The sequence below is a fragment of the Chlorocebus sabaeus genome, chromosome 6 (assembly GCF_047675955.1).
Source record: "Chlorocebus sabaeus isolate Y175 chromosome 6, mChlSab1.0.hap1, whole genome shotgun sequence".
Taxonomy (NCBI): domain Eukaryota; kingdom Metazoa; phylum Chordata; class Mammalia; order Primates; family Cercopithecidae; genus Chlorocebus; species Chlorocebus sabaeus.
Window position 1 is genome coordinate 30333723 of NC_132909.1, and position 72089 is coordinate 30405811.

General features: G+C 45.0%; 1 long non-coding RNA gene and 1 pseudogene across 1 annotated transcript; one reads left to right on the top strand and one right to left on the bottom strand.

Annotated features, from left to right (window-relative positions):
• Nucleotides 1-6598: 6598 nt before the first annotated feature.
• On the bottom strand, nt 6599-8055 carry LOC103234410 (HAUS augmin-like complex subunit 4 pseudogene; annotated as a pseudogene).
• A 24612-nt stretch (nt 8056-32667) lies between these two features.
• Nucleotides 32668-39356, top strand: LOC140711971 (uncharacterized). Its single transcript, XR_012093307.1, has 3 exons — nt 32668-32786; nt 33456-34054; nt 39065-39356. It is a non-coding gene; the product is annotated as an uncharacterized lncRNA (long non-coding RNA).
• Nucleotides 39357-72089: the final 32733 nt, after the last annotated feature.

Below are 72089 nucleotides of genomic sequence, written 5' to 3' on the forward strand. Positions count from 1 at the left end.
ATTACAGGGAGTACTGAGGCAAGTCATTGTCATGTCCTGCTTATTACAGTGCTTTGAAATAAATCCCAAACTCCAACGATACAGAGGTTTTAAAACCAGCCACAGGGTATGCACGATAGCATTGGTTTCGATAATCAATAGTAAATGATCCATGAATCAGAGATGCTTTCTTAGAGTGATCATAATGGCTTATATTCCTTTCCTTTCCAGCTCATTAGCAATCAGCTTTTAAAAACATGTCCAGCCTGGGTGGCACTTTCCTAGGAAGGAGCTGCTGCCTGTGCGTCAGAGCCCGGAGTGCTGGGTGACCATAGGCCAAATGCACGGCCAGGAACACCGTCCAAACCAATGGCCTCCTGTACATTTTAAGTAACACCTCCTAACCTGTGTTTCGGTCTTTTGTTTTGTCAAGATAGCCACTGAGCAAGCCTGTAAGGCTATTGGTCTGCCCATTCTGGTTTCTTCACCAATGAGAAAACTAGGACCCGGGGAGTTTGCAGAAGCCATCCAAGGACACCTGCTTCTCACAGCGCAGCAGCTTCCTGCAGCCCTGCCCCCTGTCTTGTTTCTCCCTTGGTTGAGAGGAGAGGCCAGAACCAGATGCAGGCACTTCCAACAGTAATGAATTGCTGTAAGGTATAGAGCCAAGAACCAGTGACAAGGTCAGGAAATTCCACCCTGGAACACTGACCCAACTAAGAGACTGTGCATGATGGCTAAGTTCAGAGCTCTGAGGAGATGGTAAAACTCATTTTCAGTGAAACAAGATATTTCCCAACTCTGCAGCCAGATGAGTAGGGTGTTTGCATTCTTGGAAATTGGTTTCTGAAATATTTGGTGGAGGAGGCTGTGAATGGTGTTTGCAGATGTCAAACAGCACCCCCTGGTGGAATGCAGTGGCCCTGAGTCCTGGTCCAGCCAGCCTTTTTTTTTTTTCCATTGTGTAAATTTAAGATGCACAACAAGATGTTTTGATATACATATTTATAATGGAGTGATTATTTACAGATGATAAATTTAATATATCCATCTCCTTCTATAGTTTCCTTGAGTGTGTCCACACTAACAGCACCTAAAATTGACTATTTTAGTAAATTTTCAGTATACTCTACAGTATTCATAAGTGTAGTCCTCTTGTTGTACATTAGATCTCCAGACTTATTCATCCTACATAACTGCAAGTTTGCACCCTTTAACCTACATCTCCCCACCATTTTCTTGCCTTTCCCACCCCGGGAGCCACCTTTCTTCTATTCTGTTTCTTCCTTCTTCCTTCTTCCTTCTTTCTACTTTCTTCCTTCTTTCTTCTTCCTTCTTCTCTCCTTCTCCTCCTCCTTCTTGTTCTTCTTCTACTGCTTGTTCTTCCTCTTCTTTTTTTTCTTCCTCTTCCTCCTCCTCCTCCTCTTGTTCTTCTTCTTTATCAGACTCCACATCTCAGTCGACTACGCATCTCAGTGAGATCACGCGGTACTTCATGTGCCTGATTCATCTCACTTAGCATAATGTCCTCACCCAGTCTGGTATCAGGCTGTAGCCAGCTCTGCCAGCAGGGCCAGGGGCCTAGACGGGCAGCAAGTCAGGGCAGCCTGCTGGGTGCCCCCTTCCCCTCAGCTGCACCTGGGCCCCAGGGGCTCTGGCCTCTCCTGGGGATCCCATGTCATTCAACCCCTGAGCAGTGGAGGAGGTGGTGCAGTGAGCCAGGAGAGTGCTTCAGTCGTTTTGACTCATAAGTTACACATTCTGTGCTTGTCCAGCACCTCCTGTGCCTGCCCTTCATCCTCTCCGCCCCACCTCTGACTCCAGCCACGGCTCGGGCAACCACTCCATGGTCTTTCGCCTGCTTCCCATGGACAGTGGCTCACCCCAAAGTGCCCTTTCTCTGAGGGCTTTGGAGAGACAGGGGGATCCCATCATGAGGAATGCTGGAAAAGGTCTTTGTGCAGCCCCCAGCGCTCCTGCTTGGTGGCCCCTCAACCCTCCCACTGTTCTTCCACTTTGAATGTGAGGGCCCCTTCTCTTTGGGCCCCCATTCAAATCTTCACATATATATTTTTAAATTCAGCAGGGCTCTTGGCTGTTCCTTCCCTCTGGCCTGGCCAGAGACTCACTTATGTGATCTCATGAAGACTGGCCCATCGTGCTCAGCCCACCTTCCGGCAGCCATGAATGGGGAGACACTTTGACATTTCCATTTGCTCATTTTGTTGCTCCTCTCCTGACTTGGGAGGGAAAGAAAGCAGTTTAGACATTTGCTTTGGTGTGTGATGTGAATTATGCCACTTTCTCCCTTCACTCTGTAACTTTAGAAATGTTTCAACAGTCATTTATATTTGTGTTAAAGCTCACTGAGTTTCACTTTCCTCAACTAAAATTTACCAAGTGCCTGGGCTTTCCCAGACCTCGTGCTCCAACAAGTCATAATAAAGTAAATTGGCAGCTACCAGATAGTGCTGCGGTGCTGATGAGTGCGTGAAATGCTTCAGAAGCACAGGGGAGGGAGGGAGGGTCGGGCTGGGGCACCAGCTTCGCCCTGGGAAGTGGCCCCCCGGCCCTGGCCCTCCCCGTCCCAGGCAGGCTTCACGGGAATTAATGTCACCTCATTCCCCCTCCCTGCTGTCACTGTCTTTTCTGGAAGAAGAGGCTGTGAGGTCCTCGCCAAGCTCAGCATGTTGGCAAGGGACCCCGTCATTCCTTCTTTGTCATTTCCCTGATGATGGGGTTCTATTTCCCGGGGCAGGTGCTGGGGAGGCAGGTGGAGCAGAGAGAGAGACTCCTTTTCACTGAGGAGAGAACGCCTTCCAAAGCTCCCTGCGTTTGGATTCAGTTTGCTGCTCTTCTGCTTGGGAACCAGCTCTCCTATGGGCAAGGCAGGGATTCTGGATGAGGAAGAAGGTACTTACCCCTCCCCCCCCCCCACCCCATAGACTCTGCTGAGGACTGCCACAGGGAGGCAAGCCAAGGCCCTTCCAACTCTGCCTTTGAGGCCTGTGTCATGCTGGGACCCTCTCCAGGCACAGTGGCCAAAGCACAGGGCTAGGACTAGGGTATACTAGGCACATCTAGAGACGGGGTGTGGTTCTCCACTCTCTGAGCCTGTTTTCCCACCTTAAAAATAGGGCAGAGAGAAGCCTTTACTATCAGATTTGCGGGCTCCCACCCAGTTCCTAATGCTCCGGGGCTCTGTGGCACATTAGAAGTGAAGGATTGTGGAATAAATGCAGAGGAAAAACACAGAAGTGAACTGAGATGAGAGGAAGTTGGCGAGGGGAAGAGAGAGGGGGAAAAGAGGCAGAGAAAAAAATCAAAGAGAAGAGAAAGCAGGAATGAGAGAGGAGAGAGAGAGTAAATGAACAAGAAAAGGAGGGAGAATATGAGTAAGTAAATAACAGTACAGAGTACTGTCTTCCCTCTGGCTGGACTCCGCCCTCGTCTCCATGGTGATGGGGCGCAGAGGGTTGGGGAAGACTGCTCTCACTCCTCCTGGGGTGAAGCGGACCAGGACACAGCCGCTGGGCAGGGCCTGGCTTGGTGGCCTTCCCTGTGCTGCACCTGCCTTTGGCTGGTGGCAGGGGTGGGATGTGCTCTGAGAAGATGCCTCTAACCACCCTTTTGGACATGACTAATGTCCATCCCAGGTGGTGCAAGGATTGCCTCCTCTGTCTTCCCAGAGCCCCTGGCACTGCCACATTCATAGTTCAGCTCATTCTGGCCCCAAATTGCCTTCCCCTCCAGACTGCAAGCTCCTCCAGGGGGCTTTAGCCAGGGATCCTTAATTCTGTTGTACCGTAGATGCCTTTGGGCAAAGCCAGTGGACCCTGTTTCTGAACAATTTTTTAAATGCATGTAGTAAAATACACAGAATTAAGAAAATAAATTATATTGAAATATACTTATTGACATTAAAATGTAATATAATAGATTTGCTTTTCTAGTAATACATTATAGCAGCAGGTCTGATAAGCATCATAATTTCAATGTAGGGATCACTATAAATGATACAGCATGATATCTGCAAAAACTGTGCTGTGAAATGGAGGCCTCTATGGCTTATATCGATGACAAGATCCCAGGTACTACTAATACTATTAGGGACATGCTCAATTTCAGCTCGAGGCTGGTGAACACAAAGTAACTTTTGGCTGGGCGAGGTGGCTTACACCTGTAATCCCAGCACTTTGGGAGGCCAAGGTGGATGGATCACAAGGTCAGGAGATCGAGACCATCCTGGCTAACACGATGAAACCCCATCTCTACTAAAAATACAAAAAATTAGCCAGGCGTGGCGGCATGCGCCTGTAGTCCCAGCTACTCGGGAGGCTGAGTCAGAAGGATGGCGTGAACCTGGGAGGTGAAGCTTGCAGTGAGCCGAGATCGCACCACTGCACTCAGCCTGGGCGACAGAGTGAGACTCTTTCTCAAAATAATAATAATAATAACTTTTTATCCATGTTCACAGACTCACCAGATTCTATTTATGGACCCCTTGGTGGGGTCTTCGGACTCCAAGGAAAGCCCCTGTTCATTCTCTATGCCTTCCTACCCCATCTTTCACCTCTCTCTCCCTTGTCACTCTACCCAGTTCCCTGGCCTTCTGGCAGTGCCACTTTGTGTGCTTTGTTTTGTTTCTGGAGATAGAGTTTCACTCTTTTTGCCCAGGCTGGAGTGCAGTGGCATGATCTCAGCTGACTGCAACCTCCACCTCCCAGGTTCAAGCGTTTCTTGTGTCTCAGCCTCCTGAGTAGCTGGGATTACAGGCACACACCACTATGCCCAGCACATTTTTGTGTTTTCAGTAGGGACGGGGTTTCACCATGTTGGCCAGGCTGGTCTCAAACTCCTGACTTCAGGTGATCCACCCGCCTTGGCCTCCCGAAGTGCTGGAATGGCAGTGCCACTTTGAATGCATTGAGTGCTTCCTAAGTCAGGGTCTTCTCCCCTGGTTGCCCCTGCTGCCTGGAATGTTCTTTCAGCCCCTTGACCTTGTCCCTCACTCCTCACCTCAGTTCACCTCAGAGCAGCCTCCCCAAAGGCCCCAGGCTAGATTTGGTATTTCCTGTTTTTCTTGCTACAAAACTCAGTGTCTTGCTTCTCTAGGACTTATTCAATTTATAATCGATTGTCAAACAAATAAACACAAAATAAGCCTATGTCCACCTGTGAACACTGTGCTTTGTGAAAGGATAGTGACCATATCTGTTTGGCCTTTTGCCTTAAATTCAGCTAGCAATATCTGCTACCTAAGTAGAGACGGTACAAGCCTGAAGAAGAGATGAATGAATGGATTTAAAAGGTTTAGACACTGTCCAGCTTGTCTTTGCACTTTTAGTGCTTAGCCCCATGTCTGGTACATTGTAGGTGCTCATTTAGTGATAGCCAAATGAATTAAAGGCTGGCTGGCTGAATAGAAGGTTGGGGGGCTGGGGTCGAGGCCTCACAGATGTGACCCTAGATCCTAAACCTTATTGAGATACCACCCATCCCATGGACTGCCTCCCAGGGTCCAGCTGTGTGATTAACTTGACATTCCTTTATTTTTTATTCCATCTCCCTCTTTCTAGTTTCTGATTCAAAAGTGGCTGATTTGGGGAACGAGTTCTGAGCACTCTGTGGGTTACTGTAGAAACCATCCTCCTGGCTGTCTCACCATCAGCGCCACCTCTCCGTGGGTCTGGAGTCTTGAGGAGCCAGGACTGGACTGGGACGTGAGGCTGGGTCTTCTGAGCTGTAGATGGGAGCAGGAAGATGTATCTCCACTCACGATCTCAGTGCAAGGCTCAGCTCTCTCCTGGCAACTCGTCCATCATCTGTTTCTGAGTTCTTCTGACATACAGGTACTTGTGCCTTTGATACTTATTTGCTTCCATTCAGTGATGAGCCATTTAACCACGCAGCCATCTCTGGACAATAAGACAGGAAGGCTGGGTCGGGGTCAGGGAGCAGGGGAGTGCTGGGAACTCAGGAGAGAACAGAAGAAAAGCAGGGAGGAGGCCCTTTCATCCCTGAACCACAGCATCCTCCTGCCCAGAGCAGGAGTTTGTTCTGCTTTTTTTTTCTTAGCAATATTCACCTGATTGAGTCCTGACCTTTCCCTGCGAAGAAGAAAGCCACGCTAGCGAAATTAAGGGAGAAATCTAATATTCATGAGGTGCTGATTACCCACAAATAGGATAGTGTCTTAAAGTAGATGGTGTCAGAATTGCAAAGGCTCTTGATAAATATGTATGTTTACGGGCCCAAACAGAAGTGGAATACAGTGTAGGTGCTGAATAATTCCTCATGAGGATGGAGACAGAGCCTGCCACAGCCCGTTCATCATCAGGTGCGGGGCTTAGGTGAGGTGTGATTATCTAGCATAATTACACGTGCCATGCGACATTCATGAAACCCAGCAGACATCTTTGTCTACGCAGGACAAGAAGGGGCTTCACTCTGAAGCACAGCAAACTTCCAAATTACTATTTAGCCTTTTGTACTTCAAGCTTGAGCCACCTTTCATAGGTGCTAAGTTAGGTATTCAGAGAGCCTGCTCAGGACTGGTTAGGTACCAGTTGGAATTAAAAGTTTCTCTCCCAAACAGCAGATGAACCAGATATTTTTTTTTTTTTAAGATACAATATCATAACTTTATTCAGGAGATAATCGAATACAAAACAGGACTGACACTGATACACAGCTATGCATAAAAATTATATAAATCTGCTTGCTAGATTTTCCAGAAGAGGCCCAGTCATTATAAAAAATAAAGGGAAACCAGGAAGGTGCCTAAATGACCGCAGTGTTTCAAGTAAGCATAAGCGTTTCCACACTCCCTTGTAGTGAAGGCAGCCCCAGGTGAAGGTGGTCCTACTAGCAGGAAGATTAGGAGGCAGCAGCTGTGCAGAAGCCATGTTTCCTGGCCCTGCCAGAGCTCAACTATAGGCCTTGTTGAACTCCCGGAGAGCCCACCGCTTGTTTTCCGTTGCCTGCCTGAGTACGGTGTACTGTTTCACCAGCCTGTCAGACTCCTCCCCAAGCACCTCATAGGAGTTCAGGACCTGTCTTGACTTCTCCATGTCCCGCTCCTGTAGGTGAATGGCTCCCTCCAAATGGTCCCTAATCAGACGATGAACTTCCACTTTCTCAACAGTGTAAGTGTCAGACAAAATCTTTAGCTCCTCCATCCTCAGCTTAAGGATCATAGCACTGCACTTGACTTCCAGGTACTGGGCATTGATGTGGTCTAGCTCGGATTGAGTCTTTAGCCGGTGTTCCTGAAGAAGCCTCTGCAGCAAAGTGGGGCAGCGGAGAAGCACCTGGGAGTAAGTAGCACTTTTCTTCTCCAGCAGCAACATCTGCTCCTTCTGCTGGCTCTTGGCATCCTGGCATTGCTGCTGCTCACCCACCAGGACCTCTGCGAGTTTCCACACCTTTGCTGCCTTCACGGTTTCACTGTCAGCATCTGAACTGGGATCATAGTAGTAGAGCAGAGTGAAACATTTCTTTTTGAGCTGCTCCTCTACTTCTTGCTATAACCGAACCCTCATCCACACCAAATCCTCTGAGCGTGGCATGAGTTCCAGAAGGTCCGCTTTCTCCATCCCCAGCAGTGGAGGTATCTCCCTCTCCTGGCTAGGACCTAAGAGTCGCATCAGTTTGGTTACAAGTAGCGGCTGTTCAAGGGTCTCATGAAACTTTTTGTACTCAGAAGTTACATTTGTGTCTTGTATCTTCACATAGTAGTCCGCAAGCAACTCTTGAATGACTCTATGTAAAATCTCAGACCTCAACCATGTTGTCTTATGCAGTCGAACTTTCTTCCATGCCTGAGCCTGCTCCTTTGCCAGGGTGAGGCTTAAGCCACTCTCATCCACATGCTGAGAGAGATTCAGGAGAAGCTTGCTGAAGTATGCGTTCTGTAACAAGTCTTCTTTACTCAGGTTACAAGGAGAAAGTTGTTTGCTGCACACCTGTTGAAGTATTTCCATCCCTTCTCCAGGTGAGCAGAAATCCCCGGATGCCATTTGATTTTCTTGGGATTCTAATCTGCACACCCTGGGACAGCTGAAGCTCTCAAGGTGGTGCGGGGAACCTCGGCTGGGGTGGGCTGGTCAGCAGCGTCTACACCCCAGAATCCACCTGCACTGGGGCTCCGGAACCTCTTGCTCCGGCCCGGCGCAGGGGCTGGGAGAAGCGAGGCCCGGAAAGACTAAGCTCCAGATATTGTTAATAAAACATCACCAGCTAGAAATCAGTTAGCACTCACACTTAACTTGCATTTTGTTTTTCTTCCTTTTCAGGGTTCTTTGGAGGAGGGATCAAGAAAATACATTTGGACAAATCCTTCGTCTCAAATATTTTCCCCTCATGAAACCAAAGGCATTGCTCCAAAGTCATTTCCATTAATTAGACATGCATCTTGTAGGACTGAAGGAGAATCCAGTCCACAAACTCTAGGTTAATTTTCTCTTCTGACATCTGTGTGTAGTGTTTCTCTGAGGAGCTGAATTATCTGCTCTCCAGTGCTTTCCTCTCAGTGTTTTTTTGGCCAGGAGCAAGGAGACAGGCACCTTGCATTCTGGGACCAGCAAGCAATTCTGAGAACTGGAGCTGCTGAGGTTCTTTTACTTCTGCTTCAAAGGAATATGTTGAGTTTGCAGAGAATGAAGGAGAGAAAGACTCCAAGTTCCAAGCGGGGACTTGGGGTAGTCTCTGAGCATCCCAGTGTACTTCCTCCCCACAGCCTCCTCACTGGGCTCCCAGCCACCAGTATTTGTCTCTTTAATCCCCCAACACAGAGCTACTAGATGGATTTCTCTTTCTTTCTCTTCTCTTCTCTTCTCTTCTCTTCTTTTCTTTCTTTCTTTCTTTCTTTCTTTCTTTCTTTCTTTCTTTCTTTCTTTCTTTCTTTCTTTCTTTCTTTCTTTCTCCTTTCTTTTTTTCTGATGGACTTCTTTCTTTTTTCTTTCTTTTGATGGATTTCTTTCTCTTTCCTTCTTTTTCTTTCTTCCTTTCTGATGGATTTCTTTTTTCTTTTCTTTTTTATTTCTTTTGATGTATTTCTCTTTCTTTCTTTCTGATGGATTTCTCTCCTTTTTCTTTTCTTTTTTGTTTCCTTCTTTCAATGGATTTCTCTTTTTTTCTTTCTTTCTTTCTTTTCCAACTTCCTTCCTTGCTTCCTTTCTCTCTCTCTTTCTGTCTCTCTCTCTCTCCCCCCCCCCGCCCTTTCTTTATTCTATGGGTTTTTTTTTTTTTTTTTTTTTTTTTTTTTTTGAGACAGTCTTGCTTTGTCACCCAGGCTTGAGTGTAGTGGTGCAATCTTGGCTCACTGAAGTCTCAATCTCCTAGGCTCAAACAGTCCTCCAACTTCAGCCTCCCAAGTAGCTGAGACTATGTGCCAGCAATCTGGCTAATTCAAAAAAAAAAATTTAGAGGTGGAGTCTTACTATGTTGCCCAGGCTGGTCTTGAGCACTTAGACTCAAGCAATCCTCCTCCCTTAGCCTCCTGAAGTGCTGTGATTATAGGCATGAGCCACCATGCTCAGCTGGATTTTTTCTTCTAATTGTAGTTTTATTATGTTCTTTTTGCTTAAAATAAACTTTTCTGGAGTAAATTCTGGACTCTGAAAGGTCCTTGTCCTATTTGTTATGGTGTTTGGGCAAGCCCTCAGTTTTCCTGTCCAGAGAAGGCCTAGGACCTTCACCTTCAGTGGCTTTCCTGGGATCCCCCACTACCCAAAAGTGCAGGGCTATTGCCTCTGCTCATCCCCAGATCCCGACCCTCCATGGGCCTGCCAGGAGGGGAGGCACAACTTTACCTCTACCCTCATAGGGATTTTTTGGCTGCACCTGCGAGTTACATTGACATAAGGCAGATGAATGAGAGAAAAACATACACATTTATTTAACACAAGTTTTACGTGACACAGGGGCCTTATTAAGGAAATGAAGACTCAAAAAGGCAGTTAGACTAAACACATAGTGAATTGGACAAAGGGTAGTGCATTATGAAAATGTGACAAGGCCACATTTGGGTTGTCACTGATGGACATTTGGGTTGATTCCAAGTCTTTGCTATTGTGAATAGTGCTGCAATAAACATATGTGTGCATGTGTCTTTATAGCAGCATGATTTATAATCCTTTGGGTATATACCCAGTAATGGGATGGCTGGGTCAAATGATATTTCTAGTTCTAGATTCTTGAGGTGTGGCACATATACACCATGGAATACTATGCAGCCATAAAAAAGGATGAGTTCATGTCCTTTGTAGGGACATGGATGCAGCCGGAAACCATCATTCTCAGCAAACTATCACAAGAACAGAAAACCAAACACCGCATGTTCTCACTCATAGGTGGGAATTGAACAATGAGATCACTTGGACACAGGAAGGGGGACATCACACACCGGGGCCTATTGTCAGAGGGGGGAGGGGGGAGGGAGAGCATTAGGAGATATACCTAATGTAAATGACGAGTTAATGGGTACAGCACATCAACCTGGCACATGTATACATATGTAACAAACCTGCATGTTGTGCACATGTACCCTAGAACTTAAAGTATAATAATAAAATAATAATAATAATAATAATAATAATAATAAAGTAAAAAGAAAAAAGAAAATGTGACAAGGTAAAGGGGCTTGGGCTAACATGGTTAGTTGGGTGGAGAAGTGGCCAGGAAGATAAGGGTGAGTCTAACAAGGTTTGTGTGTGCAGATTTTTCTTGGTCTCAATTCCCCATCCTTGATGGTAGTGGGACTTTGCTTCTGGTACAGAGAGTGCCTTCTTCACATGGGAATTATCTTTTGTTTTAAGAAACAGATCAGAATTGTCTTCTTGCATCTGCTGTTTTCTTATCTGCTTTTACTCAAAATAGTCAATATTCTACAGCAGCAGATCTGGGGGCAATATGTTCTGAACTTCCTCATTTCTGAGTGTCAGTATCTTCCAGTCCCAGACCACCAGGAACACACCTGCAGTTGACCAGCTGGGTTTGTTACTTGATGTGGTGAGGAAGGATGCTCTCCACAAAACAATCATGGGGCATCTCAGGAAGAAGATATTGACGAAAACTCTAGAGTCTGGACTTTGGTTGGGTAATGTTGAGGAGGATGTAAGAAGGTGATGTTTACCTTGGACTGGGTACTGACAGAAAGCAAGAACGACGTTATGGTTTGGTATCTTGATAAATGTTATTGACAGGGAGGGCAGACTAGAGTGAGGACAAGGTAATTGGTAAAGAAGTAGTAGTCACTCATTTTTACCAAAAGTGGTGGTTTTTAGGAGGGCTGCACAGTGATTTGTTTTTGTCTAGTGACCTCACCTGATGTTGGTGTTCTGTGAGATCAGGTATGTCTAGCATAAAGAACATAGTCTCGCTGTGAGTGTCAGACCAGTTTCCAGATGTCAGGGGCCCAAGCCTTCCCTTAGGACTCTCCACTCACAGCCTGATCCATGTCTACACCTTGTAGTGCCAACCCTGAGGCTCTTCCTGTTTATGTATTTATTGAGACAAGGTTCCTCTGTCACCCAGACTGGAGTGCAGTGGCATCATCATGGCCAGGTGTGGTGGTGCACATCTGTAAACCCAGGTATTTGGGAGACTAAGGCATGAGAATAGCTTGAGCCCAGAACCCGGAAGGCAGAGGTTGCAATCAGCCAACATTGCACCACTGCATTCCGGCCTCAGCAACAAAGTCAGACGTGTCAAAAAAAAAAAAAGAGAGAGAAAGGAGAGAGAGAGAGAGGGAAGGAAGAAAGGAAGAAAGAAAGAAAGAGAGAGAGAGAGAGAAAGAAAGAGAAAGAGAGGGAAGGAAGGAAGGAAGGAAGGAAGGAAGGAAGGAAGGAAGGAAGGAAGGAAGGAAGGAAGGAAGGGAGGGAGGAAGGGAGGGAGGGAGGGAAAATTTTTAAAAAGAAAATGGATGGGAAACACTTCAAAACTTTAAGGGCTATAGGAGTGAGGGCATCACTTTTCTGAATGGCACGTGACTGTTGGGAGGTGGCACAGTAAACACTGTCCCTCACTATGCTGTCACCACTGGGGTGAGGACTCTTCTCCATTCAGCCCTCCTGATTCACTTTCCACTCTTCACTCTGCTGGGGTGCCAGGAAGCTGACCTGTAAGGATTTCAACAATGGACCATTCCATCCTCTGGCTTCTGGTTGGTGTTGGTTAATGGAAATATTAATAGGAGATTGCCGGGGGGAAGAAGAAGGGGTCAGGGTATTTACCACCAAGCTTCTTCCCTGCCTGTGTCCTATGGGGCAACTTCTCTCACAGCTCTCTCTCCAGGTTCTAATAAATACTCCCTCTCCTTTTCCTTGCTTTAATCCTGCACACATGCTTCAGACAGTCCCTTTGTTAAATTTTCCTTGAGAATGCCACTTGAGTGACATCTATTTCCAGTGTATTTCTAGCATGCATTCATGCTAAATTATACCATTAGATTTTCACATTCACTCAAGAAATAGAAGCCACTGACCAAGATCACACAACCCGAAAGCAGTGACGCTGGGATTTTAGGCTCCAGGTTCATAGTTTCATGTAAGTTTTTTGACCCTCTCATTCAGCGTGGGGCTAGTTTATCTAGCAGTCAGCTCAAGTGACTTCTTGTATTCTAGATGGGTGTTTTCCAAACTGTGGAGCCATGAAATTGATGTAGAGAGTCATGACCCAGTATTACAAGAAAACCAAATAGAAACTGTTAGAATGCATCCCACATAGTAAAGGCAAGTATTGTTTGACTGAACTTTGGCTTCATCTGTATGTATGTGTGTGTGGTATCTGTATAGAGTTGCAGTGTAAAATCTATACCTTACTCCAGGCCACAGTCCAAAAGATTCTGAAAGCCTTTGTTCTTTTGGTTTTCTTGTTAGAGAAAGGGTCTTGCTCCAGGCTGGGGCAAGGGTCATCCAGGCAGGAGTGCAGAATCACAGATCACTGCATCCTCGACCTTCTGGGCTCAAGTGATACCCCCACCTCAGCCCTCATGGGTAGCTGGGACTAAAGGCGTGTGCAACCATGCCCTGCTAATTTTCACAAAAAAATTTGTAGACATGGGGTCTTACTATGTTGCCCCAACTGGTCTTAAACTCCTGGCCTCAAGCAATCCTCCCACCTGGGCCTCCCAAAGCACTAGGATCACAGGCATGAGCCACCTGCTGGGCTGAAAGCCTTTGTTCTGTAAAGAGCAGCAAAGCCTTCTGAGACCTGAATGGGTGAGGCAGCTTCAATGTGGGTGGGCGCAGACCCTCTCGTGCTTTAGCATGCACTGTGATCCTCTAATAATGAGTGCATCCTGCAGGCCTCCCGAGCATCTGGGACCAGAAAACCTTCTTAGTCTAAAACACACAGCCCCACTCTTCTGAGAACTGCCCTTTGGGAGGTACTGCTTCTGGGAGAGGTGAGTGGCACAGGACAGCCAGCACCTGCTCTTTGGATGCCCCTGTGCTGATGCAAGCCACCCAGGATTGGGGCAGATGGGCAGGAGCAGAAAGAGGGGTGCCAGCCCATGGATTCCAATCCATGCAATTAGTTCACTAGGCGTCAAGGCTGTCTTCCAAAATTTTGGAATTCCATGAGGTAATCCAGGGGTTTAATCATTTTTGTATCTTCACAGCAGCACCGTAGCTTGACTCTTAGCAAACATCTGCTGAATGCACAAATGACTCCTGTGCACTGTTCCTGTGCCTCCAGGGAGCCAGTGACCATAATGAAAAGAGAATGGGCTTTGGAGTCAGAACCACATCCAGTTTGTGACTTTGAATATGTTACTTATTCTCTCTGAGCTATAGCTGCTTCTCAGGTGAATGCAGATGGTAATACATTCCTCAGCATTGTTGTGGGTATTAAATGAAGTAATATACAAAGGCCAAGCTGAGTTCCTGACAGTTGATGCCTTGGCAATGTTTTTTTTTTTTTTTTTTTTTTTTTCTCTCCCTTAAAGTCCTTCTCTTGCTTAAATTTGTTCTGTAGCTTTATCACCTGTTTATTGTCTGTTACCTGCTTGCTTTTGAGATTGCTACCTTGTCTATCAGCTGTTTCTAGTTTGGGACTAAAGACTGTCTCCTTGTACTACATTCACTATTACTGGTTTTATTCATCAAGGCCTCCTACTGCTCCTTAGGGAGACTAAATATTGAGAAGGGAAGAAGAAAAGTAGGGGGTGAAGAATTGTTTTTTTTCAGATCCCCAACATTCCCCTCTAATCAGCCTGGCCTGTTGACTTCTGTCTCAGTCTGCTCCTGCATATTTTCCAGCTCCTTCTTCATTTCTTAGTGCCAACATGCAGAGAGAGCTGGCACCATTGTAGACCAGAGACTTCTCATGGCACTTTGCAGCATTATATGGCCCGTTTGTGGTAATAATGTATAATTTATCTGTCTGAGAAATGTGGGACATTCTTGAGGACAATAGTTAACAGTGACGATCGTTATGTCCATATTTAATTTTTGAGAGAGTAAAAAAAAATCATTAAATGTTTGGTGAGCATTAAGGGGGCTTCAGGCCCATAAGAGATTTGAAGAAATGTAGTGTATGGTTTTTATGGGAATAAGTGAATGACCGAATGGACCCATAGCTGGGAAGAAGCATGAGGCGGGACAAACAGGCTGCATGTGGCCATCCCTGGGCTCCACCTCCTGTTACTCTTCCTCTAGTGGTTCCCAGGACTCAGGGTTGAGTCCAAGCCTGCAGCCTCCCACAGAGGGGCCATCGTCAGGCATGAAGCCAAGATGGGCAACTTTGCTTACTCACTTCAAGGAAGGTCTGCAGATGTGGCCTCAGCCCACGGTCCCTGGGAAATGCAAAGGTGTTCAAGCTGTCATGTCTATAAAGCATCCACAAGGCCCTTTTCAATACCTGGGCTCCCATATCCCTGGTAGAAACTTGCACTGTAGACAGGCAGGTCTCTAAGGCCCATACTCTGGTCCGGTGTGTGGCTTTTATTCTGTGCCTGGTGAGCAGTGATGGCTGAGTAAATGTTTGTTAAAGGACTGATTGACCCAGTGAACAGATAAGTGAGTGGAAAAAAAATAGATGTGCAAGCTCCAGGTTGTGCAAGGGCCTGAGTCACTGTAGATTCTGGGGTCCCTGGGGAGGTCCAGCTGGGTGGTGCTGCTCTCCGGAATCCTGAGCCTTAGGCTTCAGCTCAGCCTCTCTCAGAATAGGACAGAGCTCCTGGACAACCAGTTGTGCAAAAGGCTGAGGGACCTCCCAGTGATGTCTCCCTTTCAGTCAGTGGGAATGTTACTCCTGTAATGACCTAAGGACTTAGAAAGATCTATGTGAAAATGCTTGGTCTGCATGGGACAGGAATTTCTGGGCTTGACTGAGAGCAGCAGTAACTTCTTCCAGTTCATCCTGATTGCTGGAGTTTAAATATTTGACCCTGCAAACTTCATGTTGAAATTCAATCCTCAGTGTTAGAGGTGGGACCTAATGGAAGGTGTTTGAGTCATGGGGTGGATCCCTCATGAGTGACTTGGTGATGTCCTCCAATAATGAATGATTTCTCACAGTATTAGTTCCCCCTAGAACTGTTGCTAAAAAGTCTGCCTCAATGATCTGTCATCCATACCCAAACCTCAGCATCATGCAAATATCCATATTTAAAAACCTGTACTTGTACCCCCAAGTCTAAAATAGAAGTTGAAATTATTTTTAATTAGTAAATGTACAAGATTAAAAAAAAAAGAAAAAAGCCTGATGCCTCCCTCTTCTCTTTTGCTTCCTCTCTCACCATGTGATTTCTGCGCACACCAGCTCCTCTTCCCCTTACGTCATGAGTGGATGCAGCCTGAGGCCTCCCGAGAAGCGGATTCTGGCGCCATGCTTTCTGTACAGCCTGCAAAACTGTGAGCCAAATAAACCTCTTTTCTTTATAAATTACCCAGTCTCAGGTATTCCTTTATAGCAGCAACCACGGAGATACTGGTGAAGCCTTGTCTCATCTTTGTGTGTAGGATTGGCCATGCATTGTCTTGTGAGTTCCCTTCTTGTTCCTCCTGCCAGCTGTGATCTGACTCGCTGTGCTCTGTAATCTGGTCTTGCTCATGAACCTATCTGCTCCTTGCTAGCAGAGACTGTTTCTACATTTTCACATCAGAGCCAACGTGTCTCTTACATGGTTGGCGTCCACTCTGTGCTTGCCAAATGAATAGGATATTTAAAGGCAAATGATGTTTCAATTATTTTGACTTTCTGGAAGAGCTGTCACTGGGAGAGGGTGGTGACTGCAAGTTGTCCAGGTTCTTGGTGTTTTGAACAAAGAATTAAACAAAAAGTCCAGCAAAGCAAAGAAAGAATGAAGCAACAAAAGAACGAAAGCAGGGATTTATTGAAAATGAAAGTACACTCCACAGTGTACTCAAGAGCCCAGATACAGAATCTTCTTGGGTCCAGATACCCGCTAGAAGTTTCCCATTGGCCACTGCATGCTCACCTTGGGTAAGTGAAGTGGTAGCCCACAATCAATCTGATTGGTTGCAGAAAGCGGCCAACCAGAGGCTGAAGTTACAAAAGTCACACTCCTGTGCAAACATCTGATTGATTGCACAAACGAGCCAGTCACAGGCTAGGATTAAGTTACAAAGTTATACTTCTAGGCAAATGAAGACTCCGCCTACAATCATTCTGACTGGTTGTGGACAGTAATCTTTCAGAGGCTGGAGAGAAGTTACAAAGTTGCAAACGAAGACTTGACCTGTAATCAGTCTGATTTGTTGCAGAACAGTCAATTTCCCATTTGCCCTGGAGAAAAGGTCAAAGGGAGTAGCCTCTGGTCCTTTTGTTACTTAGGCATGGACAGGGTTTTCCTTTCAACTTAGTTCTAAGAAGTCAGCCTGAAACAGCCTTAGGTTCCCTGCCTCCAGACCTTATTTTCTGCCACAGAGCCAGGGCTGGAAATCTTGCAGTCTTTTTCTGTGTTTATCTTCCAAGTATGAGAAGAGAACATACAATGGAATCTACCGATAGCAAATCAAATGTCATTATGTCTGTGCTGATGGCAGGCTGTTTCTCATTTGCCCAAATTATCAACCCCATCGTGCTATGCCCATGTTAGATTGTTTGAGAAAACAGACGACATATGTTAGAATGCTAAATAAGCTGAAACTGTGCCAGGATGGAGACAGAAGGTGTTTGTTTATTTTTAAGTGGAGCGTGGCACTCTGGAGTGACTTACTGATGTGGGAAGGAGGACACTGAGGGGAAGGTGGCATGGTTGCAGCAAGAGGCTGAGAGCTAAAGCAAATGACTGTTCCCAAAGAGAAATGAGTGGCATCCAACCCCTCAGTTAGCTGGAGGGAGACTCAATAAATTTGGTTAGATAAGGCTCAGCTTCCAGGTGGTTTTAGCTTTTCTCTTGAGCCTCTGATTCCCGCTTGAGTGCACATGTTCAATAAACTTTTACTGTAGCACCAGCAATATGGCAACCAAGAGCTGGTGCATTGCTCTGCACTGACGCCCTTCTTTGACTTCCATGGGCTTTCTAGGATTTGATGTGTGTGTTTTTTTTGTTTGTTTTTTTTTCTGAGATGGAGTTTCACTCTTGTTGCCCAGGCTGGAGTGCAATTGCAATCTCGGCTCACCGCAACCTCTGCCTCCCTGGTTCAAGCAATTCTCCTACCTCATCCTCCTGAGTGCTGGGATTACAGGCGTGCGCAACCACGCCCAGCTAATTTTGTATTTTTAATAGAGACAGGGTTTCTCTACGTTGGCCAGGCTGGTCTCGAATTCCCAACCTCAGGTGATCCGCCCACCTTGGCCTCCCAAAGTGCTGGGATTACAGGTGTGAGCCACCGTGCCCAGCCCCAGGATTTGGTGTTTATCTTAACACAGTCGATAGACCCTGTGGGTCTTCAGTATGCTCATCCTCCATCCTTGCCGGGTGCTGCCTGACTGCTTACTCACCAGGCTGCTGCCAAGGGCCTTTCCTATCTCTCTTTCTTTGCTGATATTTATTCTTTCTCAGAAAGTAACTCTGTGACTCTCAGCCCCTGCTGAGTGTTAGAATCACCCGAGGAGCTTAAAAAAACTGAATACCCAAGCTGCCCCATAGTCAGTAAAATCAGACCCTGTGGGGATGTGTAACTGCACCAGACCAGTCTGGCTCAACTTCCACATAACAAGGTTCAGTTGCCATGGACCTGCAGGTCGAAGGTCACATTGCTGGAGCATGCCCAAATGAGCCAAGTACACAACCATGGGCAGCCCCAAGTGCTCGAACTGAGGAGTGAGACCAAATTTAAAAGTGGATGCCATGTGGCAGTATCCGGGATTCAATCACATCAAACCCTGGCATCGTCCTGCGGCAGGATCAGGTTATGCCTCCCAGCATCACCTCATTGCAAGATCCAAGCAGATCACACCTTATTACCCTATGCTTATAAAACCTTACTCAGCCCCCAGCTTAGGGAGACAGATTTGAGGGTTTCCTCCTGTCTCATTGCCAACTGACTGGCAACAGTTGTTTGTTTTGTTTTGTTTTGTTTTTTTCTGCAAAAATCCAGTGTGTCAGTTTTTTGGCTTTCCATTGCACACATTTGCTTTCCATTGCTTTCCATTTGGTTAGATAACAATGGGACAAGCACAGGCGAGGCTGAGGCACCCTCAGGACGTTGCAGTACAGGTTGTTCAAAACTACTTAAGTGACCTCTTGGATCTGCCAGAAAACGTGGACTGCAGAGAGGGCAAGATTCCTCAGAAGACACTCACCCCTCCACACTGTGGGCTCACTCCACTAGGTGCCCTCCCAGACTGACTGCCCTGTCTCTGCCCTAAATATGGGAAGATCACAATGCAATGTTCTCTCCATTTAGCAATCAGAGAAGAGAAAAGTGCATGGATCTCAGATATCACAGGAGGCCAGGCCTCCATGCAGGAAAAAGATCTGATGTCTTGTTTGGTGCATTGAGAAGGCAGGAGAAGTAGATGTAGGTACCGAAGCATTAACGTTTTTCGGGAAAGTGTGGCAGAGCAGGTGGCAACTTTGGGAACACTGATCTGTTTGGAAATGCTGCAGTGGATGGAACATGCACTCTAATTTTACTTCCTCAAAAGTTCATTCCCTTTTCATGGAAACCCCACTTCTCATTAAAATTATCAGTTTATAATTACAATCTTCTGTCAAGCACATCCAAGAAATGACCTTTCTTCATTTGAAATACTATAAAAATTAAGCTTTCCCAGGCTGTGGGCTGAACTCCTGGGACAGGCTTTTTTAAAAAAAGTATTAAATATTGCTTTCAAAGTTCTCTAATTACCTAAATTAATAATGGCTTTTTTTTTTTTTTTTTTTTTTTTGGCCTCCTGTAACCGAGAAATGAATTTGAATCTCTCTCTAAAGAATTGAAACTTCAGCTATCTCATTCTCATTACTTTTTGCATGCATTACAGAATGTGAAATGATCTGCAGGGTCACTTCTTCCACCCAGCCCAATGCTCCTCAACTCTCCCCCTTTCTTCCATCCTCTAGTTTCAAGAGTTTGGTTGGGAAAAGGAAATAAACAGAAAGTCCACAGACTTTTCCATACTCAGAATAGCCACAAACCCCCACAGACCAGCTATTGTTTACTACATTCGACTTCTGGTTTTATTACAGAAAGAAATAACTCTCCATAGGGAAATTCCAAATAGCCCAACGGAAATGTGAGCACTTTACATTTATTGTTAAATGGGCTACTCGGCCTCACCATACTTTTTAAAAAATACCTGGCTCTCTTTTGAGTATGCATGTTGTGACCAGACAGACTGTAGCTAACACACACACAAATATTGCCTTAAAAAAAGCAAAAGTACAAAACACACAATGACAACAATAACAACAAAACACTGTCTTCAGTCTTTTCAGAGAAAGGTTTAGTAAAGAGGCTGACAACATTGATATGTCTGAGATGTTCATGTTAAAGGAAACAAGAGTATAGCTATTGACTTTGAAATGTGTAGCCATTTGCTTAATTCAGAGATGGAATCTTTGCTAAAATGGGCAGTTAGGCTGATGAAAGAAATTGACTTGTACCACTTAATGAGCAATTTCATCTTTTTAATATAGAGATAACTGTTGCTGGTGAACAGCCTTTTTATTCATTTGAGAACACCGTAACCAAAAAATCTTTCAAATGATCATTACACAATGAATGTCCTGAGGCTTTAAAACATATTTATTTTGAAATTGTAAGCTCAAAATAATTCACCAATACAAAAAAAGAGAAGTGATTAAATGCTAGGTTGTAAGCTCTGTAATTTTTTTCCTACTGAAAATAATTAGACAGATTTTTTTTCTTTTTTCTAAATAATGGTGCCTAAAGAGATTTAATGATCTTGTTGCTTAGGCATGTGGGACGTAAACACATTTCTAATCTTAAATTTGATGTTAGAGTTACAAGATTATCGAAAATGATACAATGTGATTAGGAAAAGAATAGTTTCAGTAAATTTTACCAAAGTCAATATCACCTAAAATTCTCTAAAAATCAGCATTAGTTTTTGAATCTAAGTTTTGGGTTAGTGGAAAAAAATATTTGCAATAGGCCACACTCACCATGCTCCTCATCTACATGTGGAGGAGATTAATGGGGTGACTACAGTCAACAATACTTAACTGTACATTGTCAGAGAACTGAAAGAGCATAATTGGAGTGTGTGTAACACAAATAAATGATGATATTTACCACGTGCTGTTTGTATATTTCTCAGCCTCCTTGCAGTTGGTGGGGCTGTATGACTAGTTATGACCAATGGGCTATAAGCAGAAGTGCCAAAGCATTTAGGAAGTGATCCACAACTCCCAAATTTTGTGCTTTCTTGCTGTGGTGACTTGGAAGCCACAAGTGTGGAAGTGCCGGGATCCTTGAGTCACTGCATGGAGGATGACTGCCTTGTAGAATTGTTTGTCCAGGATCATAATATGTGTTAACAAGAAATCAACTTTTAGATTTTTTAAACCACTAGGATTTCAGTGTTAATTTGTTACTGTGGAATAGCCTAGGCTATTCTGAGTAATAATCTCATCACAGGGGTTTTGAGAGGAGCTGATGGCGCCCAAAGTCCCCTTTGTACAGTACTTTGTAGTTTTCTATTGTTAAAAAAATAAAACATTTAAAAAATTGCTTTTTCCAAAAGGTGGCCAAACGTGCACAAAGTCAGGCAAAATGTCCTGTTAATGGTTCCCGAGGAGAGTCCAAATGGCTAATTCTAGGAGAACGAGTCCAGCATGTGTTTCTTTTAATGGCAGGTTTTCATGTATCCACCATCCTTGACTAAGGGAGTTATTCACTTTGCAGAGTGGCAGCCTGCAGCCCTGTGGTGGGAAACACCTTGAGCACCAGAGGTCACCCTTTAGGGAACATTAGTAGATTTGCAGCAAAAGGTCCTGGTCTATTGGTCATTGCCAGTACACTCCCCAAGGTGATCAAGAGTTTCAGAGCCAGAGACCAAGGGTGAGGTTTCCCGGCAGATGACCTGCTGTCTTGGAGAGGTTATGCGTGTGCTGTTCCAACCAAAGGCCCATTTCACCAAAGCTGTTCTGAGAATCAATGATTTTTTTTCCCACATGTAAAGAATTGTGTTCAATATCCTCCCCAGTGATGAACAGAAAAGCTGGCTGACTTCACCTCTGGGGAGCGAAAGATAATAAACCTGCCTTCCCTTTGAATTCACATGGGTTTGGTTCAAGTCCTGTGTATGTGTTCTTGTCAATCTTCCTTCCAATTGAGGGACTCCCAAGAGAGTCTGACCCCAGCCATTAATAACTATGAGAAAAAGTAAAGCGTAGATTTCATAGATTATTTTACAATTTGATACCACACTTAGCCGATAATTTAATATACTGCTATCATTAACACATAGATAAAGCTTTCTAGAACCAAAGGGCCTTTTTTGGAAGTAAATCAGTTGCTAGAACCACCAAGTTACATGCTTTTTCATTTTCTGCCTTGTAATTTGTGGTCAAACTTAGGAAAGTTGAGTGAACGATGTATAATGGTGAAGAGTGTAAGTCCTGGACTCTGCATGACAGTGATTCAGATCCAAGCTTCCCTGTCTGCTGTGTGATACTGGACAAATTACTCAGCCTCTTTAAGTCTCCTCTCCCTAACTATAAAGGGGCTAATAGGAGATCCTTTCTCAGAGATAGTTTATTTAGAGATCACCTTTATAATAGACTCAGACCTGTGCCTTGAATATGTGTTGGCAGCTGCTTTTATCATTATTGTTATGTTGGAAAGACAGAATATAGAATGGGCCGTCCTGTGCATTGCAGGGTGTTTAGCAGCATCCCTGGCCTCTACCCATGAGATGCCCGCAGCACCCCTCCCTCAGCAGTGACAACCCAGAATGTCTCCAGGCATGGCCGACTGTCCCCGGGGTGTAGACCTGGGTAATGCCATATGTATGTACTGGATGGCCTGGATTTTAGTTTTTGCACATGTTTAGTTTTTTCATATACACACACGTAACACATCTGCCACTGGAAGTTACTGGGGACAGGCATTCCTGTATCAAAGATTGCAAGCAGTCAATTTTACCGAGGATTTTTGTAATGATCACTGAGAATTATTGAGTTCCCAGCAAGGCTTCAGCACCTGCTGGACATTTCTTACATAGATACAGGTATTAGTGGCTTTTTTGTTTTTTAAGAAAAACCCATTTCAAAAATAGGAAAGTGAAGACACAGAGATGATACGCAGTCTTTTAAATTTTTTATTTTATTTTACTTTAAGTTCTGGGATACATGTGCAGAACATGCAGGTTTGTTACATAAGCATACATGTGACAAGGTGGTTTGCTGTCCCTATCACCCTGTTATCCAGGTTTTAAGCCTCACATGCATTAGGTATTTGTCCTAATGCTCTCCCTCCCCTTGCCCCCGACCCCCCAACAGGCCCCGGTGTGTGATGTTCCCCTCTCTGTGTCCATGTGTTCTCATTGTTCAGCTCCCACTTATGAGTGAGAATGTGCAGTATTTGGTTTTCTGTTCCTCTGTTAGTTTGCTGAGAATGATGGCTTCCAGCTTCACCAATGTCCCTGCAAAGGACATGAACTTTCTTTTTTTATGGCTGTATAGTATTCCATGGTGTATATGTGCCACGTTTTCTTTATCCAGTCTATCATTGATGGGCATTTGGGTTGGTTCCAATCTTCGCTAATATAAATAGTGCTGCTATAAACATACATGTGCGTGTGTCTTTATAGTAGAATGATTTCTAATCCTTTGGGTATATACCCAGTAATGGGATTGCTGGGTCAAATGGTATTTCTGGTTCTAGATCCTTGAGGAATCACCTCACGCCAGTTAGAATGACGATTATCAAAAAGTCAGGAAACAACAGATGCTGGCGAGGCTATGGAGAAATAGGAACGCTTTTACACTGTTAGTTGGAGTGTTCAACCATTGTGGAAGATATGCAGTTTTATTGATGTAAACTGGGACTTGTACCTGTGTCTGTCTGATTCTACGAGCCTGCACTCATTTTAATGGTTTGGTTAAGCATTTAGATTCAGAGCTGGACTGCCCGGGTTCAAATCTTGGCAGATCATCTCTGTAACCTTAGGTAGGCTATTTTGCTTCCCTGCAAGCCTGTGAAGTAACTATTATTATTAGCTTGACTTTACATATGAGGAAATGGAGACATTGAGAAGCTAAGTGAATTAATGTTTGTAAAATGCTTGGAACATTGCCTGGCGTATAGTAAGTGCTATGTAAGTGTTCGCTTTTTTAAACAGTGCCTCTCCCTTCGTGGTTCTGTGAGTACCTGGTAGAGTCACAAAGGAAATGAAACTCCGGTTTCTGGCTCCTTGGAGTGTCTCGTGCCACTGGCAAGAGACTGGCCCTAAAGCTGGTTGTTGCTCCACCCACCCGCTCCCACCCAGGACCACTCCTCGGCATCTGTGTTCTTCAGCAACTAATGCCATGCCTGTGTCTCTCCTCAGTGACCCACCTTTGGGCTTTGCTCACAGGTACAGAAAGCTGGAAGTAATGCTCCAGGGGGTTTATGTCTCCCCATCTTGACCCACAGCAATACCTAAGGCTTGTTGCTTTGATTCAAGTCGGGAAGAGCTCTAAGGTTCAGCTCACACTGGGAGTCACACTGCAGGTGCAAGCAAGAATGGGGCTTGAATCACGCCCCTACTTGATTTCTCCTTTCCCTCCTCCTTCCTACTTCTCCCAGGAGCACCATAGAAAATTCCTGGTGCACTTATGTTGCTTTTGGGGAGCCTAGTCTTACCCAGGCCCAGGGTCAGAGGGAACAGTGAGCGGGGGCCACGCCTCTACTCTGTGGTTCACACACACTTATGTGCTGGGGCTGCTCTCTAGACAAATGTTTGATAAATAGGATCCAACCTGAAGTCAAGAATGCTCTGGAATAGAAGGTGTGGATCCTGGTGCCTGGGGCCTCTAGAGGAGGGAGGTCATTCTGGACCAGATTGGTCAAGGAGAGTCCCCGGGAGGTCGGGAGATTGGAGGGGCTGGGCCTGAAGGCTGCGTGGGTTTGGGTACCAGAGAGGGTCCCCAGGAGGTCAGCAGATTGGAGGGGCTGGGCCTGAAGGCTGCATGGGTTTGGGTACCAGGGAGGGTCCCTAGGAGGTCAGCAGATTGGAGGGGCTGGGTCTGAAGGCTGCGTGGGTTTGGGTACCAGCAAGGATCCCTGGGAGGTTGGGAGATTGGAGGGGCTGGGTCTGAGGCTGTGTGGGTTTGGGTACCAGGTGGAAGCCACTTGAATGATCTTTCTACAGAGTGCAGGAGTTTCTGGGAGCCTGTGAACCGTGGTGATGCAGAAAAGCAAAGTGTGTGCATCTGTTTTAGTCCTCCCTCAGATCTGCTGAAAACACCTTGAGCCTGTAGTGAAATAACAGCGGCTCTCAGGAAGAAGGCTGACTGCCTGGTGTGGAGTTGTGCTGCTATGGCAAAGGGAACTTTAAAACATAGAACTGCCACGTAGAAGCTCAGGAAATAGCCATGGTGAGGATGCAGGTTAACAAAAATACCTTCTACTGACCTGCTGTCAGACAGATCAAAGAAAAACCTTCTTCTGGAAATGACCAAATCCATTTTCTTACAGGTGTGGTCATAGAAGAAAAAAAAAAAAATGGAAGACGAGAAAAGGCAGTGAAGACTAACAGCCTGTTGGTTGCTATTCCAGTCGTGTCTGCTCCATAGGCGCCCTCCACCTCCTCCCACCCAGTCAGTATATTTTCACCAGGCAGTGATGCAAAAATGTCTGTGGACTCCAGTTCTATTGCAGTCAGGCAGCATTTACAGGTTTGACTTTCAACTGACCATGGCAGGAAGTCTAGAGGTAATTATAGCCAACACCTGCTCTATGCATGCCGGGCAGGTGGTGGCTGATTCCCGGCCTCCAATCCATGATGTGTTTCGTATCAGCTCAGAATATTAACAGTGATCCCTCAGCTTCTTTTCTGTCTGGAGGAGCTCGAGGCACTTTACTCTGAAAACCCTCAAATTACTGGCATTTCTCTTAGTGAAGATATCAAATTAATGACTGAAAAAAATGTAGAAGATGGTTATTGGTGATGTTAAAAGACAAGTTTAAACCACTTCCACACAACGTGTCTTACAAGTGTAAAGTATTTGAGTAAAGAAAACTATGAATGTAAAATTGAACAAGATGTGAATTTAGACAGTGTTTGTGGTCACAGATGTGCTGAGATGAAGACTGGAGGAAGGGCACAGTTTCTGTAGCAGTGATTTCCACCCAGGGTGTGTCTTGTTATTGTGTGAAGTGATTTTTGACACTGGACAAATCTCTACTTCCACTTACAATGTTTTGCCAGCTAGCTGAGGCATTCTGGGAGGGTAGGGAGCCTGGGCTTGGGCTGACCTCAGGAAATCCTGTGTGAAGGGCTTTTGCACACTCGGAAGCAGGCCAGGTTCACCGCTGTTATGTGCAATATTCACTCCTGGCTCTTGCTTCTGAGCCTTGGCAAACCTGAGTCCTAAGAGGCCAATGAAAAGGAAAACACATTAAGGAGCTCAGGGTGCTTCTTAGATATCAGCCTGCATAGTTCTGTTTCATTTGGGCCCCAATTTTACTCTCCTTCTGTTTTACCTGGAACTAAAAAGAGCCTTACAGAGGACCAGATAGACTGCTGGTCCCTAGGCAGACAGTCGGGGGCCAGGCAAGGCAGAGGAGGGGAGAAGTGGCACACAGAGGCTCATGTCTGGGAGGGTAAATGCATGTTTCTGAGGCTGGCTTAGCCGTGCCGTGGCGCTGTTAAGAGCCAGGGCTGGGAGGCACCATTGTGGTTTCCCATTGGCTGGGGACTGTGTGACTCTTGGGCCTGGAATTTATGCTCCACGTGTCCCTGACTCTCAAAGGGTGAGTTGGGCTAAAAGTCTTTAAAAATAAAGCAGAAACTTGGTTTGCGAATCCACTGTCGAATTCAGGCATTTCAAAGGGCTTCCTGCACAGACATTTCAATACTGAAAGCACGGCAGGGAAAGTGAGAGATGCTGTCTTCCTCCTGGGCCTCTTTTCTGGCTTTCATGGATTTCCACTGGGCCACCCTGAGCGATGTCATCTAGGTCAAGTTTAAAGATGCGCTAGTTCTGAGGAGATGTGCTGTGCTTCCTTTTTTCTGTAGGAAGGCTCGGCTTCTTACCCTGTGACAAAACACGGGGCGCCGGGAGCCCTGAGCCTGCATTTTTTCCCATGGCCTTTGCTTTTCTCTGGAGATGCACCTCTCCTGCGCTCACTCTGGACACTGAACTGTGAGTTCAGCTCAGTCCCCGAGACTGTTTTCCTTGCTAGCAAGAAACATCTCCACATTTCCTTAGAACTTTCTCTGTCCTGGTGTCTCATTTTCCATTTTTCCAGCCTCAGTTCTCCTACTTGTGATGGCTGGCAAACACTGATGCCTATGGGGCCGGCAGATTCATAACTGAGGATAGTGAGGAGTAGCAGGGAGTGGTGAGAACTGGGTCACCTGGTGAGTGCACACACTGCCTAAATGGGATCAGTCTGTTTCAATGCTGCCATCCAGGACTGTAGGCCAGTCTTGCAAGACATCTATAGTTTTATGCAAAAATCATTCAATTACCCATGAAATGAATTCAAGGCTACCTGTAATGAATTCCAGTGACTCACACCTGTTATTCCAGGAGTTCAACACCAGCCTGGGCAACATAGGAAGACCCAGGGTGGTCTTGAACTCCTGACCGGAAGCAATCCTCCCTCCTCAGCTTTCCAAGGGGCTTTTGTTGGCAATAAAACCATATATATAAATATATTAGTTGGGTGTGGTGCAGTGCCGCTGTGGTCCCGGCTACTTGGCAGGCTGAGGTGGGATTATGGCTTGAACCAGGGAGGTTGAGGTTGCAGTGAGCTGTAATTGCACCACTGCACTACAGACTGGGCGACAGAGTGAGACCCCATCTTTAGGAAAAAAATTTAACATCGTGATAATTGCACAGTTAGCCAAAGTACACATTTGTCAGATGGTCAGTTTTTAATTTCTGCTTTGCAAATTGGAGCAATTGGAGGGTGTTTTAAAAAGGCAGGACATGATCCAAATAGCCATGGACAAGATGAGCTATGAGCAGGGGGACTGGCTATGAAGCAGCCTCTGCATCATTCCAGGGAAGAGATGGTGAGGGCCAGAAAATAATGACAAAGAAGACCTGGATTTTAGAAATATTTCTGAAATAGATTTCTTAGTCCTGTCAAAGATGAACAAAGCTGAACCCTAAAGTGGTAAGGACAGATTTTAATCAGTAACAACTATTGCAGCAGGGAAAAGACCCCAGCAGAAATTGAACTCAACTTTGATTTGTGCAGAAGTCACTGGGCATTTTAAAGTGAGAATGGACCAGGCTCAGTGGCTCACACCTGTAATCACAGCACTTTGGGAGTGAAATGGGAGGATTGCTTGAAGCCAGGAGGTGAAGACCAGCCTGGGCAACAGAACAAGACCTTGTTTCAACAAAAAATTTTTAACAAATAGCTGTGCATGGTGGCACCCACCTGCAGTTCCAGTTACTTGGGAGGCTGAGGTGAGTGGATTGCCTGAGCCCAGGAATTCAAGGCTTTAGTGAGTGATGACTGCACCATTGCACTCCAACCTGAGCAACAGAGCAAGACTCTGTCTGAAAAAAGGATAACATGAGAGAATGATGGGTTAGGGAGGGAAGGAGCAGGTGCTTGGCAGAGTTAGGGAAGTGAAACACTACAAAAGCAGGAAGTGGGGTGATCCATGTGAAACCCACCTGGGTTTACTAATGGGTTCCTGTTGAAGTTAGCTTCCCACCCCTGCAGAGGCTGGGAGGCAGAGACCCTGTCTTCGGGTGTTGGCTGAAATAAATGGTAACTTATTTTGGCAGCCTTGAGCTTTCTCATGTAGGCACATGAAGAGGACTAGTGTCATCTTAGGGAATGTGACCTCGCACCATTGGAAATGATGTGAGTGTTCGAGTCTCTTTAGGTCAATGCTAAAGCCTACCTGGGAAGGTCTCAGAGGAACCTAAAGGAAGTGTGGCCATGGTGGGGTGGAGGGGGCGAATCCTGACAGTCCTTAGAAAACTACTGGGTTGCTGGGGGGAAAGAACAACAGGTCGGGAATGACCCCGACATGCAGTCCTTTGGCTCATGCTTCCTCCCAGGGCCCTCACCCTTGCCTGCGGTCAGGCCTGCTGCCCCCTCCCTCATTCTCGTTCCCAAAGCCTTCCTGGTTCCTATCATTGCTGCTGTCACTCTGGAAGCAGCCACCAGCTCAGGCACTTCTTTTAAAGAGAAGAAAACGGCTCTCTGCAACAGAGAACAAGTAGTTTCAGGATGATGGATCTGTGATACCATGGAAAGCAAATCTGTTATCTTCCATGGTGCACAAAACATGCTGTCACAGTGACGACTCATAATAACCCTTCAGTTTCCTAAATTGCTTTACTGCTGCTTTTTTAATTAAGACTCATTAACTTGTCATATATTGATAACAGCCATGACCCTGAAATAGGTGGATAAATTAGGTCTGCCATTCATTCTGTGCTTTTATATGAACATGTTAATTATTTTTGTCATTAGGAAGAGTGATGGAAGGATGGAGAAGCACAAAACAGATTTTGACAACGTGCTGGTGTTTGCAGCTGGAAACTTGGCGCATGTCAGATCTGATCCTTCACCCTTTCGCAGTTAGCACCAAGGGGCCAACCTAGAATTTCTTGTGCTAATAGTTCCCATCACAGAGGCTACTAGATGGCACAGAGGACCTATTATTTTGTTTTAGCAGTTGCATGCTGGTATTTATAGGAAATCGATCTGATGTTCAAATGGAGCTTTGTTTAAATGCACAGTTGGCTCACACAGTAATTTTTTACATAAAATAATTATGGGACTAGGTGCAATGGTAATGTAGCCAAGGGTCTGAGCCTTCACCTGATGATGAATGCAAGTGTAGATGACGTCATACCGGAGCCCAGCTGGAAGCGCCCTTTTCTTCACCAGCTGGTACCCAGGGTCCTTCCCCATGTGATGCCCTCCAGGAGCCCTGGGGAGGGCAGCGTCCACACATTTAAGCGTGACTGCCCTGGGGTCCCCTCTCACGGTCTCCCTCTCTCCTGTCTTTGGTGTGTGGTGCTGAGGGCCTGGATTTCTCTCTGGTTTTAAGCGCCTCATGAGGGATACGGACATTCGGTGCCCTGAGGCTCAGAGGATGGGGAGGCAGGATCCTGCCTGGCCCAGTGAGGAGGGCATGGTCTGGAGGCTTTCCCAGAAGTGGGGGTTCTGAGGAGAAGGAGCCATGTGTCCCTCCCCAAAAACCAACACCAAGTAGAACTCCACACTAGGCAGATTTATCTGTAACCATTTTATTTGTGGCATGAATTAGTTCTGTTGGGAAGTTGAGGACCTTGATGTGTAAAATCTCCCAGCTCTGCTGTGAAGGCCCATGTGGATTTCCTGAGTCCTGCATGTGTCTGAGAGAGGGAGGGAGAGGGGACGCCTGTCTCCGCCCTGGAGAACATGGCTGTGGGTGTGCGTGTGTCTGTGTCTCTGAGCGTGTGGCTGCTCTATGAACCCGTGCTGGGTGTGTGTGGCTGTGCTGCGTGTGTGAGTCTGTGTGAGGGTGTGCGGCTCTGCATGTTGGAGAGTGGGTGTGTCTGTGTGTGTGGGAATGTTTGTGGCGCTGTGCGAGTGTCTCCAGGTGTGAATGTGAGGATGGGTGTCCTCGTTTGCTGGAGAGCATGGGTGGAGGGTGTGTGTTTAAACTCCAGCTGGAATCACAGCCTCTGCTGCCAGGCAGTGTCCCAGAGCTGCCCAGTCTGTGGGACAGATGCTGAGAGCTGATGAGTAGTGGATAAACCAACAGGAGCTGAATTGAGGCCTCCACGAGGCTTGGGGGATGGGATGGAAAACTGCCTTCAGCTCAGAGGATACCAGGATTTTAGTGGTTTTTTAGGAATATAAAGGCATGAAGGACAGGGGACTCAGAGAAGGGTAATCCCTTAGGGTCCCCTCACATCCACTGCGGGACTCTATAGCCTCCGCTTCACCACCTCCAAACCCCTAGTCCTCCTATTGTTTAGGGGCCTCCTTGATTTGTTCATTAGAACTCCAGGCCCCTGGTGAGAGGCTCTTGGCACTGGGGTGTCAATTCTGGCTCAAAGCCAAGCTCAGCCCTACAGCTCCTGTTCCCTTCCAGGCTCTGGTGCTCTGACTCACTGGTAACAGCAGGCGGGAAGCATCTTTGAGCCTGCCCTCCTCCCCTCTTACCCTTTCCGCCTCCTTCCCTCCCCTGCTCCTCCCCTCCGGCCGTCCCCCCTCCCCTTCCCCGTTCCACCCTCCTCCCCTCCTCCCCTTCTGCCCTCCACCCCTCCCACCCTCCTGTCACCAGGCCCCCCAGCTGGACTGCACGTGGGACCTTGCCAGGCTCTTCAGTGTCTTCCCTGCAGTGCCTCCTCTCCTCACCGGAGTCGAGAGGCTCTGCTTGACTGCTTACCACACTGGCCCCATTCCTTGCTTCCCTTTTGGTCAATCATTGTGGTGGTGGTGGGAGGGGGGTGAGGGGTGTGAGTGTAGAGGAGGGCCTGGAAGGGGGATTTAGGAGTTTGTCAGAAGTGGAAAGATAACCTCATGGTATTAGCTTGCTAGGTCTGTAATAACAAAGTGTCACAAACTAAATGGCTTAAATATGACAAATCTATCATCTTGTGGCCTGAAAACCAGAAGTCCAAAATCAAGGTTTCGGGAGGGCTGTGCCCACTCTGAACTCTGCAGGGAACGTGTCCTGGCCTCCTCCTGGCTTCTGCTGGTTTGCTGGGAGTCTGTGCTGTTCCCTGGTTGGCAGCTGCAGGGCTCCAGTCTCTGCCATCTTCATCCCATGGTTGTCCTTCCTGTGCCTCTGACTTCACGTGACCATCTTCTTCTTTTTGTTTGTTTGTTTCTGAGACAGAGTCTTGCTCTGTTGCCCAGGCTGGAGTGCAGTGGCACGATCTCAGCTCACTGCAACTTCTGCCTCCTCTCAAGTGATTCTCCCACCTCAACCTCCCTGGTCATTGGAAGTACAGGTGCATGCCACTATGCCCAGCTAATGTTTGTATTTTTGGTAGGGACAGGATCTCACCATATTGCCTAGGCTAGTCTTGAACTCCTGAGCTTAAGCAATCTACCTGCCTCGGCCTCCCAAAATGCTGGGATTACAGGCATGAGCCACCATGCCCGGCACATGGCCATCTTCTTATAAGAACCCCAGTCATTTTGGATTAGGGCCCACCTTATTCTACTCTGACCTCATCCTAACTAGTTACATCTGCAATGACCCTGTTCCCAACTAAAGGTGCACTCTGTGGTCCTAGGACCTAAGATCTCTACCGCAGGCAGATGTCCTTATACTGTGCTTTGCTGTATTGAGTTTCACAGGTACTGTGTTTTTTACAAGTCGAAGGTTTGTGGCCATCCCGCACTGAGCAAGTCTTATGGGTGCCATTTCTCCAAAAGCATATGCTTACTTTCTTCCTCTGTGTCAGAATTTTAGCAGTATTTTTTCGTTAAGGTAAGTACACTTTTCAGACCTAATGGCATTGCACATTTAATAGTCTACGGTATAGTGTAAACATGACTTTTCTATGAACTGGGAAACCAAAAAGTTTGTGTGACTCACTCTCTTTCGATGGTCTGGAACTGAACTAGCAATATCACCGAGGTATGCACATATCTTTTGGGGAGGACACAATTCAGCCTGTAATCGTCTCACAGCCAAACCATTATTTACCCGGGATCCATGTTTTCAGATAAATCACCAACCCCTCTCGCGTTTCCAGTTCTCTTTCTCTCCACCCTTTTTATTACCACAATTAATCACCAGCAGCACAACCTCACCTTCACCGACCTCTCCACAGGAAAGAAAATAAAAGACTGAGGAGCAGCAAAGGAGTGAGACTGTGTATTCACGGCAGCAGTCCAAGTCTGCCCGGATTATCTACGCCCCCAAGAAGCAGCATAAGAGCCGATTTTAAGGAGGTAATGAGAAAACAACAACAAAACAATTAAAAGTCCCTTAGATTTTTTAAAAAAGCTTTCCTGCCCCTTTATGCCAGGGCAAGCTCAGATTCCGAACTTTTATTTCCCTTTCAGGAGCTGAGCCATCTGATTTGCAAAGGTGCTGCTAATCAGCTTTCTTACATTTCATTTCCTGTCATTCCCACTAGATTAATGGTTCCTGCTTCTGACGCTGGAAGCCACAATGTGCTCCTTCAAATTCTTAGTGAGGGAGTATTTGCATTTCTTTCTTTTTCTGAGGAAGCTTAGGTGCAAATATAAAATATAGAATCTCAGTTTCCCAGTATTGGCGCTACGGTAAGTGTGTGTGTGTGTTGTGTTAGGATGTGTGTGTAGACCACCATCAGAGATCCCACCTGAGAGGGTCTCAGAGATGAAGAATTCAGGGCATCCCCACCCGCAAATCAGAATCTGCATTTTAAGAAGATCCCCAGTGACTCACATGTGTGTAAAGCTTAATAAGCTCTGCCCTAAGCAACTTAAAATCCTTAAAAGAAGTCTTAAAGTATCTCTGAGTAAAAGAGGGGTAAAATTTGCAACTCAGAAAGTTATCTATAATGTGCTATTTCAACAATTGATTTCTATTTGTTCTTTTTGTAAAAGAGAAAATATGCATGGGCTCTGTAGTCGGAGAGCCTGGCCGCACCTCTCAGTAGCTGTGCGGCTTTGGGGAAAATGTTCAGTGTGTGTGAGCTTCAGTTTTTCATGTGTAAAACAGGTACAGTAATAGCTCCCATCACTGGGTTATTGAGAATTAAAAAAAATAATACATGTAAAATGGCTGAGCAGAGTGCCTGGCAAAGACTAAGCGCTCAATCAATGTTAGCTATTAAGCCTGTCTTGCAGTTATTTTTCTCATGGGGTTCTTTTCCTCAAGCCTGGGGTGTGTGTGTGCGCGCGCGTGTGTGTGTGTGCGTATGTGAATGAATGTTACTCTCAGCTTGCTCTCTCTTCCTTGGTCTCTAGATCTGAAAGCTGGGAGCTAACTTTCCTGTCACTAAGGAATCTGGCCACCCGCGGTTGGTCTTTGTCTTCCGAATGTTGAGTCTGGAATTCCAGGAAGTCATCTGTTTCCATGGAGAGGAAGAGGTGTTGCTGGAAGCCGGAAGACGTAGGTTCTAGTCTTGCAGGATCCCAAACACTAGGCTCCAGTACCCAAGTACCAGTGTGCAGTTAGCCAAACGCTGACACAGCAGCGCTTAGAAGCAGAGAAAGCTTTATTTGGTTGAACCAAAGTGTGAGACTGGGAAAGGCAAACTCCAATCTGACTTGTCTTTGAATACAACTGGGGCTTTGATGTGTAAGGGAGGTATGCAGGAGGTGAGATTCCTGGTGACCAAAGCTGTTCACGTCCCTCAGCCAATCAAACTTCCAGATACCATCAAGGAGGTCTGCATGACCTAAGGATCATTGTTCTTTGAAAGAAAATCAAGTTTATTACTCTTGCGACCAGCACCTGCGAGTCCAGATATGCAGTTAATCAATTATGAGTGACTACCCTCTATTAAAATGAGTACTTGCAAGTAATCATATGTGGAGGGAGAAAAGGACAAAGAGTAAGGAAGGTAAGTAAAAGAAACAATTTTTATGATACAGGTCTGGTCCTAGTCTTAGCACCACCATTCTCCTCTTAACCTTAGAAAGAGAAAACTTCTGACCCTAGTTGCTTCTGCACAGTTCCTGGGATTCACCGTGATGGGACGGCCTGGGTCACATGCCCTTCCCTTCAGTACGCTTCAGATGGCCAGGCTCCTTTTTGGAATGTAGGCTGGAGTCCTTCTAAAGAGCATGGTGGAGGGAAGTAGACAGACAGCTGCTAAGCAATTCCTCCCTTCAGGAAGAAAGGCGAATGGATGCGGGGTGGTGCAAAAGCCACAAATAAGCTCCAGGGGACGTGGCAGGATCCCTCTGCTGTGACTGTGCTGCATGAGAGTCTGAGCCCATGCGAACCTAGAGTGTGAGTGCCCCATCCTACCACATCTAGCGTGCTTTCTTTGCTTTCTTTTTTATCTCTCTCTCTCTCTTTCTTTCTGTCTCTCTCTTTTTCTATCTTTCCCTTTCTCTCTCTCTTTCTCTCTTTTTGGTGCTCTCTCTCTTTCTCTTTCTCTCTTTCTTTCAACAGGGTCTTATTCTGTTGCCAAGGCTGAAGTGCAGTACTGCAGTTATAGCTCACTGCAGCCTTGAGCTCCTGGGCTCAAGTAATTCTCTTGTTTCAGCATTCTGAGTCGCTAGGACTACAGGTGTATGCCACCTGTAGCATGTCTGGCTAATATTTTTAATTTTTCGTAGAGATAGGGGTCTTGCAACATGGCCCAGGCTGGTCTCAAACTCCTGGCCTCAAGGTATCCTCCTGCCTCAGACTTCCAAAGTGCTTTTGTAAAGGCAAAAGTCACCATGCCTAGCTAGCTTGTTTTCTTTTGAATGGCCTGGGAACCTGGTTCTCTGTATTTGAGCCACAATTGAGGCAGGAGAATAGGGGCTGTAGGCAGGGAACCTAAGGCCGATTTATGCTGACTTTTTAGAACTAAATCAAATGATTCTGGAACAGAAAAAGGGACATTAGGTTAAAAACTAAGGAAATTGGAATAAAGTATAGACTTCAGTTAATAATAATATATCAATATAGTTTACTAATTGTAACACATGTGCCATTTAATATAAAATGTTAACAAGGGGAGATACTGGGTGTAGAGTATGTGGGAATTCTTCACTAGTTCTGTAATTTTCTGTAAATCTAAAATTGATCTAGAAAATAAAGTTTATTAAAAAGCAAAAAATATATATATCAAAAGGAAAACCCCAACTTTCCACAACTAAGTAACCAAAGAACCAGAGGTTACTCCCTTTTCACCTCCCCCCCTCCCCCACCACCACGTGGCCCTACTTTCTTCATGGCAGATGGAAAATTAAAAGTACCTCTGACTGGTTACTTTCCACAACCAACCAGAGGTTTGCATAGAATGTGACCTTTGTAACTTCACTTCAGCCTCTGACTGATTGTTTTCCACAACCAGTCACACTAATGGCAGACTACTACTTTATTTGCATGGGGTGTGTACACCAAGTGGGCAAAGAAAAACCTCTAGAGGGTATTTGGACCCCAGACGATCCTGTAACCAGGGCCACTGAGCCGCTGCTCAGGCCCGCTCCCACCCTGTGGAGTGTGCTTTCCTTTTCAATAGATCTCTGCTTTCGTTGCCTCATTATTTCCTTGCTTTGCTGTGCGTTTTGTCCAATTCTTTGTTCAAAATGCCAAGAACCTGGCAGTCAAGACCCTCCACCGGTAACTCAGTGAGGAGGCATCGTCTGTGTGACATGTGACAACCAGAGGTGATTCCCTTATCAATCCATGGTAGGAGGTGGGGGGACATGTTGATCCCCATTCCTGTTTCGCAGGAGTCCCCATAAGGTGGCTGGAGAACCCTAATGTCTTCCTCATTCCTCCTGCCTGATTCATCTGCCCCAGATCAAACACAGAATCTTCTGTCCTGGTGACGGAAGAACTTTATAGAAACGTCATAGAAAAGGTTGGGCTGAACTCAGAATAAAGATGTGGCTGGAGGGACAGGAGCTATAACTGCTCCGTAGACCCCACACCCACTGTGGGCCTCTCCGTCACTTGGTGAGACCCCTGCCGCAGCAGTGATTACCTCAGCCCTGAAAATGCTGCTTTTGGAGGAAGGTTTCCATTGAGATCATTGTCAGGAGTGGAAAGCTTCCAAGGTAGCTGGGGGCTGCTGGCAGAATTTCACCCACAGAAAAGTGTCATTTGGCTGCACAAACTGAGAGGAGAGCTCAAGTGCCCTTTAGTGGGGCTGCATCCTCCATGTAGCTGGCCGCAAAGGGCAGCTTTGCTGTTCACCCCACTAGCCTAGCCCTGAAGGCATTCAATTTTGCAGACCTTTATGTTCCCCACTTCCTGCATTTATAGATGAGGAAAGGAAGGTCCACAGAGGGTCAGGCCACACAGGCAGCTGGGGAGGGTGTGGTAATGGGACCCAGTCCTCAGGCTTTGAGTCCAATCCTCCTTCTTCCACCTCCAGGCTATGAGGTTGTGCTCACCCAATTGCCACATCACAGCCCCTGTAGTGATATCTGCAGCTCAGTAGGGAGGGAGTAGTGACACCATGTGCAAAGGAAATGCCACAGTGGGATTGTCAGGGCCTTGGTTAATAGGGATGAAGCCGTGGCTGGCACCGGGAGCCTGAAATCCCTCTCCACGTGGCCACTTGCACAAGACTGGTCCAGCCGCAGCCTCAGGCTCTGTCCTCACGTCTTCCATGATTTAATCTGGGGTACTTGTGGCTTACAGAGTGCATTAGGGAGCACTAAGTAATTTATGTGTTCATGAAACATGGGTTCTGCTCAGCCCTGGAGGACTCCGAAGGTGGCAGGAAGATGGATGACTGGCTTAGAGACCCACAAAGCTCTGCAGAATCTCACCTCTGCTCTTGCAAGCTGTTCTCAGAAACTAGCAGGGACTCTCGGCAGCCGCTCCACCTGGAATCCATGCTGCCCTGGCCTGGGCTGATTCGGGTGCAGTGACACAGGGACCAGAGGATATGGGGCCCTCAAGTGCAGAAAGTGGCTTTGGGTTCTTTAGAGAAGCAGTTCAGGCAGTCAGGGGCCTGAGCAACACCATCCCGGCCTCCCAGCGCTGCTCACCTCTCCCTCTTGGCTGCAGCAGGAGACAAGGTGAGTGAAACTGCCCCCTTTCATTTTACTTCATCAGCTCCCTCTTTGGGCATCATTACTGCATCAATCTCAGTCAGTCAGACAAAGCCACCACCTTATGGAGATCCTAGTTAATCTTGTTCACTTCTTATCTGACTCTTATGTGTCCCTAAACTGCCTGATGGCTGGGTGTGGTGGCTCACACCTGTAATCCCAGCACTTTTGGAGGCTGAGGTGAGAGGATTGCTTGAGGCCAGGAGGTCAAGACCAGCCTGCACAACATAGCCAAACCTCATATCTTTTTTTTTTTTTTTTTTTTTTTTTTTTTTTTTTTGATGTTTAAACTGGCCCACCGTGGTTGTACCCACCTGTAATTCCAGCTACTCGGGAGGCTGAGGCAGGAGGATCACTTGAGCACAGAAGGTTGAGGCTGTAGTGTACTATGATTGCACTATTGCACCCCAGCCTGGGCAACAGAGTGATACCCTGTCTCTAAAAAAAATTAAAATATAAAAAATGTAAAAGTTTCTGGCACTCAGTAGATGCTTATGTTATACTCATGCTCCAGAGAAGAAACTTTTTTTTTCCGAGGGTAGATTCTGACTGAACCTAGGACTGTGTGTCAAGTGTTCTCACTGTATGCATGCTTCGTAAAATGATTTCCTTCCAGGATTCTAAAGGCCATTTCCAAATGGAGAAGCTGCTAGAACAAGCACTGCTGCCCTTGGAGGCCACTGACACTGTGAGGTCGCTGGGACTGAAAGGGGGTTGACCAGAAGTTTCTGTTTGGCAATGCAAAGCCAGGAGGAAAAGTTAATGGAGTTTGTCCCTCAGGTCCCAAGAATGCTGAACCAGGACAATGAAGCTAGAATTTGTGTTCCAGGAGGTGCTGCCTCTTCCAGGAAAGTCCACTCAAAGCACGCGCTGTGAGCTGCTGTGTGTCTCTTGAGCTAGTTCACTGCAGTTTTCATGATGAAAGTGATCCATTTCAGTAAACGTTCTGCTATTTGAGGGCATGGGAAAAATATTTGCTATGTTTTCCCAATTCCCCATTTTTTCTGATTATTTGTTGCAGTTTCCACAGCTCTGTTATCAGGCTGTGACAGAGGTTTGTGAACTGATGAAAGCTTCTGAGCCTCCAGGGCCCTCTGAGTCTGATACCTGCACTCCACAAACAGGCCGCGCAGCTCAGGGCGCCCGCCACCAACCTGAGCTGGGCTTCAGGGGCAGGCAGCACACGAGTGGGATTTGGTTATTGTCTTTCTTTATTGTCTCTTATTTTAAGCCTTAAAAAAAAAAAAAAAAAAAAAAAAAAAAAGATAAGGCCTTGCTCTGTTGCCCAGGCTGGAGATAAATGGTGCGATCATAGCTCACTGCAGCTTCGAGTTCCTGGGCTTAACCAATCCTCCCACCTAAGCCTCCCGAGTAGCTAGGGCTGCAAGTATGCACCACCACACCCAGTTAATTAAATCTGTGTGTGTGTGTGTGTGTGTGTGTGTGTGTGTGTGTGTAGAGGTGGGTTCTTTCTTTGTTGCCCAGGCTGATCTTGAACTCCTGAGTTCAGACAATCCTGCCACCTCAACCTCCCAAAGTGCTAGAATTACAGGCGTGAGCCACTGCACTCAGCCTCCTTAAGCCATTTTCTTAAGTGGTTTTATTGCAAAATAATATTAGGGGAACAAAGAAATATAAGGTCAAACTTTCCCTGTTCCCATCAACTAGTCCAATAAGCATTGTTGCTCTTGCCAGGGATTCTCGCCCCTCTCCATGTACCCATACAATCCATACCAGTTGTTCTCATTGGCCGCCCCACATCTGAGTCTCTGCCTTGTCTGGGTTCTTCCCCACTGTATGAAGTGATGAATCAGTGCCAATTTTTTTTCTGCCTCTCTTGTCACTAGGGCACAGCCATGTGCGTGGACCCTGTCACTCAGAAACTCCCATCCACCAACAACATTGCTCTGGGGGCCTCCTCTCTACGGAAGAATTGACAATTTTATCAAGAAAGGTTTTCAGAGGCAGCAATGATGGTGGAGATGTCCAGGGCCAGTGACAGGTCAAACCACTCTCCTTGTCATTTGGGGCAGCGTTTATGCTATCCCTAATTTTGGTTCCCTAAGCCTCCGAACATGTAAGTGAATTTCCGAATATTCTCAATTAAAGTGTTTTTCTGTTTAAATTGGCCTGGTTGCTTTCAACTATGACAAACCTAGCTATGTAATTATTATTTTGTAGTGATGGGATTGATAGAACTTTATGTTCTACACGTTAACAGAATACCATGTGTATTTTTCCGTTTGACATAATCTTTTATCTTTCCATTGATGATTATTATTACTATTTAGTGATATGTTATTTGAGTTCTCCTGCCACTTTTGGGTAGCGCTTGTTAACAGTAATACCCAGCTACTACGCTGAGAGCCTCTGAGACTTGCTGGCTTCAGGGAAGACAGCATATTATCAGCTGTGGTGGCCATGGTTGAGACTCCTTTTGCTTGAGAAAAGCAGAGGAAAATGTAGAAGGGACTTTGTCTTGCATCTTAGACACCAGCACAGCCACAGGGGTGTAAAGCACCAAGTAAGCTTTTGGAATCTTTGATTCTGGGATGTGGCTCTTGGAAGGCATTTCTGGACTTGCCCTGGGCCAGAGGGAGCCCGCTGTCTTAAAGGGTGAGTCCCAGGCCAGACAGCATTTGCCACAGTCGACTGAAGAGCCCTTGGGGCCTTCAGTCCCCAAGGGCTGTATAACTGTAACAATTTTTCAAGCCATAGACAGTACTATAAGATATAAATAGAAATAACAAAAAGTTTAAAATCAGGACAAAGTTAAGACAAATAGTTTTTATTAGTTTCCTTTTTGCTTGTTTGTTTATGTAAACAATGTTAAGTTGTTATCAGCTTAAAGTAACAGGTCATAAAGGGGCCAGTTACGGTGGCTCATGCCTGTAATCCCAGCACTTTGGGAGTTCAAGGTGGGTGGATCACTTGAGGTCAGAAGTTCGAGACCAGCCTGGCCAATATGGCGAAACCCTATTGCTACTAAAAATACAAAAATTAGCCAGGTATGGTGGCACATGCCTGTAATCCCAACTACTCAGGAGGCTGAGGCATGAGAACCCAGAAGGTGGAGGTTGAAGTAAGCCAAGATCACACCACCGTACTCTAGCTTGGGTGACAGAGTGAGACTCTGTTTCAGGAAAAAAAAAGTCATAAGATAGTATTTGCAAGCCTCATGGTAACCTCAAACCATAAAAGCATACAATGAATACACAAAAAGCAAAAAGCTAGAAACTAAATCATATTACTAGAGAAAATCACCTTCACTAAAGGAAGACAGGAAGGAAAGAAAGAAGGCAGAGAACATCACAGAACAACTAGAAAACAAGTAACACAATGGCGGGAGTAAGTTCTTACTTATCAATATTAACATTGAATGTAAATGAGAATACCAAAAAAAAAAGAAAGATTACATCAAGTTAAAAAGTTAAAAAAGCTTCTGTACAGCAAAGGAAACAGTCAATAAAGTGGCAACCCCACAGAATGGGCAAAAAATATTTGCAAACTACCCATGTGACAAGGGATTAATAACCAGAATAGCTAAGGAGCTCAAACAACTCTAGAGGAAAACAAATCTAATAATCTGATTAAAAATAGGCAAAATATTTGATAGACATTTCTCAGAAAAGACATACAAATGGCAAACAGTCATATGAAAAGCTGCTCAACATCACTGATCATCAGAGCAATGCAAATCAAAACTACAATGAAATGTCATCTCATCCCAGTTAAAATGGATTGTATCCAAAAGACAGGCAAAAACAAATGCTGGTGAAATGTGGAGAAAAGGGAACCCTCGTACACTATTTGTGGGAATGTAAGTTAGCACAACCACTATGAATAGTGGTTTAAAGGTTCCTCAAAAAGCTAAATATAGAGCTACCATATGGTTCAGCAATCCCGCTGCTGGGTATAGACCCAAAATAAAGGAAATCAGTGTATTGAAGAGAAGTCTGCACTCCCTTGCTTGTTGCAGCACTGTTCACAGTAGCTAAGATTGTGAAGCAACCTAAGTGTCCCTCAGTAGATGAATAGATAAACAAAATGGAGTACTTTTACACAATGGAGTATTTCTCAGCCATAAAAATGAATGAGATCCTGTTCTTTACAACAACATGGTAGAAATGAAGATTATTATATCAAGTGAAATAAGCCAGACACAGAAAGACAAACATTACATCTTCTCACTATTTATGGGATCTGAAGATCAAAATAATTGAACTCCATGGACATAGAGAGTAGAAGAATGGTTACCATAGGCTGGGATTGGTAGTGGGAGGGGTGGGGGAGGGAGCAGATTAGGACGGTTAATGGGTACAAAACTAATAGCAAGAATGAATAAGACCTACTATTTATTAGCATAAAATGGTACTTGTAATCAATTATAACTTAATTATACATTTTTAAATAACTCAAAGAGTGTAATTGGATTCTTTGTAACACAAAGAATAAATGTTTGAGGGGATGGATACCCTATTCAACATGATGTGATTATTATGCATTGCAGGCCTGTATCAAAGCATTTCATGTACGCTATAAATATATACACCTACTATGTACTCACAGAAATTACAAATTAAAAAATTAAAGCAGAGTGAGAATGGGATGGTGAGCAGGTGGTATAAGGTATATGATATTGGTGCTCAGACTGTTACCCAAAACCCTAAGAACAGGCCTGACGCGGTGGCTCACACCTGTAATCTCAGCACTTTGGGAGGCCGAAGTGGGTGGATCACGTGGTCAGGAGTTCAAGACCAGCCTGGCCAACATGGTGAAACCCCATCTCTACTAAAAATACAAAAATTAGCTAGGCATGGTGGTGGGCGCCTGTAATCCCAGCTACTCAGGAGGCTGAGGCAGAGAATTGCTTGAACCCAGGTTGCAGTGAGCTGAGATCATGCCACTACACTCCAGCCTGGGCAACAGAGTGAGACTCTGTCTCAAAAAAAAAAAAAAAAAAAAAAAAAAAAAAAGACACACACACACACACACACACAACCCACCAAAAAAAAAAAAAAAAAAAAAAAAACAACCCTTCCCTGCCCTCAAAACCCTAAGAATAAAGTTCAGTCTTTTTTTTTTTTTTTTTTTTTGTAAATACTACTCAGGGACCAACATGGTACCTGCTACACCCGAGGCATTTGATTAATCTGTGTTGAGTGAATAAAAGAATCTATCTAATGTCATCATAGCTAACATCATCATATCTAATGTTGATTCTAAGAAGACTAATATTATGTATTGAAATCTACAGTAATCAGATGCGTTAGTAGGAAATAACATCATTAACGTAATCCGAGAGCATGAATTTAATTCTCCCACTAATACACTCTTCAAGTCTAATAGAGTGTGTCTTCTTTATGGCTCTGTCCCTACTGTATGGAATGCCTGGAATGAAAGGCGATAGTTTGAGTCTGGCTCTGCAGCTCTCTTCATTAAATATAGATGGTTTATCTGCCATGGTGGGGGTCTCCTGGAAGTTCTCTCCCCTAGAAAGCAGGCAGTCATCAATGTAGTATTTATTTATCACCATTAAATGGCAGGATTTGTGTTAAGAAACTGAGTGAACAAAATAGACATGGTCTTTGCCTTGCAGAGTTTACAATCTGATGGGAGAGAGGGGAATTAAAAAGTCAAATCCTTAACATGAGTTATGACTAAGTGTTTCAAGGACTAAGAAGAGAGAAAAAAAGAGAAAAAAGAGGCCAATTTTTGATCGGGGGATGGGGGAAGACCTCTCTGAATATGTTGCTTTTAGGGAGACTGTCCCTGACATTTGAATCTGAATGAATGAATGGTTTCGACCATGTTGACTGTGTTATAAAGAGATCATCCCAAAGATGCTTTGCATCTAGTAAAATGCTCAATACATATTAGCAATGACTGCGATACAGACTTTTACAGTCATCTTTTCCTGGACTTATCAACATGCTGTAGGCTCATGAGTAGACTTACTGGGTATTGCTTTCCCAAGGTACAGATTTATAAATGAATTGGCTGAGACATGAACCTAATTTTCCTTATGACTACATCGGTGCTCATTTCTCCAAAACTATTTTGGAGTGGAGTATGCAGTTATTGGGGTCTATGCATTATCTGCATGAGCATGTAAAGTGCTTTGGAGGGGAACTCTTCCTATACCTCCGTCAAAGCAGTCAAGCCCTAGTGCCAAGCTCGGGGGTGCTTCACATGCACCTTGCTAAATTCAAGGACAGTTGGGCCATTCAGGAAGCATACGGAGTTGGGCGTGACATGCCTCTTTCTTCTCCCCTCTGACTCTGTCATTTCTTAAAGACCGTCATGAAACTAATGATAGGAGGAGGCAAGAAATCACATTACACTTTATAAGGGGCTAATTAGGTAAATATGTTAAAAAGTGTTCCCCATGGCGCTGTTTCACGGTTGCGCTGTTGGTAATCAGCACTTGCCTTCAGAATGTCAGGATATCAAAAGCAGAGCAGCTTGCCTTGCTGGGTTCTGCTGCGCAGATGAAATGAGTGAAGTGGAGTCTTGGGAGCACGCTCCACTAGCGGAGTGCGAGTCCTTTGAAGGGATACTTTAGTCTACTAGTATATATACTTTGGTCCTGGCTGATCCTTTGAGCATTCGAGCAGATGTATAAGCTCTTCAAGAGATCCCTCCAGCCTCCAGTGTAGTTTCCTTTGCCTACATAAGATGTTTATGGGCTGGTGCTGGGGGGTGGTGGGGAGTCCAGGTGAGAAGCTTTTGGAGGTTGAGGTGGGCTTCTGGACCCACTCTGAATCAGCACATCCATCCACGAACAGCAGGCCCTAGACAGATACTGGTCATGCTGAGATTCAAAGTGGGGAGATGAACTCTTCCCAAAAAGAAAAACATGTGGTACCATTTGCCTTCGGTGTGCTTCAGGCTGAAGAACTAACCAGCCGTGCTGTCCGTTCTGGGTGAGCAGACTATACCAGGGGAAGAACAGAAATAAGAGTGAGAAAGTTCCTAGAGCACAGCGGGGTTCAGGACACACAGGGAGAATGATCAGAACCATCCCTGGCTCATCTTTGTGGCCTGTTAGGGTTCCTACCCTGCAAACAACAGTGTCTGACTAATGTATGTTAAAAGGGATTTATGGGATGTATGATGTGGGCTGAAGAAGTGGGTTTGGGAATGAGAAGCACTGGGAAGCTCAAGATGCCCAAGGATGGGGAATCTTAGTCCCCTCCATGTGACTGGCAACATGTGGCCACTGCTGCCACTGCAGAGGACAACTCGAGTGATGCTGGATTCTAAGTACTCAAAGTCCTGGAGGAACCAACTGAGTAGGGGACTTGGGCCACAGACTCATTCCCACAGAGTAAGGAGCTGTCCCCTTTTACTCTCTTAAGTGAGAGACAAGATCTTGGGAGATTTGCCTCAAGGAGATGACATGAAAAGAGTAGGTGACCAAAAGAAATCCAGCTGCTTTTAGAAGGGGAAATGAACACTAGGCAGCCAGAAAGTGACAAAGGACAAGTATGCCTGGGTGGGGGCAGAGTCTTGGGCCTCAGGGACCCTGGCACTGAGTGGCACTGAAACTCAGCCAGCTCTCTGCTCAGCCAGGCACTCCTGTGCTGTCCAATAGAGTGGCTGCTAGCCATATGTACTGATTTACATGTAAATAAATTAAAAGTGTATAGAATTAAATGTTCAATTCCTCAGTTGCACCTGCCACATTCAAATGCTCACGGTCTTACATGGCTAGTGGCTGCCAGATGGACTGATATGGATACCGAGTATTTCTGCCATTTTAAAGTGTTTTATGAGATAGCTATAGAGGTTCAGTAGCCAACCAGGCTTTTCTCCTTATCTCTCTCTTATATGACATCAACTCCAAGGCCATTTTATCCTATGTTTGTCTATGGAAAGAGACTGGGCATCAGATGAGGAAATGAGAAATGATATTTAAATATTTTGCCTTTTTCTGTTTTTGTTGGTGGGTGATATGACAACATGGGTAAATGTAGAAATCACAATATAATTAAATTAAGTGAGATTAACTGTGAACAGGGAATGAAATAGAAGATGTACAAAAAGTAAAGGATGGATTTACTGGGTTGGTATGACAGTGGAGGTTTTCTTTTCATTTGATTTTTATTATTGCTAATAAAACGATTGGGTCTCAAATATGCTTTTGCCTAAAGAAGAGTTGGTTATTTGGGCATAAATGAGGTTTTCAGTGTCTTTTGTAGATAACAATGATCCTTCATCTCATTTTTTTAGGGTCATAGCTTGAAAGATTTCCATGAGCTCATTTGCTCCTCAAATACTCTTCTGTAAGCCAATACAGGGCCGAGATTTTAATACTAATCTTTCTAGAACTAAATAAGATACACATTTTTAAAAATGATTTTCAATTCAAATGCAAGGAAACTGAGGCTGAGGATGGCTGAATGGCCTGCTCTCTGAAATCAGCCACACAACTAGTGAGGAGTGAGGCTTGAATGGGAACTTCCCACTTCTGGCTTCTAATTTGGTGCTTAATCCTGTTGCTGTTTGCTATGATGTCCTGCTCTTCACTATGGTAGATTCTCTCTGTGTGTTCAGGTTTTCTTTGCCCCCATCTTAAGGTTTTGGGTTGCTGAATATCATCACACTACGGGGCTGAGCTATGGAGGTAACAGATGTAATGCGAGCTGACCCCAGAGGGTCAGAGCTGTCAGTTTAAGTGCCGGACTGACAGGGCAGGATCACAGGTGCTTGGTCTGGAAGGCAGGAGCCTTGAGGGTGGAGAGGAACTGGGTCTGCTGGACAGAGCCTTTCTTTGCCTCGGCCTGTCTGATGGGGCTAATACCTCTTGTTCAAAACTCTTACAAGTTTGTTGTGGAGTAAAACCGGATAATGCCACGAAAGCCCTTTAGCAAAGCTGAAAGTACAAGGCACAAACACAAAGCATGATTATTATAGGAATGCTGGGGGAGGAGGGGAAAGTATTCTTGCAAACTTACGCCCCGTTCCTGGAAATAAAACACAAAATACTCTTCTGGGGATGGTGACTGAGAAATGGCACTGTGTGGATACCAGCTTCATTTGCTGATTTGTTCAACATAACATGCAGCCAGTGACCTCGGCCCATGTCTTGATGGTATGTTGCTGGAAGGCAAGGGCGCTGCTGCATGCAGGCTGCACACAAGAAGATGCGTGAGCGTGCACACACACACATGCACACACACACATGCACACACACATGCACACACACACGCACACACACACGCACACACACAGTGGGCTCACTTGTCAGGTTAGCAGCACCAGAAAAGGTCTTTCAAAAGAGAATCCATTTTAAAATGGAACGATGTTTCACAATAAGTGTAGCAAAAAAGATTTGATTAAACACTTGTGGGAGGGAGGGCCTCAGGAAGAATAGCCAATAGATGCTGGGCTTAATACCTAGGGATGGGGTGATCTGTGCAGCAAACCACCATGGCACACATTTGCATATGTAACAAACCTGTGCGTCCTGCACATGTATCCCTGAACTTCAAATATATGTTGAAAAAAAAAAAACCACTTGATTATTTTATCTTATGTTTAAAACAATCTGTTTTAGTTGCAATAGTGTACTACAGAACAAATCAATTTTTCTGAAAGTCTTATTAACAGCTACCTAACTCCTACTACAGTCCTAAGAAGATCTCCTCAGCCAAAATGTTTGAAGACTTTCCCATTTTTTCCAAGAGGTTCTGCAGGCATCTTTTGTTTCTGAAGCTTGCCTCTGGTCAAATCATTGCTTTGTGTTTTTTTTCTTCTGCACTAACAACCCTAACTCTGCGTTATCTTCATTTGTCAGTGAGTTGAGTGGGATTCAAGGCATTTCCCTTGTCACTTTCACTGACTTTGCAAATCTTATAGAAGGTGCAAGGTTTTTCCAATTTCATTTGGCAACTGATTTGCATTCATTTGAGTTGTATCGGCAGGCAGCTGCCACGTTTTATAATCCAGGAAGTTGTATAAGAAGTCCCTGGTCCCTGACTGATGTAGCTGCTCTGGGCTCTGGGGTGTGAACTTCTTTTTTTTTTGAGACAGAGTCTCGCTCTGTCTCCCAAGCTGGCTTGCAGTGGTGCGATCTTGGCTCACTGCAAACTCTGCCTCCCGGGTTCTCGTCATTCTCCCGAGCAGCTGGGGTGTGAGCTTCTAAGTGGGGACAGAAGATCAAGTAGGGCCAGTCTTAAAAGAGGGCAGGTTATTAGAGAATAGATTATTTGTTTCCATCTGGAACCATGTAACCACATCGATGCAGACAACAGTCAGGAACATGTGCCTTCTGTGCTTAGTCCCTGGATGCACCCAATGGGAGGGCGTTGCCAAGCACATCGTCAGGGTTATTGTCAGGATCAGCAAGCTCCCGAGTGTGACTGAAAATAATCTCATTTCTCCTCTGTGATTTTGGACAAATCCTTTTTTTTCTCTGGCCTCCTGTGTAATGTTTTAACTTGAGTCCTGCTCTGGCATCTCAATGCTCCAGCATCTCTCTATAAAACCTTGTGGGCTGCCAGCTTTGACCCGGGCCACAGTAACCTGATCCCAGGTTAGGGATGTGGGCCAAAGAGGAGCATTGCCATGATGAAGATAACCTTCGGGCCTGCAGCCCATGGCCACACATCACCATATGTGGCAGGGGATGTGGGAGAACATATGGGAGCTGTGACATGGCCATTCTGGGTATTTGCTTCTACAAAGACCCAAGGGGATGATCAGAAACACTTCATCTGGTACAGTCTGAATGGACTGCAAATAATTCAGAAAACTTTACTGGGAGTGGCTGGGGAATTCAGTGAGTAGACATTAACTTGTTTTTCTGTGGTGGTGGTGAAATATTTGCAACAAAAATGTATCATTTGAACCATTTTTCATGTTTAAGTGTACACTTCTATGGTATTAAGTACACTCACATTGTTGTACAACCACCGGTATTACCCATCTATAGAACCTTTTCATCATCCCAACTGGAAGTCCATGCCATTGAACAATATGTCCTTATTTCCTTTGCCCCCAGGCCCTGGCAACCACCCCATTCCTTTCTGTGTTTTTGATTACACTATTTAGGTAGGTCAGGTGAATGGAATGATACAGTATTTTTCTGGGTCTGACATTTCACTTAGTATAATGTTTTCCAGGCTCATCCATTTTGTAGCCTGTGTTGAAATTTCATTCCTGTTTTAGGCTGAATAATATTCTGTCGTATTCATGTACCACATTCTGATTATCCATTCTTCCATCAATTTGGGCTGTTCCCACCTTTTGCCTGCAATGAATAATGCTGCTGTAAACGCCGGTGTGCAAGCACAGGTTCGAGTCTCTGCTTTCAGTTCTCTTGAGTTGGGCTTGGTTTTGTCAAGCTTAAATCCTAAACTATGTCTGCCTTCTTTCATTCGAAAATGCCTTTTAAAAAATTAAATGTAGAGTGACAGTTATCTGGTCCTTTTCTTTAAAAAATATTTTTTAGAGTCAGAAAATTAGAGGTCATTAAAGACTTGAAAGTTTGGAAAAACTACTTTCATATATCTTGAGGTATAAGAAAGAAACTCAGTGTTCCGAGGCTTCAGAGGGAAGAAGAAACAAGGCTTTTAGGAGCCAATTTTCAGCTCAAGATAAGGTGGAGCTTTTTAGGAATGAGTGTTACCCAGCAAGGCCTTAACTGGTGGGGTCATGAAGAGCCCATCACAGCCTGCGTGGGGTGGGAGCTTCCAGGACTAGTGTTCAGAGAATGTTATCCCCTCTCCCTCCTTTATCTCTCCCTTTCCAGAAATACTTCTCGCTTACGACAGTCCATTTTGTACTTGATTACATATTCTGCTCTGCGGTGCCCTAATTACTCAATGTGTGTGAATCTTGACTCCCCAGTATTTGCAGGGCTTATTACATGCCTTCATTGTAAATCCTGTGAGCCCAGTCAATTTATGGAAATGTCACATTGAAGATAAACTGGAAATATTATCTGAGAAAGAGAGAGAGAGAGAATGAGAGGAAAAAAGAGAGAAATGGGGAGATATTAATATATAGCCATATCTATCATCTATTGAGAGAGAGAGAGAGAACAGAGATAGAGATAGAGACATAGATAGTTTTAGGTTAAACTGAAGGTGAAATTCTAACCTAAAGCTCTTTTTAAAAAACGGGACTAGTCCTGTTTCCTCTTCCTTCTTCTGGGTACCTCTGTCCTACCCATCTTCTTTTATCCCCCCTTTTTAGAGAAGCAGAGCTGGTAATTATTCACCTGTGATATTGGGGATTGTTATTAGTTCAAGTGGCTGCTTGCTAATCCTTTAGGGAGTGCTTGTGTTAGGGAAGATTGCATATAAGGCTCTCTAAATGATGTGGCGAACTCCCCCATGTACCCCGTTAGCAAGGAGAGGGCCTGTTTGGGAGGGTTGCCAGTGAAGCATTTCAAAGGTAATTGGCAAGTGATGTCTTAGAAATAATGCAAAAAATACACCGAGTTTTCCTAGCCTGAGATGGAAACGGTCCCCTCTCTGCAAGGAAGCCCAGTGGTTTATAATAATCACCTATAGAAAAATTGTATTTTCAAGCCCCCAATTAATTTCGTACCCACTGGAGATGATAAAAGGACTGTCAGCCAGGAAATGAAAATAGCCTAGTGGAGTGCCTGTGTGTGTGTGTGCGTGTGTTTTAACAGAAGATTCATGTTGCTTTTGCTGGTTTCAAAACAACACAAAGCCCTGGCTGTGGGCCAGGGATTATGGGCAGGAGTGTGGCACTGGCAATAATAATAAGGAAGGAATAGGCTGCTCATTTGTACGTTTGATGTATGGACTGATCGGGAGTGTAATTAACAGGCTCCCTTCACGCTGTCTGTGGGAGCCGCGCGCAGGCAGGAGATGGATGACCGTGGTTAGTGGCTGCGAAGATGCTAATGCCCCTCACGCCACGCCGGAGGGTGCCACGTCCCTCGAACCAGAAGACCTTGGCCTTCGCTCTCTGTTTTCTGGCCTCTTTGTTTTTCTCTGGCCTGTCTGCACAGTCCATGAAACTTCCCTCACATTCTCTACCTTATTTTAAGTTCTCTCGCAAAGCAGACCCTGAAACAATAATTTGGGTGGAGGTAGCCTCCGGGGAAGTACAACGAGGGAGTGGGACAGTGAGACATGGAGGAAAGAAAAACCAAAAAGGGTGTGTTCGTCACCAGGTGACCGCTGCTGGGCAACAGGAGCTCGGTCTTTCTGGGCGCGCTGATTCCATTGAAGGAGGTGAGGCCCAGGGCAGGCTGCGGTGCAGCTGGGTGAAGCGGATCTTCCAAGAGGAGGACGGGCAAGAGGTGGGAAAGCGGGGCTAGGGTTGTGCGGGGGCTGCTTCTAGCTCCTTCCAGAGGCCCCAGAGCTTCTTTGCCCGCCATTTCTATGCAGCACCTGTTTCATCATGCATATCTCAGTTTTCACTAACTTAAGTGAATGAGAAGAACGGAAATACGACATGAACAAACACTCTTTATGTTTATAATGTCATTTTAATTCCCTAGGAGAGGAAGTGTTTAACACCACGCCTATCATACACCCGGCCCTCACCAAATGGCAGCCACTATTATTTACAATGATGACTACTTCATCGCTGGTCCTATCTGACCTTGTCTCTCACCTCACCCCTGAAACGGACTGGAAATAAAAATCTTTTTATTTCCTGACAGCCAGGAAATGAAAATAGTTTTCTTGGGACTGTCTCAAACACCCGAAACTCAATAAAAATGAATTTCTCATCTAAGATACCTGCGTATTTGGCATGAACAATCACCACATATCCAGTATTCACGTCAGAAGCCAAAGAGCATTCCTAATTCTTTCTCCTTTCCCACAACCATGAAAAGGAAATAAAATCTCGGGACTCCAATAGACTCTGCGAAAAGGAAAAATTAGCTGAAAGGTGAGTCATGCACGAAGCTGCCTTTTCTCTTCTTCCTAAGCAGAGAGCTACAGATAAAAGGCTAACTATCAATATCTCTTCTCTGCGTTCACCTTGTCTGTGTAAAGTGCCGATTTACTGAGTGCGGGAAGGATGCATGATTGACTCTTTCCCCACCTATTCCTTTTCCCTTGCAACATGTGGATCCAGTAATGTGACCATGCCCTCCCTCTTTTCCCTCCAACCCACTTTTCCTTTTCAAATATTGAAGCCCTCAAAGTCAACTCTGGAGAAGGGCACAGACTGCAGGATGTTTCTGGGGTCCCGTAGTCCTTTCTTCCAGGCATGTTCTTAACCTTGACAAAATAAACGTTGAGTTGATTGAGACCTGCCTGAGATATTTGTTAGTTTCCACAGCCAGTCAATCAAAACGTTTGGTAAATTCACCCTCACCAGTGTTTCCCAAGGCCATCTGTTTCATTTCCCCCACGATCCGGGGCCACAATTGACCATTTCCCACAAATACAGCAATGATGTCTAACAAGACCCCCAACCACCTGCCACGCCCCTTTCGATCTGGTGGTTTTTCAAGCTTTCTGTTGAGACAGTAGTTAGTATCATTGCTCAAATAAAATCTTATGTGAAACTCCAGTATATGAGGCCCACAAAAGTGAAGCTGCTCTGGTTTAAGAAAATAGGGAGCAGAGGCAACTAGAGCCCTCCCATCCAGCCTCCCCGTGTACACCCTGGCCCTGTCCAACCCATAGCCCAGAAGATGACACATGAACACAGAGGTGAGGAAGCGAGGCATTGAACCTTGGAGACATCCAGCGGGGACAGCATTCCAGGAAGAGGCAGTGGCCAGAGCACAGGCCCTGAGGAGCAGCTGGAGGCCAGTGTGGTGGAGCCAGCCAGGCAGGAGAGAGCCCTGGGAGAGCCCCGGGAGACCCGGAAGAGAGACATGTAGGCTGGGTCACGTGGGTCATCTTGGCCACTGATTGGGGGGTCGGGGGGCTTTGGCTTTTACTCCAGAGAGGTGGGGGCCTTTGAAGGGTGTGAGCACAACAGTGACCTGGGGGATCTTTGTGGTGGATGATAGACTGCAGGGAGGTAAAGGTGGGAACAGGACATCCACGAGGAAGCTGATGCAATAATTCAGTTAAGAGATGATGGTGACTTGGAGCAGGGTCGTGGCAGTGCAGTGGCAAGAGGAGCTCAGATTCGGTGTGCATTCTGGAAGTAAGAGCCACCGTGTTTGTTAAAGGATTGAATATGGCTGTGAGGGAAAGACACGTGTTTAGAACAGTCCTTTTTTCTTTTTGGCCTAAATACCTGAAAGGAGGACTTCCCATCAGCTAAGAAGCAGCAGCTGTGGGTAGAGCAGGCTTTAGGGATATGCTGGTAACTTCGTCACAGGTGTATTTTCCATAATATTTTATTGACATTATCTCAGATCTTTTCATTTTGCATAAAAATTTGATAATCGATTATCAAGTTCCAACAATCAGATAGATTAAGGGAGAAAGTAATCACTTTACAGAAAAGTTTAGACTCAGGATTGATTATAATAGTAAAGTTGGAAACCCTCATAGCATATGTAAAATGTAAATCCACTTAACATAAAATTTCAGAAATACATTTATTACAGAAAGGTCAGCCAGAGAATGTGCCGATGAGGCCAAGTGACACAAAGTGAGGAACTGGACCTTCACAGCATCAGCACACAATGGCCTTGGGTGGCATCTTGGGAGCCCTTCTCCTCAGGACCTTTCTGCCCCGTGCTCAGCATGGCGATGTGTGCCAGCCAGTGAAGCAAGGAGCCCTCCTCAGGGGCTCGGTAGGGGGAGGCTCACGTGGCCTGGATGGCTGGCAGTGGGACATGTGTACTTAGGAGATACCAAACCTACAAATATTCATGTTTTCAAGCAACCGTGGAATAGTTGTGTTATATTTCTAGCATCACACAGCCAGTGCCTGACACATAAGCACAGCAAGGTGCTCCACACGTGAGAATGAAGACATGCTATGAAGGCTGCAGGCAGAGAGAATTCTCAGCCCGTGCTGATCTCATCGGCCTTCCATCCTTGGCCACAGCCCTGAGTGGTCTTTAGAGAGAACCACCCACCACACCAGACCTGAGTGGTCTTTAGATAGAACCACCCATCACACCGTTTCATGCTCCTGCTCAGCTGGGTCCTTGTGTATCTTTCTCTGGTTGTCTCTGCAACTAACTGTACCTGTTACTTTCAGCAGTAAGTCACTTGAAACCTAACTTCCTCAACCTTGCTCAAAGGAGGGCCACCCGAGGCTGTGCAACAGCTCCTGTGTCTCCAGGGACCCAGGCTCTTTTTACAGTTCCGTTGTTCCATTCTTAACCAGGTTGGCTTTCATTTTTAAGTCAATCATCTCATGTTTGCAGGGTGGCAGCTGAGACGGGAGCCCTGGGATTTTTCCATCTCCCAGGATAGAAGTCAAGAAAGACGTGGCAATAAAGGAGAGTTTATTAGCTTGTGAGCTGGGGAGGCAGCGTGAAACAGGGAAAAAGAGCAGCGGCCCCCAAGGAGAGTGTGTAGTTCAGCCTTATAGGGTCTTTTATAGGGAAGGGTTATGTCAGGGTGTGTCTAGGAGTTTGTCCTGTGCTTGCACGGTGGCTCAACACGTTTCTTTAAGCATTGAATGTAGTATTAGCATTTTAAATCTCCACCCCTAGGCATGAATTTTAGCATCAAGATGAGGAAAGAGTAACTTTAGGCTGGAGCTTAAGTCTGACTGCACACTTGGTACTTGAGGAAAGCCCTTAGCCCCCTGATAGAAATTTGCTGTCAATAGGTTCCCAGGACTTTTGTTACTGGTTGCCTGAGGGTTAGATGAGCCAGAGCTTGAGTGAGGGGCTTTTATCCTTTAACATCAGCCCATGTCAAAATAGGAAATCAGCCATTGCCTGTCTCAGCTGCACTTTCAGCAAATGCATGCTTACTCCATGCGGCAGAAGGGAGAAGAGACAAAAGAAAATGGGAAGCACACACATTGGTTTTTGTTGTTGTCGTTAGAAAAGATTTTCCCAGAAAGCTAGAAACAGACTTCCTTTTAGGTCTCTTTAGTGTCTAGGTCATATGACCAGCTCTCTTGAAATGATGGCTGGGGAAAGAATTATTTTTTAGCACATCCTATTTCTGCTTCTAGCAAAACTGGGATTCTATTGGCAAGTGAAACATGAGAATGTGTGTTGTGTGGGCAACACATAGATTTGTTATACTAACTACACCATAAAACCCGTGGCTGCTGGGTCTGTGACCTGGACTTTGTCTCTATTGAGGACCTCTGAGTGCCATAGAAGAGAACTAAGCAATGACTGACTGCTTGATTCCAGCGGGAGTGGTTACCGGGAGCCAGGGCTTCTGTCCAAGGTGACAAATCCAGAGAAGTTCATCCCTTTGATTTCTGGTAGTTTCACTAAGAACCAGACCTTCACCTTGAGATGAAATCACTGTGCTTTTGCCAAAGAGTGCTGCGTGGCTGGTTAAAGGCTCCTTTTAGCTGCCAGGACTCATCATCAAGCTATCCTCGACAAATTTTAATTTTAGTAAAAGTAATTGGCCTAATATGAATCAGACTGATGGCTAGGTTTCAGAACAACCTCTAATAGTTCGTAATGTCTGTGCCACCCAGGGGACTCAAGATGACATGGCCAAAGATAATTATTACAGAATGTAGGAGCTGATGGCGAGGGGTAATTAAACGTCTTGTTCATGTATATTCCCTGCTTCGAGGAAAGCGATAAGGAGCTCCCAAGAGAGGTTACAGGTTTCTGGGAAAAGTAACTTTCCTTAGCAGTTTAGGATGACTTCAGGATTTTAACCTAATTCAACAAGAGAGGTGTAAATATCCAAATAGCAGGGGAGAAACTTACAGATTAATTAGAAGAAAAAGACTAACATGAGAAATCTACCTTATTGAAAGCACAGCTTTGGAGAGAGATGGGCCTGAACTCAGATTCTAATCCTGATGCTAGTTTTGAGGACTTAGGCAACTTTTTTTAACCCCTTGCAGTTGGTTCCCTAGTCAGAAATTGAAGGCAATGATAGTTACCTTCACAGATATCTGAACTGTATTAACTAAGAGTTAATATGAAATAATGAATGCAAAGTACATAAGCCAGAGCTTGGCAAGTGTAAATGAACCTTGGCAGAGCATGTTGGTGTGTGGGCCGGGGCTTAGGCCACCAAGGTTGCCCTTGCTCCCCCTCCTCCCACCTATGGCATCTGCTACATGCATTGAATGCCAGGGGTAGTTTGTTTCATAACTGGGAGGCTGGGAGGAGACGTTGGTGCGTTGGAACAGGCTGGCAAGGATAAACAAGGAGCAGCATCTCACATGCCCTGCCCAGCCCTTGGCCCATGGTATAGGGGTGGGGACCAGAAGCCAGCCACATATTTTATGAGTTGGGCCCCAAAGCCACTCTGCTGGTGTTTGCAGGCCATGAGAGAGTGGCATGGGCTGGGGACAGGATTCTTCCATCCTGTGCCACCTCCAGCACATCCGGGAGCTTTGGGATGTTTGGAGGCAGTGCACCTTGCACAGGCATTGATGGGAGTGGTTGGCCATGGCAGTCAGAGTCAGGCCCACACTGCTTGGTGATGGAGCTAGACCAGGTCTGTGGCTCATGAGACTGTCTTTGTGGGGGGTCAGAAACACCGGGAGGGGATACTGGGAGACCTATGCTCCTCTCTCAGCAGGTGACTTGAACCGAAGTCTAATTGGGACCTCTATTCCTATCCACAGCCTGGAGCAGATACATGGCATTGGGATTATACCTCACGCCAACCACACTGTGATTCAGCCTCAGAATGAGAGAGTTGTAGCTTCCGAATGAGAAAGTCCCTGTGCAAGTTACCACCGCAGCATCTGGCACATAGCAGTTGCTCAACAAATACCATCAGTCTTCAGGGTCATGTTTCCAGTTTCAGGGAGGGTAAAGAATATTATGTCTTAGAAAACTCAGGAAAATGTCTATTCATTTGTCTGTTCATTCAACAAGAATGTATTGAGTGCCTACACCTACTTTATCTGTGTGTGTGTGTGTGTGTGTGTGTGCATACAAATGTACAGACCATCCAAATCCTGGTCAGGAGGAGGCATGGGTGAGCAGGGTGAGCCCTGCATCTGAGAGTGTGAATCCCAATGGAACAGACCTGCATGTGCATCAGCAGGTGCAACCCAGCCAAAGACTGCTAAAGTTGTGACAAGGATGAACCAAGCAGAGTGAGAGCATGGGAGAGGTATGCATGGTGTAGAAACTGGGGACTCCAAGGGGCAAGGGTTGAAAAACCACCTGTTGGGTACCATGCTCACTATTTGGGTGGTGGATTCAATAGAAGCCCAAACCTTGGCGTCACACAATATGCCCATGTAACAACCTGCACAGGTACCCCCTGATTCTAAAATAGTTGAAAATTTTTAAAAAGTTGAAAAATTAAGGACAAATAAATAATTCATAAAAAAATTTATTTTGGGCCAGGCGCAGTAGGTCATGCCTGTAATCCCAGCACTTTGGGAGGCCGAGGTGGGCGGATCACTTGAGGCCAGGAGATCGAGATCGGCCTGACCAACATGGCAAAACCCCATCTCCACTAAACATACAAAAATTAGCTGGGTGTGGTGGTGGACACCTGTCGTCTCAGCTACTCAGGAGGTTGAGGCAAGAGAATCAATTGAACCTGGGAGGCGGAGGTTACAGTGAGCTGAGATAGTGCCACTGCCTTCCAGTCTGAGCAACAGAGAGAGACTCAGCCTCAAAAACAAAATATTATTTTGATAACAGCCTTGTTGATAGGAGGGGACAAGAGGGATGCTGTGAGTGAGGCAGGCTGAGGTTCATGTACAGAAGGCCCGGATGCCTTTCTAGGAAGAGTGGGGACTCTGGAGGCGGGTGTGCATGGTGGCAGGTGGCCCGCTTTGGGAGATCACATCCTGCAAGGCTCCTGGGCTTGATAAGAACACAGGCCTCAGGGAGAGTCATGGTAATTTGCCTTTGGAAAGGACTTGGACGGAAGCCTCTAACTCTGTTCTGGTATGAACTGTAGGAATTGTGTGTGCCCTGGCTCTGAGGTTGGAGGCTTCTCCATGTCTTTGAGGAGCAAGGTCTCATGTTTCCTTGTTTGTCTGTTGTTTCCTTCATTATCTCCTGATGACCTTCTGCTGCTGTGAAAATATGACTGGCTGGGGATAGGAGGGTCCAGCGGTCACACTGGATGCCAGAGTCTGCCCACCCTGGCTTCTCCAGCTCCTTGACCCCCAGATAATGTTTTATGAAGTGTCTGAGATACAGACATCAGGCAAACACGTGCTGGAATTGGAAGCCCAGATTTGCTGCTGCCTGAGCAGTTCGTGAATCACATGACTGCCTCCTCTCCATCAAGATTGTCTTTCAAATTGAGTGTGTGATCACTGTCCGAAAGGGAGTGTCTCAACGCAAAACAATTTAATGGGGAATGGCAGAAAATCAGATCAGCCAAGGCCTGTGCCCCGCCGCCCTGTGGCCACAATTGCCCTCTACCCATCCAGAGCACTAAGCGCCACCCCGTTAGCATGCCTCTCCCTCATCTTCACACGGACCGAAGCAGGCGTCATAAAGTGAGTTATGAACCACTAATATGGTTTGTGAATTTATTGTTTTCTCCTTGCTCTTAACTCGGAATTGTCAGGTTCTCCTCCTCTTCCTTCAGGGCCCCGTTTTCCTTTGACAGCTCTTCCACGCCAAGACTTAGAGAGCCCTGGAGGTGGAGGTCCCACCTTGAGACATGGGATAGTTCATGCCCACCCCTTGGCTGAGCGATGGCCGGGGAGAGAGCTCTTGTCACAAGGCAGGGTGGGCTAGGGAGGGAGAGGAAACTCAGAAGTGGCACCAGAACCCTCTTGCAGAGCCTGCCAGGCGCCTTTCACAAACACATCCTCACAAACAGCCACAGATGGCCTCTTTCACGGAGCACGCCCAGAGAGTCCCCGGGTGACAATAAGGTTCCTGCCTTAGCTGCTAAGGCCCATTTCTCCACCATCAGCGAGGAACCTCTCTGCTTCAGTTACCTCCTCCCAGCGCCAATAAAGTGCACATGGCAACTCTGAGCTCAGACACACGCTTTCATGGGGTTGCTCCAATTTCCATCCACAGTGATTTTGTTATGCCAAAATATTTTACTTCCAATTAACCTGAAATAGTTTTTAAGTCTCTCTTTGCACTGAGAGACTCAAGGAAATCAGTGAATGGGTAGGTGGGCAGTTTTGGGCAACAGATACAATCTTGGTTGGGGACTTGAGTTAAGGTTCTTTAAATCCCTGTTCCAAGATTTAAATTGTTTCTCATTCAGTCTCTCCTATTAACTAAAATTTAGGAATTTCTTTGCAGACAAAATATATGTAAAAGATAATGTCTGTGTCCCACTCATGCCTCCCTAGGTCTTATTATTGTAGTGTAGACTTCCAAAGACTCGAAGTCTTTTTCTTGCACATTGGAAGGTCTGATAAACAGGATACTCTTCCTTGCCCCCATGGCCAGCCCATGATGGGAGGCTACCTTTAGTCAGTACAAATACCCCAGCCCCTCTGTCCTCAGGGGAGCTAACTCTGAAGACTGTGCTCTACGCCCAGAAGTGACGCAGGGCAGGTGAGCCCCAAACTGAAGCTTAACCTGGGAGAATTCTTGGCTTCTCCCAGGAAAGAATTTGAGGGCGAGCCGGTAGTGTTGGACAGCAGCTTTTCTTGACGTGGCTGTGCGCAGCTCCTTACAAAGCAGGGACACCCCACAGGCTGTGTGCCTGGAGGAGCAGCTCAGGGCAGTTCTGCAGCCATGTTTAGCCCACCTTTAATTATATGCAAATTAAGGGACGGTCTATGCAGACATCTCTAGGATGAGAGTGGTAACTTCAGGGTCATCAGCTCGTTACCATGGAAAGAGACTGTAACGTTCCAGTGTTGCCATGGCAACAGGAAACTGACACGGCGTACTAGTGGTCGTCTCCTATGGAAAGTTACTTCTGCGCAGTAAAGCTGTTTCAGCCAGTCCTCGGTTTGTTCTGGCGTCCTAGTCCCGCTTCTAGAGTCAGGTTGCACCTCCTACCTCAGAAGGCTCAAGCTCCAGTTGTCCACATTGGTAATTAGCTTGATAATCCATCCTTTACTGTTACCTCCTGCAACCATCTTATTTATTATGATGATTATTTTTTGAGAGAGGGTCTAGCTGTCACCCAGGCTGGAGTGTAGTGGCATGACTGTAACTAACTGTGGCCTTGACCCTTCCAGGCTCAAGTGATCCACCCACTTCAGCCTCCCAAGTAGCTGGGACTACAGCTGCATGCCACCACACAGGGCTAATTTTTTTTTAATTTTCTGTCCAGATGGAGTCTCACTATGTTGCCCAGGCTTGTCTCCAACTCCTGGGCTTAAGTGATCCACCACTTCAGCTCCCAAAGTGCTGAGAGTAGAGGCATGAGCCATCACACCCAGCCTTTCTATTCACTTTTGTTGTTGTTGTTGTTGTTGTTTTTAAGAGACAGGGTCTCACTCTGTTTCCCAGGCTGGAGTTCAGTGGCACAATCATAGCTCTTGGCACAAACTCTTGTGCTCAAGCAGTCCTTCTGCCTCAACCTCCCATGTAGCTGGGACTACAGGTGTGCACCACCACCTGGCTAATTTTTTTAGAATTTTTTTTTTTGGTAGAGATGGGGTCTTGCTCTGTTGTCCAGGATGGTCTCGAATTCTGGGGTCAAGTGATCCTCCCACCTCAGCCTACCAAAGCTTTGGGATTACAGGCATGCACCACTGCACTCAGCCCCTATCTCACTTTTCTATTCCCCTATCTGTGTTTCCTGGGATCACCTTCCAGATACTTTTTCTTTTTTTCTGAGACAGAGTCTCGCTCTGTTGCTCAGGCTGGGGTACAGTGGTGTGATCTCGGCTCACTGCAACCTCTGCCTCCTGGGTTCTGAGATTACAGGCGCCTGTCACCATGCCCAGCTAATTTTTGTATTTTTAGTAGAGGCGGGGTTTCACCATTTTGGTCAGGCTCATCTTGAACTCCTGACCTCAAGCAGTCCACCTGCCTCGGCCTCCCAAAGTGCTGGGATTACAGGTGTGAGTCATTGCGCCTGGCCCCAGATACATTTTTTATGCATGAATTTTTGTTTCAGGCTCTGTTTATTAGAGAATGAGAGAGAAAAATGGCATCAGGAGACATGGAACCTCCAGGCTGGAAATTGCTCTGGTGAGAAAGCACAGGACCGGGGTGGATTTCTGAAATCCAGGCAGTGCTCCGCACCAGGCATATAACAGACAGGTCTCCACAGAAAGTAGTTCAAATGTTGGGCTTAATATTCAGCAAATTACATACAAAGTCTTCTTAAGGCCCCTTATGGAATTTGCTTTATGAGATGGGGAGATCTTTGCTCTGAAGGAGCAAATTGTGTGACTCCAGCCACTTTGCTGAGGGGATGTGCTCCTCACAATTTATTCTGTTTTTGATCTATTTTTCATGGGATCAGGGCAGAGGGGCCATAAAGGGAAGTCCTGTGTCCTGACAAACCAAGCAGACACACTGAGTGAGGCTTAGTCAAGTGCTTAATTTTAACCATTGATTAAATTTCCTTCTGTCACCTGCTCATTGAGGCTCTGCTCTGTCCATTGCACTGTGTGGATCATAGAGGAGAAAAGGGAGAAGAGACAAAGGACCAGCCCTGCAAGGGCTTATCATTTCCTGGAGTCTGGGAAAATTCTGGGAGCAAAATTCTTAACTGGACATCAGAAAACTTGAGACCTTGTACCTTGTCTTTTGCTGCATGATTTTGAGAAAGTTACTTCCCCTGTCTAAGTCATAAATTTCCATATGAAAAATGAGGTCAGAGAATAGATGATCTCTAATTTCTCTCCCAACTCTGATTTCCTAGTCTTATATTTTAAAGGAACATTTAATTTTGTTCCTGAAGTTTTGGTAATTTGAATCTATAAGATAAATGTAATGCACAGATTACCAGGGGAAAAAGGTGTAAACATTTTATTAGTATTCGTATGGGCTCGGGAGTCATACAAAAATATAAAGACGCAAACAAACATCAAGATGGTTGATGCTTTTTTTTTTTGCTTTTTTATTTTCCTTTTTTTGAGAGGGCGTCTCGCTCTTTCACCCAGGCTGGAGTGCAGTGGCGCCATCTAGGCTCACTGCAAGCTCCACCTCCCGGGTTCATGCCATTCTCCTACCTCAGCCTCCCGAGTAGCTGGGACTACAGGCAGCCACCACCATGCCTGGCTAATTTTTTTGTATTTTTAGTAGAGACGGGGTTTCACTGTGTTAGCCAGGATGGTCTCGATCTCCTGACCTCGTGATCCACCCGCCTCGGCCTCCCAAAGTGCTGGGATTACAGGCATGAGCCACTGCGCCTGGCCTGATGGATGCTTTTAACTCTCTTGAGTTTACAGAAAATAGAGGCTTGGATCATGGCAAAAAGGATACAGGAGAGAGAGAGAAGAGTAGATGAGGCCTGGTTAACAGAGGCGGTCTTGGTACACAGCTAGAGCCTGTCAGGTGGCAACCCTCAGAGCGGGTGGGTAGCAGCTTCTGGTAAATGTTTCTCTGCAAGACATTTAAAGGCATCAGCCTCTCAGTTAATCTTTCCTGGACCTTGACAAGGAGGGCTTCAGAGAAAGCCTTCCACATCTGTTGTTTACTTTCCTTTATTTCCTCTGCAAGTGCAAATCTGCCCCACAAAAGACAGCTTTGCAGGGCTCCTTGTGTTTGCAGGCCCTCTGAACAGCCAGCTCAGAATATGTCTAAGACACATATTTTGGGGTGAAGTATTTTAGTTTTGTGATATCACATAATTCAAGCTTAAAATAATTTAAACTTAAAGTTATTGGAATTTTACCTTATTCTGAGCCTTGTGAGGAACATGGCTATGCAGCAGAGTCACGTGGAATGCAGCTGCGGCTTCCGCCTTTTTCTGCTTGTAAATAATTATAACCCAACAGTGCCAGAGACAAGACCCTCTCAGGTCACTAACCCTCTTCCTGGAGTGGGGTCATCTTCCTTGGAATGGAGCAATGTGTAACTGATCAGCTTGCTCCAGCTCTGCCCTGGTCTCCTGCGGAAAGTGTCTTGATCTCACCAATGTTTCTGTCTCTGCCTTTAGAAGTGAAACAAACACCAGCTCTCCCTGTTCATTTGGGGTTGGTGTCTCCCAGATGGGCATCCTCAAGCTATCTGCCCAAATAAACTCCACCCTTAATCATATCTTCTGAACTTCATTCTTTAAGGTTGGCCATTGCCTTTAATCTCTTAGCAACATTTTTTATATTCTGGATTTGAGAGATGAAGCCTCAACATAAAGTTTAAAGAGTAGTAAAAAAAATTTATATTTTTATTCTATGACACAATCACTGAGGCAACATATTTAAGGTTGATATGGTTTTAAATGTAGGTACCCTAATATTAAATATCATTCAGAGATACGTTGATCAAAATCTGTTGATGGGTATTTAGATTTTTCTAATTATTTTACTATTACTTCACTGCACTAAACGTCCAATTGGATATATATTTAATTAGTTAATTAATTAATTAATTAATTTTAGAGATGGGGTCTTGCTATGATGCCCAGGCTTGATTCACACTCCTGGGCTCAAGCGATCCTCCAACCTCAGCCTCCTGAGGAGCTGGGGCTATTGGTGCTTACCACCATGCATTTTTTTTTTTTTTTTGAGACAGAATCTCACTCTGTCACCCAGGCTGGAGTGCAGTGGCACAATCTTGGCACACTGCAACCTCCACCCCCGGGGTTCAAGTGATTCTCCTGCCTCAGCCTCTGGAATAGCTGGGATTACAGGTGAGTGCCACCAGGCCTGACTAATTTTTGTCGTTTTCGTAGAGATGAGGTTTCACCATGTTGGCCAGGCTGGTCTCCAACTGCTGACCTCAAGGGATCTGCCCACCTCGGCCTCCCAAAGTGCTTAGATTACAGGCAGCCACCACCATGCCCAGCTAATTTTTGTATTTTTAGTAGAGATGAGTTTTTGCCACATTGGCCAGGCTGGTCTCAAACTCCTGACCTCAGGGGATCTGCCCACCTCGGCCTCCCAAAGTGCTGGGATTACAGGCATGAGCCACCGTGGCCAGCCAGCCTGGCATATTTTTTGCGCTTGGTGTTTCTACAGGGTAAAATAGCTATAGATGGGAATGCTAGGCCGAAGGATAAACTTTAAAATATTAACAGATCCAGCCAAATTGCTGTTCAGGGATGCCTTTAGTGAGAAAGAAACAAAAAAAACAAAACAAAACAAAAAACATTTTATGTGAGAAATGTGAGCCCATTTAAATTTTTAGACCCAGGGAGGAATTTAAAATGCAATAGCTATCACCCCTGGAGCTAAGTAAGTATCTCTTGAAGCCACTTACTGTGTGGACTGTAAACTAACTGACACCCCATAGCCATAAAACGCCCTAGGAGTAACTTGTACCTTATAGGTCAACAATGTACAGTCAATCTCTAATCAGTGTTCTCTCTCTAAACCAGTGAGAACTCCTGTCAAACAACTTTGTATCAGCCCACCCTCTGTTCCCCTTGACCTCAAAAACCTGCTTGTGAAAGAGGCTGCCCAAACACTCCCCAAGGCACCTGGGAAGTGTGTCCCAGGCAGGTGTCCTCACCTTGGTTCAAGTAAATTCTTTTTTTTTTTTTTTGAGAAGGAGTTTCACTCTGTCGCCCAGGCTGGAGTGCCGTGGGATTTCACTGCAAGCTCCGCCTCCCGGGTTTACGCCATTCTCCCACCTCAGCCTCCCGAGTAGCTGGGACTACAGGTGCCCGCCACCTCGCCCGGCTAGTTTTTTGTATTTTTTAGTAGAGACGGGGTTTCACCGTGTTAGCCAGGATGGTCTCAATCTCCTGACCCCGTGATCTGCCCGTCTCGGCCTCCCAAAGTGCTGGGATTATGGGCTTGAGCCACCGCGCCCGGCCTGGTTCAAGTAAATTCTTTAAATACTATTTTGGGGCCGGGTGCTGTGACCCACTCCTGTAATCCCAGCACTTTGGGAAGCCAAGGTGGGTGAATCACCTGAGGTCAGGGGCTTGAGACAAGCCTGGCCAAAATGGTGAAACCTCGTCTCTACTAAAAATACAAAAATCAGCCTGGTGTGGTGGCAGGTGCCTGTAATCCCAGCTACTCAGGAGGCTGAGGCATGAGAATCACTTGAACCCAGGAGGCAGAGGTTACAGTGAGCTGAGATCACACCATTGCACTCCAGCCTGGGTGACAAGAGCGAAATTCCATCTCAAATAAATAGATAAATAAATAAATAAATTGTAGCAGGACGAGGCACAGACAAAACCCCTCAGACATTGAGATCGTGAAGGGAGTGGCTTTAATCAGTTGGAAGCATCGGCAGACTAACGACTTAAAATCCGAGCTTTTCAGGTTCACAATTTCTGTCCCTTTTAAGGGCTCACAACGCTAAGGGTTTCACATGAAAGGGTCGTGATCGATTAAGCAAGCCAGGGGGTACGTGACAGGGAGGGGCTGCATGTACCAGGTCAGAATGAAACAGAACAGACCAGGAAGTTTCACAATGTCTTTCTATACATTGTCTGGAATCTATAGATAACATCAGTTACTAGGTCAGGGGTCGAATTTTAACTACCAGGCTTAGGTCAGGCAGGCCCAGGCCTGGTTTTGGGTCTGGTTCCTTGGTTTCGGGTCTAGTTCCTAGGCGCCAGGCTACCTGCCTTTAGTTTCGCTTCTCTTTCCTTTTCTGATTATAAAACAATATAAAACAATATGAGAGGGTCTATCTCTCTTTTCTCATTTAATTCCAGCTACTCAGGAGGCTGAGGCATGAGAATCACTTGAACCCAGGAGGCAGAGGTTGCAGTAAGCCGAGATCACGCCATTGCACTCCAACCTGGGCAACAAGAGTGAGATTCCATCTCAAATAAATAAATAAATAAATAAATATTATTTTGCACCTCAGCTTCTTCCTTTTAGGTTGACATTAGTTACCATATCTTTGTTTACAATGACAGATTTAAAGAAGGTAAAACAATCTGATACATGAAACAACATTGGATTGGGTTTTAATTTTATGTCTTCCAATGTGAGTGCCATTCACTATAATTTTTGGTTTTGGCTATTTTATTCTCTCTTCTATTAATGCCTTTTGTTTTTGATTTGCAAACACATTTGTGTAGTGAGGCATCTATGTGTCTGTAAATATTTTACAGCTCTCTTTTTAATTTTGATTTTTGCTATTCAGAAATTTAAAATTTATAACATAATCAAATTTGTCAGCATTTTTCTTCCTCACTTTTAGTTTTGATGTGAAAACTAATGTCTTTTTTCTCAAACAATAAATACACTCCCTTCTGTTTTTTTCTAGTGCTTTTATGGTTTCTTTTCTGTATTTAAATCTTTCATCATTTAGAAAGTTTATTTGGGAAAAAATAAATAATTCCAGCAGATTTTTTTTTGAAATGTATCAACTTTTGAAGTTTACATTATATCATGCCACTTCTTGGCTCAAAACTCTCTCATGGCTTTATCTCAAAGTGAAAGCCTCCAGGCACAATGGCTCAGGCTTGTAATCCCAGCACTTTGGGAGGCTGAGTGGGGCGGATCGCCTGAGCTCAGGAGTTGGAGACCACCCTGGGCAACATGGTGAAACCCCGTCTCTACTGCAATACAAAAAATTAGCCAAGTGTGATTGCACGTGCCTGTAGTTCCAGCTATTCAGGAGGCTGAGGCCTAAGAATCGCTTGAGTCCAGGAGGCGGATGTTGCAGTGAGCTGAGATCGTGCCACTGCACTTGGCTGGGGGTACAGAGTGAAACTCTGTCTCAAAAAACAAAAACAACAACAAAAATATTAAAGTGAAAGCCAACATCCCTGTCATGGCCTGCCCATCTGTCTCCCACTCTTCTGTTCCCCTTACTACCTCTAGCCACCTGGCCTCCTTAGCATTCCTTGAACACACCAGGCACACTGCCACCCTAGGACCTTAGCACTGCCTTGGATTCCTTCCCCCCAGTTATTGACATAACTTGTTAGCTCATCACCTCCATTGGGTCTTTGCTCACATGTCATCCTCTCATTGGAGCCTTCTCCAAGCACCTTATTTGGAATTTCAACCCTCCCTTCTTTCAGCTCCTCAGACTCCTTAGTCCTCCTTCCTGTTGTATCACAGCTGCCATCATCTGACATTCCATGCATTCCAGTTATTTATGTGTTTATTGTCTGTTCCCCTCCATTAAAATACAGGCTCCAAGAAGGCAGGAATTTTGTTTTGTTTACTGATGTATCTTTAGCACCTTGTTAGAATAGGACCTGGCACAGATAATATATTTAATACATATGTGTCACATCTTTCTGGGGGATGTAAATTAATCATATAACTTTTATGAATTCCATTATTTGGTTATATCCTTATTTATTTAACTGGATTATTTATTTATTTTGAAATTGACAGACAATAATTGTATTTTTTATGTGGTACAATGTGCTGTTTGATACATTGTGTAAAGATTAAATCAAGCTAATCAACATATCCATCACCTCAACAACTTACCATGTTTCCTGTAGAGAGAATGTCACAAATCTATTCTTTTAGTAATTTTTAAATATGCATTATTGGCCAGGCATGGTGGCTCATGCTTGTAATCCCAGCACTTTGGGAGGCCGAGGCAGGCAGATCCTTTAAGTTCAGGAGTTCAAGACCAGCATGGGCAACATGGTGAAACCCACTCTGTACAAAAAATATAAAAATTAACTTGGCAGAGCATGTGACTTTAGCCCCAGGTACTTGTAGGGGCTCAAGTGGAAGGATCACTTGAGCTTGGGAGGTTGAGGCTACAGTGAGCCATGTTTGTGCCACTGCACTCCAGCCTGGGTGACAAAGTGAGACCTTGTCTCAAAAAATATATATCTGTATATATACATTAGTCTTAATTGTGGTAATTGTACAGTGCAATAGATGACAAAAACTTATTCCTACAGTGTAACTGAAACTTTATACCCTTTGACCAACTTTCCCTTTGTCCCCTTTCCCCTTCCTCCTCCCTTCTCTCAGCCTTGGTAACCACCTTTCTACCCTCTGTTTCTATGAGACTGACTTTCTTTGATTCCACATACGAGTGCAGTAACACAGTATTTGTCTTTCTGTGCTTGGCTTATTTCACTTATGTCCTCCTTCTGTATAACAAAGAAACAATCTACAGAGTGAAGAGACAATCCATTAATTGGAAGGAAATATTTTCCAATTATAAGTCTGATAAGGGGCTAGTGTAAAAAAATATGTAAGGAATTCAAATAACTCAATAGCAAGAAAACACATAAGCTACTGGAAGAATGGATGAATAATATGAACAGGCAGTTCTCAAGAGAAAGCACACAAATAGCCAACAAATGTATGAAAAAATGCTCAACCTCTCTAATCATCACATAATGAAAATGAAAACCTCAGTGAGGCCGGGCGTGGTGACTCACGCCTGTAATCCCAGCACTTTGGGAGGCCAAGACAGGCGGATCACGAGGTCAGGAGATGGAGACCATCCTGGCTATCGCGGTGAAACTCCGTCTCTACCAAAAATACAAAAAATTAGCCGGGCGTGGTGGTGAGTGCCTGTAGTCCCAGCTACTCGGGAGTCAGGCAGGAGAATGGCGTGAACCCGGGAGGCGGAGCTTGCAGTGAGCCGAGATCGCGCCACTGCACTCCAGCCTGGGTGAGAGAGCTAGACTCCATCTCAAAAAAAAAAAAAAAGAAAAAAAAAAAGAAAACCTCAGTGAGAGATTTACAACATGTGCTGTAACCTCACATCACACCTGTTAGAATGGCTACTATTCAGGTGATGAAAGGTAAGTGCTGGCCAGGAAGTGGAGATAAAGAAACACTGACATACCGTTGGTGGGAATGTCAATTTGTCCAGTCATTTTGGACAATAGTATGAAGTTTCCTCAAAAAATTAACAATATAATTGGGCCAGCAATCCACTGTGTTTGTCTGTTTCACATCGGTATAAAGAAATACCCGAGGCTCGTGGGTCGGCAGGCTGTGCAAGCATGGCATCAGCATCTGCTTCTGCTCAGAACCTCAGGAAGCTTTCAATCATGGCAAAGGGAAAGAGGAGCTGGGTGTCACATGGTGGGAGATGGAGCAGCAGCAGGAGGCGCCACACTCTTTTACACAACCAGGTCATGTGAACTAATAGAGCGAGAATTCACGCATTACTGTGGGGAGGGCCCCAAGCCATTCATGAAGGATTCACCCCAAACATCTCCCACCAGACCCCACCTCCAACACTGGGGATCACATATCAACATGAGATTTGGAGAAGACAAGTATCAAAACTGTATCTCCCACTCCTAAGTACATATGCAAATGAATTGAAATGGATATGCCTAAGAGATAGCTGCACTGCCTTTTTCATTTCAACATTATTCAAAATAGCCAATGTATGGTATCAACCTAAGTGTCCAACAGTGGATGAATGTGTAAACAAAATGTGGTATATACACACAATATAGCCTTAAACAAGCAGGAAATTATGTCATGTGTGATGACGCGTATGAACCTAGAGAAATATGTATTAGGTTTTCTAAATCACTAACCTGATGGCCCAACCCTATTAACAACAATGCAGGTTTCCTCAGTGAATTGAAATGCCACTTATACTATATACTAAATAATCAGCTCTGACTGTCTATTTCTGCACTCCATATTTTGCCAGTTTGACTATAATGTGTCTGGGTTTGGCCCATTTTGAATTTATTTTATTAGGAGTTTTTTGAATTTCATATTGCTTAATGATTTCCACCAAATATGGGAGGTTTTTGACCCTTCTTTTTGCAAAGCTATTGTAGCCTCTTTCTCTCCTCTCCTCCTCTGACTGTTATGTTTATTTGGTTTGCACGATGGTGTCCTACAGGTCTCTGAAGCTCTGTTCATGTTTCATAATTCTATTTTCTCTTTCTTGACTGAACAATCTCAATTAACCCATCTTCAAGTTTTCTGATTCTTTTTTTTCAAAACTAAAATCTGCTGTTTGATCTCCATTGATTTATTATTATTATTATTATACTTTAAGTTCTAGGGTACATGTGCACAACATGCAGGGTTGTTACATATGTATACATGTGCCATGTTGGTGTGCTGCACCCATTAACTCGTCATTTACATTAGGTATATCTCCTAATGCTACCCCTCCCCCCCACCCCACAATAGGCCCCGGTGTGTGATGTTCCCCTTCCTGTGTCCAAATGATCTCATTGTTCAATTCCCACCTGTGAGTGAGAACATGCGGTGTTTGGTTTTCTGTTCTTGTGACAGTTTGCTGAGAATGATGGTTTTCAGCTGCATCCATGTCCCTACAAAGGACATGAACTCATCCTTTTTTATGGCTGCGTAGTATTCCATGGTGTATATGTGCCACATTTTCTTAATCTAGTCTGTCCCTGATGGACATTTGGGTTAATTCCAAGTCTTTGCTATGTACATAGTGCTGCAATAAACATATGTGTGCATGTGTCTTTATAGCAGCATGATTTATAATATTTTGGGTATATACCCAGTAATAGGATGGCTGGGTCAAATGGTATTTCTAGTTCTAGATCCTTAAGGAATCACCACACTGTTTTCCATAATGGTTGAACTAGTTTACAGTCCCACCAACAGTGTAAAAGTGTTCCTATTTTTCCACATCCTCTCCAGCACCTGTTGTTTCCTGATTTTTTAAATGATTGCCATTCTAACTGGTGTGAGATGGATCTCATTGTGGTTTTGATTTGCATTTCTCTGATGGTGAGTGATGATGAGCATTTTTTCATGTGTCTGTTAGCTGTATAAATGTCTTCTTTTGAGAAGTATCTGTTCATATATCCTTTGCCCACTTTTTGATGGGGTTGTTTGTTTTGTTCTTGTAAATTCGTTTGAGTTCTTTGTTGGTTCTGGATATTAGTCCTTTGTCAGATGAGTAGATTGCAAAAATGTTCTCCCATTCTGTAGGTTGCCTGTTCACTCTGATGGTAGTTTCTTTTGCTGTGCAGAAGCTCTTTAGTTTAATTAGATCCCATTTGTCAATTTTGACTCTTGTTGCCATTGCTTTTGGTGTTTTAGAAATGAAGTCCTTCCCTGCACCTATGTCCTGAATGGTATTACCTAGGCTTTCTTCTAGGGCTTTTATGGTTTTAGGTCTAACATTTAAGTCTCTAATACATCTTGAATTAACTTTTGTATAGGAGTAAGGAAAGGATCCAGTTTCAGCTTTCTACTTATGGCTAGCCAATTTTTCCAGCACCATTTATTAAATAGGGAATCTGTTCCCCATTTCATGTTTTTATCAGGTTTGTCAAGGATCAGATGGCTGTAGATGTGTGTTATTATTTCTGAGGGCTCTGTTCTGTTCCATTGGTCTATATCTCTGTTTTGGTAGTAGTACCATGCTGTTTTGGTTACTGTAGCCTTGTAGTATAGTTTGAAGTAAGGTAGCATGATGCCTCCAGCTTTGTTCTTTTGGCTTAGGATTATCTTGGCAATGCGGGGTCTTTTTTGGTTCCATATGAACTTTAAAGCAGTTTTTTCCAATTCTGTGAAGAAAGTCATTGGTAGCTTAATGGGGATGGCATTAAATCTGTAAATTACCTTTTCATGATACTGATTCTTCCTATCCATGAGCATGGTATGTTCTTCCATTTGTTTGTGTCCTCTTTTATTCCACTGAGCAGTGGTTTGTAGTTCTCCTTGAAGAGGTCCTTCACATCCTTTGTAAGTTGGATTCCTAGGTATTTTATCCTCTTTGTAGCAACTGTGAATGGGAGTTCACTCATGATTTGGCTCTCTGTTTGTCTGTTATTGGTGTATAGGAATGCTTGTGATTTCTACACATTGATTTTGTATCCTGAGACTTTGCTGAAGTTGCTTATCAGCTTAAGGAGATTTTGGGCTGAGACAATGGGGTTTTCTAAATATACAATCATGTCATCTGCAAACAGGGATAATTTGACTTCTTCTTTTCCTAACTGAACACCCTTTATTTTTTTCTCTTGCCTGATTGCCCTAGCCAGAACTTCCAACACTATGTTGATAAGGAGTGGTAAGAGAGGGCATCCCTGTCTTGTGCCAGTTTTCAAATGGAATGCTTCCAGTTTTTGCCCATTCAGTATGATATTGGCTGTGGGTTTGTCATAAATAGCTCTTATTATTTTGAGATACGTTCCATCAATACTGAATTAATTGAGAGTTTTTAGCATGAAGGGCTGTTGAATTTTGTCAAAGGCCTTTTCTGCATCTATTGAGATAATCATGTGGTTTTTGTCTTTGGTTCTGTTTATGTGATGGATTACGTTTATTGATTTGCGTATGTTGAACCAGTCTTGCATCCCAGGGATGAAGCCCACTTGATCATGGCGGATAAACTTTTTGATGTGCTGCTGGATTCGGTTTGCCAGTATTTTATTGAGAATTTTTGTATCGATGTACATCAGCGATATTGGTCTAAAATTCTCTTTTTTTGTTGTTTCTCTGCCAAGCTTTGGTAGCAGGATGATGTTGCCCTCATAAAACGAGTTAGGGAGGATTCCCCTTTTTCTATTGATTGGAATAATTTCAGAAGGAATGGTACCAGCTCCTCCTTGTACCTCTGTAGAATTCGGCTGTGAATCTGTCTTGTCCTGGACTTTTTTTGGTTGGTAGGCTATTAATTATTGCCTCAATTTCAGAGCCTACTATTGGTCTATTCAGGGATTCAACTTCTTCCTGGTGCAGAGTTGAGTTCATTTCCTGGATATCCTTGTTAACTTTCTGTCTCATTGATCTGTCTAATTTGATAGTGAAGTGTTAAAGTCTACTGTTATTATTGTATGGGAGTCTAAGTCTCTTTGTAAGTCTAAGGACTTGCTTTATGAATCTGGGTGCTGTATTGGGTGCATATATATTTCAGATAGTTAGCTCTTCTTGTTGAATTGATCCCTTTACCATTATGTAATG